Source organism: Lycorma delicatula, chromosome 8, assembly GCF_047948215.1.
Source record: "Lycorma delicatula isolate Av1 chromosome 8, ASM4794821v1, whole genome shotgun sequence".
NCBI lineage: Eukaryota > Metazoa > Arthropoda > Insecta > Hemiptera > Fulgoridae > Lycorma > Lycorma delicatula.
This window is the reverse complement of record NC_134462.1, coordinates 137,566,588-137,638,676: the sequence shown is the minus strand read 5'-3', so window position 1 is coordinate 137,638,676 and position 72,089 is coordinate 137,566,588. Positions and strand designations below refer to the sequence as shown.

The window sequence follows — 72,089 nt, the reverse complement described above, 5'->3', positions numbered from 1 at the left end:
TCCCAGAGTAATGGAATTTTTAACACGTCCACCGCAAAAAAAAAAAAAATAATAATAATAATAAATAAATAAAAATGGAGCAGCAGATTTCTAGGGAAGGAAAAGAGGATAGGGACTGTTTATCGGAATAATTTTGTCCTTTAGTAAGGTTTTATTACACCCTTACTTTATTCTTTTTAATAAATGTATGTTTTATTTAGCGTTATGACAACAAATATAAAATTCACAGGAATTTTTTATGTTTACTTAAAAATTTAATACGTACTATTCCAATTATATTTTGCTTTTTATTTATTAATATCCTAATATAAAATAAAAGTTACTATACTCCAGTTCATCTCCTTTATTCATTTTACAGAAATTTATCTATCCAAAATAACCGGCTATTAAATTCGGTTTCACACAGTTGCAGCATACATAATAACAAATAGTCAGCGTTGCCGCCTTGCCTTGAACACGTTACATAAAAATTACATGAAAAATTACGCATTTTAAAAGCGGACACATTTCCTAAATCTATAATATAATGGTAAAAAATAAGTCTTACTGATATATACCGTTGTAAAAGTCAAAAGAAGGCGATATCCGGCAAACTTTGATCCAACCGTCCCGTGGGTGAGGGTATCGGAGCTCATACTGCTACGTTCAAGCCCTGGGATGTCCGTAGAGTGGGTTGGTATCTGACTTCCCGATCAGGATTAAATCTGTGGGAGGTGGCTGACTGAGGAACCCAAGCAGGATCGACGATCCGGGGCAGACAACCGTCTCTCCGCCCGCACGATGTGACACGTTGACTGATGAAGCTATAGAGTAAGGAAAATTCCACGTCTACAACTTTTGTGGCAGAACGACCACGTAAAAACCCTCGTTCGGGAGTGGTTTGTCTTCGTAAGAAAAGAGGTAGAAGAGTTTTGGAACACTGAAAAAACGAATCGAACTATGTTTTGAACGAAAGGCGACACAGCAGTACCGAAATATTTGGTCATCAAAAGGAATAAAGGAGATTTTAGCGAGATAAATTCTTTCGTTATAGCCCGAGGTATCGCGGAAGCTGCTGGAAGAGAAGTAAAGGATATTAGCAAGACTGCTTTAAGATTGTTCGTTGAAACCGTTAACGATATAAAGACGAAGAAGATTGATATTTCACCACATAGTGCTCTAAATAAGTCGAAGGGTGTAGCTATGTGCAGGGACTTCCTGAAATGCACCGAAGACAAAATCGTCCAGGAACTGAATGAACCAATGACTACAGCGTGTCGACGACTGAACATCCAACGCGACATTGTTTGGAAAAGATAAAGGGTGGCTAGACGATAGCAGAGGTTTGGACATACACACCAAACCCTGTGAGCGTCGCACAAGGAAACAAATCTGTGTTTGTGGCGAACCTCTGCATCCTGATGACCCGTGCAGGGATTCAGCACCTCTCACTCTCTCTTTTTTCTTTATCCTGCGCAACCACCGTACGGTATTACTTCAGAGGATGATTAGTATGAATGTAAATGTAATGTAGTCTTGAACAGTAACAGGTCGACCGTTCTTGAAATATATGATCGATTGAAACCCGACCACCAAACACACCGGTATCCACGATCTAGTATTCAAATCCGTATAAAAGTAACTGCCTTTACTAGGATTTGAACCTTATAATTCTCGACTACGAAATCGGCTGATTTGCAATGATGAGTTCACCGCATCTGTGTCAACCATCACGGGAATCATCCGACAAGATCGAGAAAATATCCGATATATAAAGAGGAGGTGGCAATCCAGGTGGTTAAGAGAATTCAAAAAGTGAGCTACTTCGAAGCGAAGAAAATCGTTAAAAATAGATCGCCGAAGGTAATGTGGTATGCACAGGCTGCTTCGACTCCTGCAACTTCTTTCAAAGCAAAGATGAAATTGTTGAGCTAGCATTAGCGTTAGCGAGTACTGTTGAACGTACTGTTAATAGCTTGAAAATCGTCCAATCAGAGAAGAGAGCCCAAAACGGGCAAGGAAAACGACAGCGGTTAAATAACAGAGTTCATCTATTTCGAGAAATGAACTTCCGACCGGTTCCACGGCGAAGGACAGTGAATGCAGAAGAGAAGAAGCCTGCAGCCAAAGTAGAAATTGGTAAAATCCCCGTACAAGATAAAGAGAAATTAAAATATTAGAAAAAGAGACGGAGGTTTATAACTGAGAGCCCGAGGATTTCAACCGCCCCTCCGTGGTTTACTGCGGAAGATCGGACGACCCCATCTTCCAGGCCTCAGATACCCCATCTTCAGGCCTCATTGGAATTCGACGTTGAGGTCTTTAGAAAGATGGAAAAAAGAAGCAGAAAAGGACGGCCTAAGAGAAAACCTAGGACATCAGGAAAGCTCGTTTTTTTTATGAATTTTAATGAAAGGATCTGCATTTTAATTTTTACGGCGACATTGTAGATGTTTTGGTAACTTTTGATAGAGGTGTTTTTTTTTGTGTGTGTGTGATTTTTTTAAAGTGTCTAGGGCTTTTTACACCCTTGTTATTTTGAGTTTCTTTTTGGGATTTTAATAACCTTTTGAAAAGTCTATTTTTATATGATTGTTTTGACAAAATTAGCCTGCTGACTGTGTTGTAAATGGATTAACGGGGAACGGAAAGAAATATTTTCTCTTTCTTTTTTTTTGGTGTGGAAAGGGGCTAATGACCGTAGTAGTCGTGCCCCAAAAAATCTCGAACAAAAAGAAATAATGCATATCCTAACATCTAAGAATAAATAAATGTAATTTGCTATATGAAATGTGTAACGATAAAATTGTACGAGAAAGATTTACCGTTTGAATCGTGGAACCCAATTTAGCGTATTTTTTATTCAGTAGCTTTAGACAAACGCGCTCGTAAACGTACACACGCGCAAAGAGATGAAGGTAAGTATTAAGCGATTTCATTTTACATTAGCTTTCCACAAAAATGCACAACCTGAAACGTAATAATATTTGTATGCCGTAGGCCTAATTTTTAAAAAAGGGAAAACAAAAAAATGCTTTACACATTTCTCTTTGGAAGGAATATTAAAAAAAATTGAACGCTGAAAATAAATTTAAAAGGCCGTATATTAAACTGTATGAAAAGTGCCCTTTATTCAAGTTTCGCTCTTTTTTTATCCCGAGTGTCGCTAATGGAGACGAGAAACGAGTGCGAAAAGTCTGAAGGGGGTAACCGAGTGAGTACACGATGATGAATTCCACGCACCGGAAATGGCCATAGTCAGAGCCGCTGTCGAGTCGCTAGGGAGACAACTCAATCAACGTATACGGTACACAATCACGTGACGAAGCAAATATGTTTCCGGTTATTACATTACAATCTAATCAACGTGTAAAATTAAATTTTTATCTCTACAGTTAGCTGCAAATACGTATACACGTTGTGATTTACCGATCAAATATATTTTTTCTTTTTGTAGACCGATCAATTATATCCCTAAAAGTCACTCGTAAAATCTGTATAACCCCAAAGATCGGTAGAATAAAAAAAAAGTATTACTAAAAATAAACCTTGAACCGATTACCTGTTTTATAAAATTACACGAGCATTAAAAGAATTATAAGATTTACTTCTATAAAATAATTTCACTTCTTTCACGCATTGGTTTTACGAAACCCGAACGTATTTCTGTCTTACCGTTCTTTCCGAATTTCGTTTAATGTAATATAATTATTTACTATATTAATAATTTATTTTACAAGTGCAGAAGGAATAGGAACTTTTTCTCACGTTCGTAAACATTTACCAGATTTTCATACTAAGAAACATATCCAGCGGTATAATTTTCTTTACCGCACAAGAGATCGCTTCTCGGCCTCTGGCCCCGTGCTGTAAAACTTGTGTTCTGCAACCGGTTGCAATTTGATTCTGCAAGTACAGCGTTCTACGTTCTCGTCGTCGGGGTTGACAACGATCAGCAGCGGTTAGTCAACCTGCGTTGCTGTGAGGCGTTTAACCGAGTGGCGGCGTAGTGTGTTGCAGGAAATAAGGACGTTTCCTTTGTTTACAACGTGTCCCCATTTCGTAGTTGGTGAGGCCAGATAATTTTTCAGATCCTCTGGCAGGTTCGAGAAGCGGTTTTCCGCTCCAACCTAGCCGGTGGTAGGAGTGTTTCATTCTTCGACTCCTCGATTGGGCTGCCGAACAGACGGTCCGTCGGGGTATAAGAGGTTTGACGCTCACCCAGGACTTGTGACAGGTGATAGGTTTTTAGCAAACTGTGTTTGTAGTGTCTGGCAACGCAGTTGGTGTAGTGTCAGATATAGCAATGGAGCAATCCGGGGGAGGTTGCATGGATGACTTGGTCGGTTTGGCCAAGGACCTGGTCTCCGGTGACCCCTTCTTGCCGAGGAGGTCACTCGGCAGGTCGCCGCCGAGGCCCCGGTCCTCCGATAAGGAGGTCACGGAAGCCCCTCGGACAGTGGAGCCTCCGAGTGCTGCGGCGTTGCAGCAAATCCTGCCCCAAACCGCGGTTCCGAGCTGTCCGGTGAAGGCGAAAGCCGGGCCCGTCCAGCGAGGACCAGGCAGAGAGGGGGGCGCCAAGTCAGAAGTGCGGCGCCCAACGAAGTCTGGGAAGGAGGTAAGCGGAGACGCTACATCCGTTCCCGCGCCCAAGGCACCGGAGGTTAAGCCTGTCGAAAGGCGGAGGCCTCGGGGGCTGGAAGTGTGGGACGGATCGAGGAGATGAGGGCTGAGTGGGCCAAGATCTCCTCTAAGAAGGAATCCAGAGTCGCGGTGGAATTACGCCACCTAGTCGACTCGTATTTAAGTGAATGCATGTTGATGGTAACCGGGCTGGCTTTGAAGTGTGAAGGCCTCCAGGGTGCAAACCTTGCGCTGGATTCAGTCGTCGGTCGACTATCCGGCAAGGTGGACCAGGTAGTGGAAGGAGTCCGAAGTTTCAAGCCGGTAACGGGTGAGGCTTTGGGCGAGCTCCACAAGTCAATTAAGAGAGCGGAGGAGAAGGTAAATAAGCCTGTCTCCTTCGCCTCGATAACAGCCGCGCCTGCGCCTAAGCGGGTAGGTCCGCCGCCGCCAGCACAGGCGCCGGCCAAAATTAAGCGGGCCACTGTAAAGGTGGTCCCTATCAAGCCTGGTCAGGGGGCTTCGTCGGCAATGACAGAGCTAACCCTAAAGAAGAGCCTGGACCCGAGGAAGGAAAAGTTCCAGATTTCCCGGGTCACGAAAACAAGGGATCACGGCGTAGTTCTGGAGGTCGTAAATGAGCGACAGGCAAAACAACTGCTGGAGGCAGAAGTTCTGGTAAAGAACGGGCTGAAGGCTCAGCTGCTAGCCGAGCGGAAGCCTCAGATATTGGTTTATGATATGCCAAGGGCAACGCGGGTAGAGGAGCCTGAAATCCTCACAGCGATCCACGGTCAAAATCCAATGTTGGATATGACCGTCGAGGACTTCCTTAGGGGAACTAAGGTGATCCGGCAGCTGGGGAGAAAGGAATCCCTGAAGAGTCACTGGGTACTCGAGACCTCGCCAAAGATCCGGCAGGTCTTAGTGGCCAGTGGAAGGTTGTTTTTTGGGTGGACGGCCTGTAGAGTGGTCGACCATATTCAAATAGCCCGATGCTTTAAATGTCAGGGATTTGGGCACACCGCTCTCCGTTGCCGTGCGCAAAAGGAGATGTGTGGCCACTGTGCCGCTCCGGGGCACAGGGCAACCAACTGCCCTGCCAAGTCGACGCCACCCAAGTGCGCCGCCTGCTGCCAGGTGAAAGGCAGTAATGCTGGACACAGGGTAGGGGGTCGGCTGTGTAAGGCGTACGACATAGCACGGGCTCGAGCTGTTAACAACACAGCTTATGGCGACGCTTGAACGGTCAGAAGCCCTTGGGGACATCTTCCACTTTGAACGCATACGCCTGGGGCAGATTAATCCGCATCATTCCCGGGCAGCCACGTCCGAGGCCATGAGGCTCCTTGAGGAGTACAACCTTGAGGTCCTCTTGGTCCAGGAGCCGTACGCAGTCGCGGATAGGGTGGTCGGCTTCCACGGGGTGAAAGTTATTCATTCTCGTGGGGGACGGCCGCTCTCTGCGATTGTGGTTGGCTCTGACGATTTGGGTGTATTCTGGATGCCCCAGTGGTCAGATGAGCAATTCACCGTCGTGCGGATCACGAGGGGTACGCTCGATGTTGTACTCGTGTCGGGATACTTCCAGCTTGGATGGAGTATCGATGACTTGTTGGCGAAGTTGGGCGGGATTCTGGACAGTCTCCCGGGCACCAGAGTGCTGGTTGCCCTGGATGCTAACGCCAAGTCTACCGCCTGGGGTTCACCACTCACAGACCCCACAGGCGCTGGTCTCGAACAGTTCGCAGAAGCCAGGAACCTCTACCTGATTAATGATACGGAGCAGCCACCAACTTTCTCCAGCGAACTGGGGGAGAGTTATATAGACGTCACCTTGGTGACGGGTGGCCTGCTTCGAAGGATAGGTAGTTGGACTGTCTGGCCCGAGGCCAGTGTGAGCGTTCATAGGCTTATAACCTATGTTACCTAATCGCTTACGGAGGCGGTCCAAGGGCACCAAATCCAGGTCGCTACAACCTAAGGGGCCTGGATCGACACAGGCTGAGGCGGGTGTGCGATGTTGCATTGCAGGGGTTGCGGTGGAGCATGGAGTCTAGGGAGGAGGTGGAATTGATGGCGGAGCTAATCGTCCGGGCCATCAAGACTGGTTGCGACGAGGTCCTACGGCGGCCTAGGCCAATGGACGGACCCGTCATAAGCAGCCAGTCCGCTGATCTGAGCGTGCCTGGAGCCGTCATGACCCCATTTTCCGGGGGGTCGTCTGTGGAAGGCAGATGGAGGCCCGGCAAGAAATGGTGGTCCTCTGACCTTAGCGTGCTGCGCGCAAGAGTGAGGTCCGCTCGGGCAAGATACCAGCGCTGCCCCCTAACGGGGATTATCGTTAACGACGTCCGCGCTGAGCGTCTGCGGATCTACCGGCGTGCCCGAAACAAATATGTTCACGCCATCAAGGAAGCCAAACTCAAGTTTTGGAAAGACTCCATGCGGGAATTGCAGCGCGATCCCTGGCAGCTCGCGAAGACTTGTTACCGACCGAAGCCATTGCACGTGTTGTCCAGTGTTCGGTGCGGGTTAGGTGGTCGTGACCACACGTTAACATCTGTGGCGACTTACCGGGCGTTCCTGGATACTCTGGAAACAGAGTATCAGAGTATGCTCCGGAGGGGGAAGCGGAAATCGGCGTTAGGGCGGGTGAAACACCATTCCCTGGCGTTCGGACCGTGGAACCCGAAGATATAGACCGAGTGGTTTCTCGAATGGCACTAAGGAAGGCACCGGGGATTGACCAACTTGACCCGGATATTTTCCATCATTTATTGCCTGTCATAAGAGAGCCACTGGGCAGACTGTTCACGGGATGCCTAAACTGGGGCTGCTTTCCGGCTTGCTGGAAGGTGGCTTTGGTAAGGGTAATCCTGAAACCTGGAAAGAATCCTGGTGAGGTCGGCAGTTATCGACCCATCAGCCTCTTGCCGGTCCTCGGCAAGTTGCTGGAAAGGCTGGTTGTGGAACGGCTCGAAGAAGGCATCGATATGAGCTGTATTCTAAATCGAGGCCAATATGGCTTCATGAAAGCGGTTGGCACCGAGGATTGCATCTTAAATGCTCTTACCGAGGTGGAAAGCGCTGACTGCAAATATTTTTTAGCTATTTTTATTGATATAGAGGCAGCATTTCCTTCCTTGTGTTGGAGTTCTGTCCTCTATGCTTTGGAACGCCGCGATGTTCCCGAAGCCATACAGGCCGTGGTACGAGACTATCTGTCTAACCGTACGGCCCTGTTTAAAGATGCGCACTTAGTTGTTGAAAAATCCGTCACCAGGGGAAGCCCGCAGGGTTCCGTTCTCGGTCCCCTGCTGTGGAACCTGGTGTTCGATGGATTTCTGGGGTTGACATTCCCAGAAGGAGTCACGGCCCAGGCTTTCGCCGATGACTGTCTCCTTTTAGTTCGTGGAAATTCACGACCACAGCTGGAAAGTAGAGCGCAGGCGGCCTTGTCAACCGCCGAAGGCTGGATGGACATACAAAATTTAAAGATTTCTGTGCCCAAGACGAAGTTTATGCTTCTAAAGGGCGCAGACAAATTATCATGCAGTTGAAACCCCCACATTAAGTATAAAGGCTGTGTAATCAGCCGAGTAAGGGTTCATAAGTACCTAGGTGTTTTGTTTGATGATAAGTTGCTTTTTAGCAACCACATTAAACAAGTTGCGGCGGACGCTGTCTCTGTGATGCACAAACTTAGAAGGATTGCTCGGAAAGACTACGGGCTTTCTGGTCGCCAAATGTACTTAGTGTACCGAGGTGTCTTCGAGTCTATGATTGCATACGCGGCGCCAGTTTGGGCGCATAGGTTGGATAGAAATAGAGCACTGCTTCTAAATTTAAGGAGTGCCCAGCGCAGAGCTTTAATTGTATGCACTGGTGTTTTTAAAACAACCTCCTATGAGGCTACTACCGTATTGGGAAGGGCTCTCCCAATCGATTTAGAGGTGAAAGTTCGAGCAGCCATGTGGAAGTTGCGAAGAGGTCGGGAAACCGAGGTATTTGGGATGCGGTTTCGGGCCGGGCTAGAACCGGAACGGAACGGTGATCACAATGCACCGGGTCTAAATTTCGAACAGTTGCCCATTTCCCGCCTGCGGAAGAGGCTTTGGGGCCTCGCGATGGAGGCATGGCAGCATGAATGGCACACCACGTCTAAGGGAAGATCTCTGTATAGATTTATACAGGATCTGGGGGGATGGTATGCCTCAAGTTCATTTTTAAGGGTGGCGGGTGCCCAAGTGCTCACCAACCACGTGAATTTGATGCAATATCTGTTCAGGTTTCGCCTAGCGGCTGATGAGTTGTGCGTCTGTGGGGAGGTCCAGTCGAACGAACACCTAATGTTCGACTGCCCTGCTCTTGGGGGGGTCAGAGACCGGGCCACCCTGGAACTTAGAGGTCAGGGGGAAAACTGGCCGCTCATAAACGGCGAGTCAATGTGGCGTGAGCCTCATTGTCGGACCGTGTGGGAGTTCCTCGATGAGGTTGCGATGTTCAACCGTCATCGGTAGTTTAAGTTTAAATTTATGGGGACTTATTGATTCCTGTGGCGTGTCGGTGGAAAACCTTCCTGGAAATAATGGCTGCCATCAGCCAATAAAGCTCCAAGCGCTTAAATGGTGGACAGACACTAGCTGGCAAACAGCGACCGAGGCGTGGCGGTTTAAATTGCCGTCTTTTATTTTGTAACTTTTATTGTTTTAATTGTAACAAGGGGTGCGCCTCCCCGATTTAGTTTTAATGTGACAAGTGAGCGGTAGGGACACATAGGCGGGTGCTGTACGGCACCCAGCTTAACCGCTCACGCAAGATAGGAGCTCATTAGGAGCAATTAGGATAACGAGGTCGCAAATCTGTTTCGAGGCTCAGTAGCCGTTTATTGGCACAGTACATTTGGTCTATGCTCTAGGGCGACCGAATGGGGTGGTGGCGGGAGAAATGCCAGCTAACCAAATTACCGCACAAGAGAACGCGTTATAAAATTCCTTTCTACCAGGATAGTTAAATAATTAAAATGACAGAAAAATTATTATTCATTCGATGACAAAGAAACTAACGCTACTTTTCAAGAAAATCCCTGCCTTCATTTAGGTCTTTGACTATCTTTCTGTGAGCTGATTTTTTGCAACAGGAAAGAATTGTTCACCGAAATCTCTGGGCAATTCTTTTACTGCATTTTTGACCTGCTCATCGTCGCCGAACTTTGTGCAAGATCGGGACTGTCAGGCGGTTGCGGCAGCACCTCCCAACCCAAATTTTTAATAGCTTCTCGTGTCTTTTAGACGGTATAGTGGCGGGGAATATCGTGCGTTTGGATTATGTCTTTTCAGACGGAATCAGGATCTTTCCTCTTTATTGCGGGTTTCAATTTAGTTCCAAGTATGTCGGAATAATCTTCACTGTTGTTCTTCCAAATGACTGCAACAAAACGGATCTTTATAATCTCAAAACATCGTTAGCATTACTTTAACCGCTAACGAGTAGGTTTTGTATTTTTCCATCGTGAATGAATCTTTTTTTTAGTGGGTAAAGAGTCCTTCCTCTGATTTTCGGATCCCGGCTCAAAATAATGATTCAAGTTTCATCTTTATGCGAGCTAAATGAGCATTTCCTCCTATATGAATCATGAGACCTTGCCGTTGGTGAGGGGGCTTCAGTGCTCAGGGATACAGAGTAGCTGGACCGAAGGTGCAACCATATCGGAGAGGTATCTGTTGAGAGCCAGACTAAGGAATGATTCCTGAAAGAGGGCAGCAGCTCTTTCAGTAGTTGTTAGGGGCGTGAGTCACAATGACTTAAACGGCCATATCAACATCACTCAGTCCTCTGAGTACTGCGCAGCTGAAAGCAATGTTAAACTACAGCTGTTTTTTTTTCCAAGAAAATGTGGCTCTCTACATTTTCAAAAGCAATAATGGAGGCGCCTTCCTTGGTAAAATATTCCGGAGGTAAAATAGTCCCCCGTTCGGATCTCCGGGTGGGGACTACTAAGGAAGGGGTCACCAGAAAAATAAAAAATAACATTCTACGAGTCGGAGCGTGGAATGTTAGAAGCTTAAAAAAAAGTTGGTAGGGTAGAAAATTTAAAAAGGGAAATGGATCGGGTAAACGTGGATATAGTAGGAATTAGTGAGACCTCTTGCGATGTCCTCCTCAAAAATCTTCTTTACCTCCTCTTCCTCAAGCTTCTCTAAATTCCACCGATTCATCTGACACCTTTTCTTCAGGTTTTTAAACCCCTCTACATTTCATTATCACCAAATTATGGTCGCTATCAATGTCTGCTCCAGGGTAAGTTTTGCAGTCAACGAGTTGATTTCTAAATCTTTGCTTAACCATGATATAATCTATCTGATACCTTGCAATATCGCCTGGCTTTTTCCAAGTGTATATTCTTCTATTATGATTTTTAAATTGGGTGTTGGCAATTACTAAATTATACTTCGTGCAAAACTCTATAAGTCGGTCCCCTCTTTCATTCCTTTTGCCCAGCCCGTATTCACCCACTATATTTCCTTCCTTGCCTTTTCCAATGCTTGCATTCCAATCTCCAACTATTATTAAATTTTCATCTCCTTTTACGTGTTTAATTGCTTCATCAATCTCTTCGTATACACACTCTACTTCATCATCATCATGGGCGCTTGTAGGCATATAGACGTTAACAATCGTTGTCGGTTTAGGTTTTGATATCCAATCATCTAACAACAGGAAACACTGGGCTCTCAACATAATATTTCTATAACATTTAACTTTATTGGATGATCCCAGGCAGGTGCAGCACATATCCTTAAATAGAACACTATTTAAGTTCTGAAATTAAGCCCCCAATCGGGATGAACTACTCTCCGAACATTGAAGAAAGCAGAGCAAGCCTTTTAAGCAGCATATTTAAAGTGCTGCTTGAATTGAAGATTCTCATCAGATATAACACCTAGATACTTCTGCGCCAGTACATATGGATAGTTTGATGGCCTGTTACTGATACATATTGTTGTCGAGTAGCAGCTAGTTTGCCCTTCAGCAACATCATTAAAACTAACTATTAGCAACTTAATTAAAAACTAGATTAAATAGTCTATTTCAAATGTAATTCTAAAATTTTTAAGTAAGAACAGAGTTGTAAAAATATTTTTCATACTAATGACAAAGAGAAATCTTAAAAAACCATTTTCTGGGTTATTTACAAGCATATAAATAAATAAAAAATAAATTAAATTGTGCTCATCACATCTGAGAATATAAATAAACAGTTTCAGTAGTACAAAAATAACAATTAATGTAAATCCTTTTGAGAAAACATGCTCATTAAAAATAGCAACAAAAATTCAGAAGTAATGAACTAAAATTTGAACGATATGATTGGATTAGGGAACAGTACATTTAATCTAAATTATACAACCTGTATTTAAATAAATATATATTCAAATTATGGTACCAGAAATAATAGTTTCATATGTGTCTACAGATTGTAATAGTAAAAGAATAGTTAATTTTATAACGACTCAGATCGTAAATGTACACCTCTTTACAATTTAAATTATATTTTTAAAGTAATTTCCACAATAAAAAATTCCAATGATGGAATGATTTCTGCAAAAGAATTAAATCTGGAAGAAAAAAGCAACAAAGTTTATTTTAGAAATAAAAAACAAAAAGGTAAATGTTTTTCTTGAATAAATTTCTATTTCTTATCAAATTAAAATTTTATTTTTTATACGACTTTGCTGATATTTATAAAAATGTAGAAGAATGTTAACTAAGCTCAAAATTTTATAAAATGTGGAGAGAATAAGATTATAGTTTAAACTTATATTTTTATAACACAACTACAGAAACAATAATTTTTAAAAGTGCAGTTCTTATTTCATGCAGAGTTTTTAAAAAAGTACTAAAATCCAATTTAATAAAAAAAAACTGAACTGTGTTGACTAAAAGGAGAAAAAAAATTGAGATTGGACTTTAAATTTACAAGACAAAATTGTTTTGTGAGGAATATAATCAGTAACTTATTTTAGATCTAAAAATAAAAAAATTATTCATTATTATCTGGCATTTGTCAATTGGTCTGAATTTAAAATACAAATGTGAAATTTATGACGAATTTGATCACAAATTTTATGATAAAATTAAAGTTTATAATAAAATGTAATTATTCTGATAAAACTATAACTTCCCAAGTCCTTTTAATTCCCAAAAACTATCATATAATATGATAAAAAACTAAAAAGTTGTTTATATTAAATGGATGTTTTTTATTTTATTTTTATTTTTTAAGGATGAATGTAAACTTGTTTCAACCTAACAATAGTTTGTTTCTAATTTATTTTAAAATAGCAATGAAAAATATATAACAAAAAGATTGAAGATAATTAAATAACAAAGGAAAGGAAATTAAATTGGTACGTAGTCATAATGAATGAAAAAATAAAATAACAATGTAAATAATCCAATTTACCAATAACAATTTCTTTGTATTTTACTTTTGAAATTTGTAATTCAATTCTAATTTTTATTTATAATTAACACAAAATATTGAGATTTATTATCAAAATTTTATTGCACAGAGTATTAATAAAGAAAGAGATAATGGTTGATGGAAAAAGGTTTTTTCTCAAAATTATATTCATAATTAATTCAATACAAAAATAAAACAAAAGTGGGTATTCATTCCTTGCTTGGTTTTGCTGTTATTACTATTTTTAAAGAAAAAAGTATCAAAGCAACATCGGAACAGTTGATTTTGCAAGAATACTGAATGATGTATAGGTGGAACTTCTCAACCGATCTATGTTTCGTTAAAAGATTTTTATATGCTATATAAGTCTTTTTAGAATGTTACTTCAGTTTAAAACGGGTAGTAACTATATATCGCACAGCACAAGGTTCCTTTGAGTTTTTGTGTAATTAATAGGTAGAAAAGATGTAATGCAGCGAATCAAGAGAAGGAAAAAGAGAGAGAAGAAAGTATTTTATGCTCAGCTTGTATCCGGTATTAAGTTAGCATGAAATCGTATAGGAACGCAAAAAGAAGGGGGAGTTAAATAAAGAAAGAGGGAAAACAGAGAGCAAGACAGAAGTAAAGAGAAAAACCATTAATTATCCTTGAATTAAAACTAAAGAGAACGTTGGCTGTTCAATGAAAGCAGCAGCAGCTTTTGTCAAAGGTCTATTACAGACCTAGCTGCTACTGAAAAAGTGATTCTAACTATAAAATATCCCATCAGATTGTTACTCTTGTAAGTTAAGAGTGTTAATTAAAAAGGAGATCGTTAAATATCACATCAGCACAAAGTACAAACACATAAAAACTGAAAAAAAGAAACACGTCATGAACAGCATCATATTTCTTTTTTAACTTTGACTATGTTTTAATTTTAATACGCTGCACAAAGTACATTTATTATCGTCATGTAAAAATTTATGATATAAGGAAATGACCAAACAGCCAGAATATCATCATGCCAAAAACAACTGCACTGTTGTTCTACATTTAAATTCTAATTTATATTTTAAGTTAGAACTTTTTTTGGTTTTTTTAATGAACTCCTTTTAATCTTTCATTGTTAAAAGTTTGCAAAATGTTGATTGTTAAAAGTTTACAAAAAGATTGTTTATACATCCAATGGGGTGTGTGATTATTCAACGCTTTATTTTACTTACTACTTATAAAATTTAATTATTAACATAAAAAATAAACAATTATCAGAATATTAGGAAATGCTCATTACAAAAAGAAACACATAAAACCATTACCAGAATTATATTAAAGAAAAAAGTTGCTTTAAAAATATTTGAATTAATCCAATACTAAATCAGCTATTCAGAAACTACTGGTCTAGTATTCATGAAGAATTAGAATACAGAAACAACAGTTAAGCCCTTATAAATTTCAAATATTAGTTGTTTTTTCTTCACACAAACATGTTCAAAAAAATCTTTTAAATTTTGCTAAAATTTTAAAACAAGTTACATTAATATTTTGACAAATTCGATTAATACATTTGGAATACAAAAGCGCTTTTCACAGATATAAATAATAAGCGGATTAAAAAAATAATATTCTGTCAGGGGGTAAACTGATTCAAGAGAATTCCCACTTTGCCCTCAGATTAGGTAAGACTAGGCCTTTTTGTAACAATGAAATGTGATTTCTAAAATCTATTGATGCATCTCAAAAAATATAGTCCAACAATAATCCAAAATAAAAACCATAGAATTACAATTTAATAAGTCTAAAAAGAAATCCTTATTGTGAGTCCTATCACGAAGGAATTAATCCTTTTGATTAATTCACCCTTATTTCATTAAATGTTTTCAATGCGATGTATTTTATTATATTATTTTATTTCAACGCGATTTATTTTATTAGACCAAAATTTATGCTGTACCGTTTCACTTTTTTTTTTATTTTCATAACATAATGCATAAAGTATGAAGTTTGAGATATAAAATATCCAGTTTGAAAATTGTTATTTAATACACATATTACTTATCTTACAGAGAAAGAATAACCAAATAAAAAAAAATTGACCAAAATCATGACAAAACTAGCAGTCTTCAAAATTTTGATTTATTAAAAATATGTAGATACTATAAATACACAAGACTTGAACTTAAAAAAATAATAATAAATACATATATAAACAGCAATATTAATAGTTTCTATTATTAATACGACTAGAACTTCTTTTTTTTTTATGAAGAAATGGAAAGAAGTTGCAAGAAAACATTACATTGCCTCAAATTGCCAACAACTTGAGTTTGGCTTCTTTGAAATGAAATTTTTATCAATCTTAGCATCACTGAACCAATTTAATTATTAAAATCTAAAAAGAAAAACAGTAAAACCAAATTGATTAATTTTTCTTTTTCTTTGTGAACAATTTATTGTTTAAATCCCACTGATTAATAAAGTAAACATTTAGGGTTGGATAACTATGAAGTGCATTATTGAAGTGATTTTGAGGGCGAAATTATTGATTCATTTTTTTTTTAGGGCGAAAAACACTTTTGTGTTATCATCACCCGGAATAAAACTTTCACAAAGAATTAAAAATAAGCATAATATAATAAAACAAAATAAAAATACATAAAATTCAACAAAAAATAAAACTTTACAAACTTCGAAAGAGGTTGTGTAAAAAGTCCCTTCTTGGCTAACAGAAATACTAAGAACTAAAATAAAAACTATAACTAACAAAAAGAAAATATACATAATATAAAAACTAAAATATTAAATATGAAATAAAACTTGAAACTAATATCACTAAAAACTTATACCTAATATTACTAAGGACTTATAACTAATATCACAGTTGGAATTTTAAAATACAACAATAACTAAGTAAATGAAAAATAAAAACAAAAAACAGTACAAAACTTACATAAATATAGAATTTTACAATAACCAAGAGGGATGTAAAGGGCCCCTTTACAGATAACAGAATAAAAAACAAACACAGAAACATAAAAATTAAAAATAGAACAGACACTAAAAACTTTACCAAAAACAAAAACTATACACCACAATATCAAAAGTTTAGATATAAGACCAGTACGATGCAAAAACAGAAACATCTGATCTAAAACTTTGTTATCATTGGCCAAAAATTGATGGATATTTCTGGCCAATTTAAATTTACAACACAAAGCCACATAACATATGCAATCCACAAGAATGTGGTGCACAGTCATGCAGCGATTGCATCGTGTGCATGTCCTGCTGACATCAGGTACTCGTGTGTGACTCTGGTATGTGCTAATCGCAATCGACAGAAGACCACTTCCTCATGACAAATTTTTCTGCATTAGGAGTCCCAAGGCAACACAGAATCTTTAATGTGCTGGAGTTTGTTAACGATGGCCGTTCAATCACCTTACCACTTTGCTTGAAGAGACTGTTTTAAATAATTATAAAGTCAAAAGCAGCAACATGAGTGGTGAAGGGAGGTTGATTAAAAGTCTCTTTAGCAGCGAAATCTGAACTTTCATTACCTGGAATTCCCACGTGGCTAGGAATCCAACAGAAAGTCACTTGCGTGTTGTGATGATTCAATTCAGCGATTGCATTATAGAGTTCAGTGACCAACAGATGTCTAAGTAAAACTCTTGTAAAGCTTGGAGTTCACTACAAGAGTTGCTGTAAATAAGGATATAACAGTACTTTGGGTTAAAGATATTCAATACCTTATTTATAGCATACAGTTCAGTAGTAAATTATACCTGTAATATTAGACAGACCAAACATGTAGATTCTGCTATTCAGAATAAATGCGCTTCCAACAGTATCATTCTGTTTTGAACCATCTGTGTATACCACTGCGGCTGGGTTTATTTTGAAGAGAATATGGTGAAAAATTTGCTGAAAAACGGTAAGTGGTATTGATTGTTTCTTGTATGTGGTAAGATCAAAAATAAAATTTATTAGGTTGATTCTCCATGGAGAATATGAACAGTGATATGTTGGAAGAATAGAGGGCATGTCCATGTTTAAAAGCTGTAATAACTGCCGGGTATGTACACCCATAAGGGCAGTATCACATGGATGGTCTTCATATCTTTGTAAACTAGGATTTGCAAGAACTGTGTTAAAAGCCAGGTGATTCGGTTGCCCTTTAAGACGGGCAGAATGAGATGCTAGAAGTTGGTCACGTCTATCCCAAAGAGATGGTTCACTGCACTCCACAAGTATGCTAGTGACAGGGCTTGATCTAGAAGCACCTGTAGCAAGATGGAGAAAAGCATGGTGTACAGCATCAAACATCTTTAGTACAGTAGGTGAATCATCTGAACAGTAGGTGATACAACCATAATCTAAGCGTGAATGAACTAAGGAATAATAAAATCACAACAAACAAGACCTGTCAGCTCCCCAGTTGGTGTTGCTAAGAACTCGCAGCATATCTAGCAGTTTAGAACATTTTGTTTTTAATTGTTTGTTGTGATTGACCCATGTAAGACGGTTGTCAAAAAACAAACCTAAAAACTTAATACCATGAGAGATAGCAATTTCCTCTTCATTCAGAAAGATTTGTGGTATAAAAGGGTTCCGCAAGTGAGAAAACACTACACATTTTGTTTTCTGAGGTGAAAAGGTGAAGCCTTATACCTTAGAGCAAGCTTCAAGATAAGATATTGTGTTCTGTAATAGTCTCTCTGCAGTGGCTTTTGAACGGGATGTGATATACAAGGCAAAATCATCAACAAATAACAAACATGAAACAGGTGGTTGCACACATTCAGTAATACTGTTTATAGCTATAGCGAACAAGGTGGTACTTAATACACTTCCTTGAAGGACTCCATTCTCCAAAGTGATGCTACCCGATAAGGAATCTCCAATACGAACATGGAGAGATCGGTCATTTAAGAAGTCCTTAATAAATGCAAGCTTACAGCCCTTGACTCCCCATTCTTTTAGGGTGTTAAGAATACCACATCGCCAGGCCGTGTCGTAAGCCTTCTTGATATCAAAGAAAACAGCGACGAGGCGCTGGCAGATTAGGAAAGCATTTTGGACGGCTGCTTCCAGTGACACTAAATGATCAATGGAAGAACGTCCTTGGCTTTCTAGGTACCATATAAGCCTGCGGTTTACCATTCTTTACATAAAACACTTGATAAAGGGATAGGGCAGTAGCTTGAGGGGTTTGTTTTGTCTTTACCAGGTTTAAGTATTGGTACGACAATAGATTCTGACCCGACCAAAGGGAACACTTGTGAATAGAATAGTCTATTATAAATACATAATAGGTGTTGTAGTGCCGGATTAGGAAGGTGTGATAGCATATGAGACGTATGTTGTCAGGTCCACGGGAGGTGTCATGTGAGTTCTTAAGTGCGTGTGACAACTTGTTGAATGAAAATGGGGTGTTTAATTCCCCGACAAAATCACCAAAATTTAACTATAGTGCTTCAATCTGCAATTTGTACCTCTAAAATTCATTATTGTATGATGAGGTAAGGGAAACCGAACGGAAATAATCTGCAAAAATATTTGCCATTGTAGTAGGTGATGTAAGGAGTTCTCCTTCATCAATGAGTCTGAGAATGTATTGTTTTGGTAATCCGCAGATTGTACAGATCTTTTTCCACACAGTAGACATAGGAGTAGTGCATGACATACTGTTCACGTATTTCATCCAAGACTTCCTCTTAGCATCCAAGAATACTCAATGACATACCGCACTAGCCCTATGGTATAAATTTAGATGTTCGGTTGTGGGTCTGCGGTTAAATTTGCATAGTGCCTACCGTCGATTCCTAATAGCGTTTTTCAATCATCATTCCACCAAGGAATGGAAGGACGCCTAGGTTTACACAATATTTGTGGAATATATCTATTACCATTCTGAATATATCAGAATGGATATCCATCATGAGATTTATATCCATCATGGATATAAACGAGGAAAGTTGATCAAGGATGTCTGCGCCATCGTCATACTGTGATGGGAAGGATTTATGATAACCGTTCCAATCCGCCTTTTCAACAATCCATCTCTGTGGCCTTTTTTCCAACTCGCGGTCGACACCAGGGGTTATAATAATTGGCTTGTGATCACTGCCGTAAGTCATCACAAACAGACCAATTAAAACTCTATGAGCATATGAAGAAGTCGATGTTCAACAGTGTACAGGAAGATGAAGACATAAATGTGTGACCCATCATTCAGTAGACAAAGGTCCAAATCTTGTCTCACTCTGTTTATCATATTTCCTTGAGAGGAGAAGAAAGATGATCCCCAGGAAATATGGTGGGCATTGAAGTATCCTACTATTAACAAACGCGACGGGATTTGTGTGAGATTTGATATTTCTTGAGCATTGAACTCAGAGTTCGGCGAGAGATACAAATTGCAGATATGCAATTTAAAGGGAACTGAGACTTTTACAGCAACAACGGGAATGAGGGTAATCAGTTGTAGCTTTGTAACAGACACCTCATTCCGCATGAAAATAGCAACACCACCACTTTCCCTACTATCAACAAGACAGTGAGTGTTATCACATCTTGCTGTAGTAGATGCGTTTCTTGGAAGCACATTATTAATGGTTCATGTGCGCACATCAACACTCTTAACATCTTCAATGCAGGACCAAAGACCGCTAACGTTCCACTGAATAATGTTCATAAATAAAAATGCTTAGATGCAGTATTACAGGTAAGTATATGACAAAATTAGTTATAAGTGATCTGGTTTTTCTTTTTCATGTTTGAGTTTAAAGAACACTGATGTTCTGGGGTCAGGAGATTCCTCAACCATATCCTCCAGTAAATGAGGTGATGGAGATGGAGATGGAGATTTTGAAGGATGGGGAGTCGTAGATGACATCCCAGAAAGGGTGCTGTGTGTGTTCCCTCAACAGGGAGGTTATTAGATGGCTTACCACTAATTGTGGTTACTCCTGACCATATAGGTAAAACTTTGGGGACATGAGCTTAAGGGTTCCCACTGTTCACTACCTGTAGCGGGTTTCAGCGGGTTTCACCTGCAGTGGGTGTTAGAGGGTTTCACTACCTGCAGCTAATGACTTTCTGTTTTTGTCAACTCTGAATAGTGGCTGTAAGTGAAGCAACTTGGTCAGAAAGCATCTGAACAAGATTTTTAAGTTCATTGCAGGATCCGCACTGCTGATTACTTACATTTGTAGGAACTTGTTTTGATGTAGCGGTGGAAGGAGATACATCTGGTTCAATCACGTTCCATGATTTAATTATCTTTTTATATTCTCTGCAAGCAGCCGAAAAAGATAGCTTCTGCTCAGTACAGATTTTGAGAATTGCCTTTTTTTCTTTAAATTTGGGCAATCTCGGGATTGGGCTGTGTGTGAACCACTGCAGTTCACACATCTTTCATTTTCTTGGCAGTTAGTGTCATTGTGGCCTTCTTTAGCACATCAAGCACAGATCTCCATTTTCTAGCAAGCTGTTATAGTGTGACCATATCCTTGGCATCTGAAACATCGCCGTGGGTTAGGTATGAAATTTTCCGATATGAGTTTGAACTGCATTGCATGAACGAACAGGAGTATTTGGAAACTTTTCAGGAAGCTTGTGCTTCACTAAATCAGTATACTTGTCATCTTCATGAAAGATGTGTACAACGAGAAAAATGTATTATGTGCACGTTCTATCAGAATTCAACAACTGATGTCTTGATTTACTACTGAGCAACATCCAATGAACCCATAAGCCAAGGCAACCAACCTAACGACAAAAGAACAGAATGCACCACATAATTTTAAAGCGTACTATACAACAACTTTCCAAATACACTTTATTAAATAATTAAACATAATGGTGTAAATGCACTAAAACAACTAGTATGGATATACCACGCTTTGTTTTTCATAAAAACGTGTAACAAATTTTGAGTAATTGTTAAAATCTCAATTATTCAGTAAACCAAAGATTGACCTTGACATCACATCGTATAAATTCACCTAGATTTAAATTTTGCAGATAATTTTTTTTTTTAATATATTTTCTTTATATTTCCAAAATGTCAGATAGTAGGATGCAGTCTTCTGCTTGCCCTGGACCTTATAATTACATCTTTATTAAATAACTAATTAATGCCAAACTGAAAATTGATATTCTACAAATAAAAGTATTATTTTTATTTCTGATGAACTGAAGTTTAACTTTTACAATTACTTCATAAAAAAAAAGGATGTTTTACACAAAAATGGCATTAAGTGCAAAATGGAAATAATGTAACAAATATTATTCATAAAAAAAAAAAAATCAACTACATAGGTTAAGTTATATTGATGGATTTAAAAAGAGTAAAACTTTCAATTATATTCCTTCCCCCCCCCAAAAAAAATGTGACAAAGTTAACAGAATTGTTTAACGTTGTATGAAAAAATTATTTGATTTTTTTTCACCTGATAAAGTTTATTAAAATAAATCTTTATTAAAACTTAAATAGTATAACTTTGATTCTGGTAAAATACTTTATGGTGTTTTAATGTCTGTACAAAGAGGGTACTTTACGTTGTATTCTATATAATTGATTTTAAGGACTAATAACATAACCTGTGAGAAAAGGAAATTTCCTATTAACGCTTGACTTGTAATGCATGTAAGCAATATCTTTAACATTATTATTTTCCCTCTCTCACCGTGTTATGATGTTATCGGTCATTGCAACTACATACGTAACAATAAAAACAAATTATTTTAGCACATATAGCTGATATTCAGGGTCATGGAAACAATAAGAGAGAGAAAAAGAGATACAATATTGAAGAAGGCGTATGATATGGTTAAAATGATTAAGCAGAGAGTTTAACTTTTAAATGGAAGACGTAAATTTTTAACTTTTCATAGAAAAATTATACATATGTATCAGTGGTATCTGTAGAAATGGGACAGTGTGCTTATTTTGTAAGTGGTCAATAACCACCACATAGTAGGAAAGCGTAGCAAGTATGGATTTAATTAACAAATCAATATTCATCAAACGGTTAAATTATAGTAGAGTAATAATAAAAATGTAAACATTCTAAATATGTAAAACATAATACTAACTTGAATTAATAAACAAGCTTATTGATACGTATTTTCAAATCAATAAAAATGAATAAAAAAACTAACAAATCAACAAAACTAACAAACTTTCAGGAAATGTTCTACTGGTCAAAATATTTTAAACATTTTTTAGAGAAAATAGTTTTTTCTTTAAGATTATTAATTCACATATAAAATTAGAAGTTTTTATACAGGAAATAGATGTACAACTTCAGTAGGGTTTGAAAAACAGCAGCCTAATCTGGCATTTAAATGTAGAACCTTCTCTATGACAAACTGACACTACTACCTCACCGCAAAGATCAGACCAGTGGGACAACAGAAATTTACAAATTAGAAAAGACTTTTTTGATATTGGTAACAAATATTATTATTATCCTGATCAAAAGAGAGATTAAAAAGATATACACAAAAATTTTCCAACTACAATCAATACTTTGTTAACTTTACAACTAACTCGTTTTCTAATGTAACAAGTAGCATGCTATTTCTAATGTATTTATTAATGTTCATCAATAAACAAAAAGATACTACAGAGATCTCCGCTTCATCAGAATGTTATTTACAAAATCTAATTAAAACATTCAAATTATGCAGATGTATGTTCCCCCACAGTATGTAAACTATTCACTGTTTATCTGTGAAAATATAGAGTACAAATAATACATGAAAACCGATAAAGTTACATGTAAACTGATGTATTACATTAGTAAATGTGAAATTTTGAGTAACCGTATAGAATACACAATAATATATTTGAATACATAAATTTAAATGGTAATTAGGAAGAGCTGGTGGAGGCGTCAGTGAATAAAGAGGAGTTCAAAGGTTTAACTAACTTTTTTCTTTTATTTTCATGAGACTTCTTGAATACTTACAAAATACTTTCCTAACTTCTTGTTTCTTTATGTAATATATTACAAATAATAAAGCAATGGTCATCAACAAACTATACATTAATCATAAAAACTAATAATAATTTAGTGTTAAGTTTTTAATTACAACAGTATTTTAACAACTATATTTACAAACTGCTAAGTTTCTAATTAAGATCGATTACAAAATATCTTAAGAAACATATAACCATCAGTGAAACATTAAATAAAAAACACTTAGAAATAATATTAGGTACTAAATACAATAATAATATTTTGACGATACAAAGCTAAAAAAAATATATTACTGTTAATCAGTCTGTCAAGTTATTTAAAGAATTTGTGTATTAAATTATTAGTAAAAGATAATAAACCCACTGCAACAATAAAATAACTATAAATGAGCCAAAATTGATAGTTTAATATTATTGAACAGCTCTATCAAGTAACTGTTGTAACGATATTGGACTCCATACACCATTATTATCACAAACAAACAATACATTTCTATCGATGTAAGCTTGAACAGAACCACATCTATAAACCTGTTTGGCTTCTTTGAATCGATTAGGAATAGGTACCCATACAATACCTCGTTCTTCACATTTTTTCTCGACGAGTTCTTTAAAACCATATGGTATTTGGCTGATAGTCCTCCACTCTGCTGCAGACTGTAAAAGAAATAAAAAAAAATAATTATTTGTTAATAACATAGAAAAAAAACTGCAACACAGTTTTACGACTTTTTGATGTACGGCTTACACACACATAACACACAACTTAATTTAAAATATTTATCATTTTTTAAATATAATTTTTTTTTGTTTATTTAATTCAATGATTCTACCTAACGTGCACATGCACACCATATTTAATTCGCGTGTGTGTGGCGGTACTACTGGTGACAACCTGCACTAACTAAACTAATGGAATTTCACAAGTTAGAACAAATTTCGCTTGTACAGTCAGAGATTGCTGTAGCCACAAAGCTTAACGTATCAGATACTGAGTCAACCGGGTGATCAAGTTCAAGACCCGACCAGACCGAGTTACTTTTTTATACTTGAAATATTATTCATTTACTTAATTCTATTGCTCAACTGTGACGTTACAATGTAGCAGACAACGAAATATTATTCATTTATTTAATTCTATTATTCACCTGCGACGTCACAATATACCAAACAACTACAATAGCATTTTTTGAAGTTAGGTACACTTTTCCAGAAAGTTTTTTAGCAATTTGTTATTTTTTAATCATCAACAAATGTGGCTAAGAAAATGACCTTAATTAGGTGAAATCTCAAGATACTGATTATAACCTTGTTCTACAGCTTCATCTCCTTGACCTTTTAAATTGAAAATTTAATGACATCAATGCCTCATATATAGAAGTAATCTGATCAAGTTTGCTCAAAATCGGCCCAATAGTTCTGGAGATAAAAGGTGATTTAGAGGTCAACACTGAACACATGTACATATGAACATTAACATCCATAAAATTTCCATCCGGTATTTAGATTCTTTAGGTATCAAAACTCAAGATCCAGTGAAAACCACGTATGCCCAAATACAAATACTTTCCCTTCTAGAGCTATAGCACTATTTAGATGGGAAAGTAAAATAAATTAATGATGTTGGAAAGAGTAATGAATAAACGGATCATACGTGTATTAAGTACATAACAAATTAAAAACAACATAACGAATATAAAACAGAAACAAGTTAATATCATGACATACTAAACAAAGTTAAGCAGCCATGAATTACACTACTTCAGAAATAAATGAAGTAGAGATTGAACGATTGTATATTTAACAAGTATTAACCTTTGATTTTTCCTTACAAGGTTATTTTCATACAAGAAAACATAATTATAAAATGTTCATTACCAAAGCACATTATAAATTATATCATTAATTTCAACCCTACTGATTAATAATAATCAATCAGTTAGATCGATAGTAAATAGCATCTCTTTGTAATCTAACTGCTAGATGTCACTTTCATTTTACAAAATATCAAAATAATGTAAAAATATTAAACGTTTTGACATTTAAACAAGCCTCTGCACGCCTTAGTATCAGAATTTGATGAATTGTAAGGAACATAGCAAAATATAAAAAAAATATAAGACTGCATATCAGGGCCAAAAGTAACTGGGAAGAAACGTTCTATGGAGCAATGATTTAAGGTACAGCAGTAAGAAGAAAAAATGGTTAAGACTGAGATTACAACACTCCATATGATTACAAACTTGGAAAGAGTAAATGGAGACTTACTATCAGTCATAAAAGAATCAGGTAAGGAATGAGAAAATGTGAACGATGAAAAATTAAAAAAGTAATGCAAAAAAAAAAAATAATGGCTCCAATCATACAGACATAAAAGAACAACGATTAAATGAAGATGTTACAGAGTTTAAAAAACTTGATGCCATCCAGAAGAGAAAAGGACAGTATAGATACACGGATAAAAAAATTGTTGAAGTAATACCGGGAAAATATTCATGAGAGGAGAATATTAATAAAAAAAAAAGATGGTATTTAGGAAATTAACAGCATTAAGACTAGACAAATTGTATAAAATAAAGCATAAACAATATATAATAAATTATTGTACTTCACCTGATATCTCTGTTTGTTTGACGATTTCGCAGCGGAGGATGCAGAAGAAACTGAAGGAGGTGCAGGTGGCACTGGTGCTCCACCTATTGATCTACTCATTATACTTAAAGCAGTGTTAAAATGTTCTAAAAAAAAGAGTTACATAAAAAAAAATTGTAGTTTAATTTAAAAACATTATCTTAACACTATAACACACAAATCAATCTAAGATTTACAACAGCATCAATAAAATTCATTTAGAAATGAACAATGAAAATAACTATTTTAGCATGTATTCTATACATTTTATTCTCATGTGATAAATTCTAACCTATTAAAGGTTATGTGTGTGTGTGTGTGTGTGTATGTGTGTGTATGTCCCTCTTAGCTTAGCACCAGAATGTACCAATCACTAGCAGAAAATCATGATTCGTTAGTACATGTCTCATGGTGGTCAGGTGTATACTTGTTAAATAATAAATAGGACTCGTCAAGTATGGTCAAAGTGCTTTGTGTTTTCGGTTGAAAATAAATTTCTTAATGAATTGGATTGCTTGGTCGATTCTTTTTTTCCTATAGGGATCCCAATTTAATAAAAGATTGTTTTTATCCTACAACAAATTCTAAAGGATGAATTCAGTAAGATACGAAACACTATTAAGATACTCTATATAAAAATAAATTGTGAAATATTTTGTTCATCACATCTCTTTCATTGATATCTAATATATAAATAGTTTGCAGAAAACATTAGCTCAACATAAATACGTTTAGACATAAGAGTTGTATGTAGAAAATAATATCTTATACTGAAATATAAAAGAAACTTCACGTAGCAGGAAAAGGATTGAATGAAAATTTCAGCTTGACAGAGTGTGTTTTGATTTCATTTTTTGCATAGAGTTGAAGATAGAATTGTTCATATAGTTCCACATAGATAAAGTCATACTTGCTCCTAAATAATTTTTTGTAAAAAACGAACGATCACTATTCTACATATATTAAAAAGGAGTTGATTTCTTTGAAATGTAAGATTAAAGACCCCATAGGTATACAAAAAAATTTAATTCAGCAAAAAGTTTCTATTTATTGCAAGGGTGGTTTTTATGTTTTTTTTTTACTCTCGATTATCCTGTTGTCTGGACATTATCTTATTCTGAAATTCAGTTATATCTATGAGACAGTATGGCCAATTTTAAAAATTCAAACAGTTTTGCGTACTAATGTTTGCATAAAAAATATGTACGATGGATCACATCGATTATCCGTTATTTTTCTGAAATTTACTTATATCTCAGGACCAATTTAAAAAATTCAAAGTGTATTTGATAGCAGTACAAAGGCTAACGTTAAAATTATGAAATAGAAATAAGAAATCGAAATGAATAAAGTACCGGAAAACAAATAATAAAAATTATTTAATTACAGTAATTTTTCATAATACACAGTTAATGTGAGGCACGCAAAAATGAAAAAATTTTCAAGACTAAAAAAATGCACATTTGGCTGTACCTCATGGGTTGTGTGGAAATCAGTTGCAATTATTTTGTAAAATTTTAGTAAATTTTATAACTAAAGTTAATGCTATTTATTTTTACATGATTACTATAAATAAATCAGTTTTCAAAAACTGAATCTCCTTTTATGGCCCAAAGAGCAGAGTGAAGTGATGCCTGGCTGTGAAGCCTGGTAAAGCCGGGTGAGCAGCTAGTTAACAATAATGTCTCTTTACCAATTTATTTCACATCGTAAACACATAATCAAATGAATAAAGAAAACTCAAACAAAAATAAACAGACACTGCAGAAATTTGATATTTCTGCATCTATAAGTACGCAAATAAACTTTCATTGTTTCTACTTTTTATTACACTACTTTAAGAAAATATTGTAATATGAAAAGTCACTAGGTAATGAATCTCTTACAAACAATAACACAGTTATTAATTATGTGTAAACTGATCATAAACGGTATGAAAGAAGAAAAAACATTTTTCTTAAAATAGCCACTTGTACTTAGATATTTAATCTAAGTACAATAATAAATTAAAATAAATATTAGATATTGTAATTTATTATTTATTTAATACAATTTATTCTTTGATGCTTTAAGCATATAACAAAAAACTAAATGGTTTTCTTGACACAACTTATACATTATACATAATAATGATGAATTAAAACTGAAAGACAAAAAATATTCAACAAAAATAATGATAAAAAAATTACACTATGAGAACAAACAAATCTCCTTTATTTTATTGTAAAAATGTTTTAGTTTTCTTTTTAAGTCTGATATACAATCAGCAGACATCAATATCAGGAATTATTTGGTGTGTTATACAGACAGGAAATTCTGTTAAAAGAAGTATTGCAATGGTTTATCACTTCAAGTATATAAATAACGCACAATAATTTTATAATCACAGCACATATTGTTGCAGTCTTATAACAAGTTATAAGTTATAACAAGTGAATCAGCTACACCACGCAAAATAAAATCTTAAATAAACTCATTACAGCATTCCACTTGGTGTCTAGAACACAGGGAAACAATTTTGAGCAGAAAGTATGGATCAGCTTTCAGAAAATCTCTTGGTAAAAGAAACTAAATCTTTAAAAGTAGTCACACTGAAGAACTTCTTTTGAATCCTATGAAGTTAACACTAATGACATCATAAAAAATTCTAAAACGTGAGAAATTGATCAATATTATAAAAATATCAATCAATACCTTCTTATTACAAGTCCTTAAAACAAACCGCAAATGTGTTCGGTCCAACTTCTACATGTTCAGAGAAAGTGACATGAATTTCATGTATAATTAAACATAGGTATAATTTTAATGATAATTAACCTAGAAATGTAAATTTGACTGAATATCTAAATCATCCGATGCTTTTTATAACATTCATGCGCTTTACATTAGAATAAATATTTCATGGAAAGACTGGTGGCATCATTTTAATTGTTTGGTCTATGTGAATTTGAGTTGGTATTTTAAAATAAATTAAAATTCTAGAAGCTTTTAATGGTCTGAGCAGCAAATAAAATACACTGATTTAGGGCAAAAATGTGTAAAATTACTAAAAAAATAATATTCCAGCTGGTCCATTTAAATTGAGACACATCTATATCTGAAAAAGTACACATTTTAGGAAAAAAATGTTTCCTAAAAAGTTTTTCCATTTTAAGGGGGAAATATGTACACAACCTATGTTATCCTTGATAAGGTCATTTCAAGGTCAACTTAATTTTTTTTAAGTAGGAACCTATATTTTTTATTGCAGAATCTAATTATTTGCAAAAAAATTAAAATGTCAAGTCAGACTTTTTTTTCTCAAATTGATAGTTTTTTAGTTATTCATCTTCAAAAATGCTGTAGGCCTATAAACTGGTGCTTTTAGTTCCATTAGGTCTGGCCCAGTTGAATGTAACTCAAGCTGATTAACCTCAACTCGACATCAGCTGATTAACATCAACTCGAGTTATATCCAGCTGATGTTAAATTTTAAATGAAAGTAAATTAAATTTTAAATAAAAAAAATAGAATAAATTAAAGGATTAACCTAAATAAAATCCACGTATGTTTAAATGCATTTTTTTAATCAAATAGTTCATATCGGTATAGTACATAGCCTACATGTATTGCATGCTTTGGTCAGTTATGTCAACTTTATAAAAATATATGGTTAAATGAATTACTGATACTTCAAGATTTTTTTTAATGCTCTTTATAAAAAATAATTAAAAAATGCTTTACATAAATTACAGCAACAAATGATTGAAGTGGTGTCCTTCTACTTCTATGCATTTTTCGAAATGTTTTAAAAATGACCCTTAAAACATTTAAAGGAATTTTTCACCATGTTTTCAGGGATAGTTTGTACTTCTAAGTAAACCTTTTCTTTACGGTAACCCCATAAAAGTCTACTGGAATAATGTCAGAGAACGAGCAGGTCATTGAACATGACCAGCTCAACAAATCCAACGATCATTGTACCAAAATTACTCTGGTGATAATTGAATAATGGACAGCCATCATGATGAAACCACTTCAATCTTCTATTCTCCAAGGGTAGTTCATCAAGCAATAAAGACAAGTGATTTTCTAGAAAATCTGCGTATTTCTCTCCATTCAAATTTCCATTGAAAAAATGCAGTCCAATTAATGTACAGCCTATGATTCTGCACCAAAAATTGACAGTCCATGGACATTAGTGTTTTACTTCCCTTAGCCACTGTGGATTTTGCACTGCCCAATAATGCATATTGTCTGTTTACCACTCCATGATAAGTAAAACCTGATTCCTTGGAAAATAGAACATTAAGAAAAAAATTTTGATCTATCTGTACTTTTTCCACTGCCCATCGACAAAATACTACATTGACTAAGTGAAATTTTGTACGGATGGAATTTCAGGTTTTTAATATTCTCAGAACACTGGTTTTTGATATCCTGGAGTCACTAAAAATTCTTCTTGAACTAACATGATGATCTAATGACTGATCTCATTGCTTTCTGCTGTTACAGTATTTTGACGGTTCCTATTTTTGCCCCTGCACTTCCAGCATCACTTAATTGTTTTACAATTCTCTACACAGAAGAACAACTTGGAGTATTTCTACTGAGGAATCGCAGAGCATACAAAGCTACTGTCTGATGAATATTTCAGTGACATTCACCGAAAAACAAATTTCCTAGTTTTTTCTCTTATTATAAATCGTTCCATAATTTCCAATAAATGAAAACTAAATAATTTAATATTTATTAATAGTTGGCAAGTAACTAACTAATAAAAAGACTAACTGATGACACTGATAATACATTCACTTAGCCAAATGTCATTTGCAACTTTAACTTCACTGTTAGGCTATTTTAAAAAGTTTGCTGGTGTTTACATACTTAACTCCTTTTTCTTTATTATTGTTCCAATCATTATTGTTAGCATTGATTGTTTTTAAAATTTAATTTTTTTTTAATTTAAAATTTGACAGCTGGATGTAACTCGTCAGCTTGGCTAGACTTAATGAAACTAAAAACACCAATTTATAGGTCTGAACCATTTTTGAAGGTGAATAACTAAACTATCAACTTTAGAAACAAAAGTCAGAAATAATTTTTTTTTTTTTGCAAAGAATTTGATTCTGCAATAAAAAATATATATTCCTATTTAAAAAAAAATAATTTGAAATGACCTTTATTTGACCTTATCAAAGACAGCATAGGTTGTAAAAGTATTTCCCCCTTGAAATGTAAAAACTAATAGGAAACATATTTTTCCTAAAATGTTAGTCTTTGAGATACAAATGTGTTTCAATTTAAACAAACCATCTGGTATATAATCATACTTCTGACAAAATATCTTTATACAAAATTTTAATGTATGATATCACTTAATCAGAAATTACCTTGAACAGTGGGTTCTGCCAGTACTTTTTCACTTATCATATTCTTCCATCCTTGATACCAATTTGAAACGTGTTCATAATTTGGATTCAAATTTAACCAAAGAGTTAAGACTTGTATCCATTTAGGAAAGAAACTTTTATCCAAAAGAGATGCCATCATATGTGCGGGAAACAATTCATCCCAATCCATAACCCAATTCCAATTATCTGAAAAATTAAATAATTAATTAATAATGAATTAAGGAACGATATCACAAAGAAATTTTAATTCAACAATTAATTAGCAGTTTAAAATTAAATTTATTGAAAGATAACTTTAACAGTTCAGAAACATACAAAAATATACTTTTTCATGCAAATAAACTACACGATCAAAAAATCAAGATTGCAACCTGAATCAAAATATGGATATCATAAATATTTTAAACCATTAGAAAAATATAACACATATTCTCATAAGAAATAGAATAAATAATTACCAAGAAGCTGTTGATGAGGATTAATAACAAACTCTTGTAAAAGTACATGTAATTTTGGAACAATATTGTTGACAAGAAATGCTTCAAATTCTCCTTTATCAAATACTGTTGCCCAAGGTTCTAACATCAGCCGTGCAGACATATCCATTGGATGCCAATTAACTAACGCTACACTAAGTTTATGTCGTATAACAGGAAAAATTACTGTTTCCATTTGTTTTTGCCCTGATAAAATAAAAAAAAATATAGATTATTATTACACCAAAGTAAATACAAGAGAAGTAAATGACAATTACCAAAACATTAGTATTTATAACACAAAAAAAGAATGATAAAAATGAAACTGATAATTAGTAGTATAAACTAAATGTTAAAAAATCATTAAAAACCTAAATAGTTATTAAAGGATGCACTAGCAGGAATGAACAGTAAAGTGTGAGAGACATAAAACTATACCAACTGTTTGATATAAGCAAGCTCCTACAGAAAAATAAAGGATGCTGAGGGCAAAATTCCTTTGATATTGAAAGATGGCTTCAGGTACAGATTAAAATATTATTTAAAAAAATAAAGACCTCCAGACTAAAATATCTTGCTTTTTTTACTTAATTTAGCACCGTAAATATTGTTAACTAAATATTGTTATTATTATTACTATTACATAATACAAACAAGCTGTAAAAGCCTCACAAATCAGAAGAATTTAGAAGTTTGACATTTTGAAGCAAAGTCAAGTTATGATGAAAATATAAGAAAAATTAAACATAAGTTGATATGCTTTGTTTTAACATAGTTAAATGATTCTACACCTCAATACTTTGTTTTCCTTCACCGAGAAAAATATAATTCCATCATACTAAAAAAGATTATTATAATAGAAAGTCTGAATGATCTGAAATAAGATTTCATTTAAATATAAAATTCATCTGAATATATGAGGGCAAGTCAAAAAGGAAAGTGAAATTAAAAAAAAAATCAGTATATTTATTTGTACTTACATAATGATACATGCATTATTTTTCAACATAATCCCCTCCTACTACAATGCACTTACTCCATCTTTTAATGAGCTTTTGAATTCAGTCCTGGAAGTTTTCGGTCTGGTGTGCAGAAAATTTTTTCACTGTGTCTATGGCCTCTTCATCATATCAATAACGATTCCCTCACAACTATTCTTTTAATGGGTCAAAAATATGAATATCGCTAGGAGCCAGATCTGGATTGTATGGAGGGTGGTCCAGCAGCTCTAACAAAGATCTTGTAGGTAAAGCATTATCCTGAAGCAAAATCATGCCTTTAGAAAGTTTACCGTGCCTTTTGGATTTTATTTTTTGCTTCAGTAAATGCAGTAGCTCACAGTAGTTGTCACTGTTAACTGAGTGAGCTTTAGGTTTGAAGTAGACCAAAAGTGAACCTTCCATATCCCAGAATATTGTCATCATTAACTTTCCTGAAGACATCTGAGTTTTTAATTTTTTTCTACAGGAGATGAAGGATGTTTCTACACTAAACTTTGTTACTTACTTTCAGATTTAAAGTGATGAATCCATGTCTCATCAACGGTTATTATACGCTTAAGATATGAGTCTCCTTCATCTTTGTAAGTTTCAGCTGTTTCAAAAGCTTTTAGGAAATTTTCAAATTCTCTTTGTGGCTGCTGGTCAATCGACATGGAACCCAGTGAGCACGAAAGTTTATAGAATCATGGATAATAGAAAATGCTGAGCCAAGGCTTACATTCAACACTTGCAATGTTATCAACTGTTATTTGTCGATTACCGAGAATTATTTGTTTAACCGCTTCAAGTTTTTGAAGTGGAAAGCCTACCTTGTCACTGTTTATCACAGACAGAAATCCTACCATTTTTAAAGTGATCAATCCATTTGTAGATCTTGCTTCCACTCAAATAACTCTCTCCATACTGCTGTTGCATTTGACGAATAATCTCTGCTAGTTTCATTCCTTCTGAACTGAGGAAATGTATCATTGCTCACATTTCTTCCTTGGTGCAATCAGACAAAGGAGCACTCATTTTAAACAGACTTTTAAACACAATCACAAATAGCTAACAATGAACAGCTGATAGAGGTTATGAGTTATAGCAGAACAATCATTGTTGCCATACATGTGATTGCGAGGAAAATCAAAATTTACCTTTACTTTTCACTTACCCTCGTCTATATATATATAAATATAAGAACAATCTTCAAGAGAGTTTACTACTTATTAGATGATCATTAAGGAAGATATAGACATAACATTGATATGACAAAAACTAAGCTATTATTTTTTTTTAATTTTACCTAAAAATGATAACCAAGGAAGAATCCAAATATGAATAGGTACAGTATCAGTTAACGGGTTCCATTCTTCAACTTCATGCTGTACTCTGGGTAATATTAATTGTTGCAATATATTATCTAACATCCAAGCTGGTATCATAGGTACCCATGATTCCAAAAGTTCAATCATCGGTCCCCATTTACGACAATTCCATGCACTAAAAAGGAAAAAAATTAAAATATTGCTTTAATTAACAATTAAGCCAAGTAAAAAAAATTAAAATTATCAAGGTTAGATCACAGTTAACTAAAATTTAATGAAAAAATGCTTTAGTTATTTTGGGCTAACCATAGTGATATGAAATATGACTGTATTTTTAACAGCCTCTAACCATAATAAAATTAAGGGTGATAATCTTTCCCGTAGGTTAAAAATAATATAAAGAAATATTTATCAAAGTTATGCTCTTTTTACTATTCTGCACTGCTGTTATCAGAAAAACTGATCAAATGATCACAGTATTATGTATCTAGTCAATTAGTGCTATTAAAATTCACAGAATTTATAGTAAAGCACTTAGCCTGTAATCAATAAATATACAAAATTAATATATATTATCCTGTAAGAAATTAATATTTAACCTGCATTAGTCCAATTAGGTGCAGATTAACTGGCATAATATGAACATTAACCAGGTTAGGAAAATTTTGCAATTAACTAAATAAAAAAAGTGAAATCCCATATTTACAATTATACAAGTTCATATTTTTTATTCTTTTTTTATCTAAGTTACTATCATCCTAAAATAATGAAATCTCCTTAAAAGGTCATAGCTTACTTTTATTATAGAAATAAACATAAAGGAACATGTTAATCAGAATGTCATGTCAATTTCAATAAGCTACTATTTATACATAAATATGAAAACATATGTTCAAAATAATTGAAAATATTTTATGACTTAATATTCCTTCACAAAACGTTTGGTAATCTTTATTTTTATATACATTCTATGGATAAAAAGTTAATTATGCCGTTTAATGCCAGTACCATTTTTTTAGTAATTATTTGACCGAGAACTGGATAAGAAGAGATATACATTAATAACCTGCATCATAACTGGATACTTATTATTTTTACCAATATATTAACAACTAAACTTATAATTGCATGAATATATAGCAGCAAAACATCTGTTTACAGAAGCTACTTCTAAAATTGGAAATTTTTCTAAAAACTAGTATGAAGTAACATATCAGTCGATTGTTTAATATTATTAAAGTTGTTACACTTTTAACTAAACTGACCATCAGGTTATGATAATTTCTGTAATATCTTCAAGTCATATAAATAACGCCACAATTTCATACTTTTTTTATATTATAGAGTTCAGGTTATCATTCTGAAATAAAAAAGAAATTTAATTTAATCTTTATCTCAGAATCATTTAAAGCTTGTGCTGAAGGAGTAGCCTAACAGGAATTTTACAGAGGGATTACCTTTTCAGGTATTTTAACTTAAGCTTTACCCCCATTACTGTGATCAATGAAGCTTAAAAACAAATAAAAAATAAATAAATTTATAAACTCATTTTTGTCAATGAATTTTGTTGGCATGGTAAACTTGATAACTTTCACGAATATGTAGAAGGTTGTACACAATAATGTTATCAGTTCTATACATCACATCGATATCAATATTCCAGATTAGAATGTATAAAATGAAAATTCTACTTATCAATTATGTTGATAAACTGAATAAATTAGATTATTATTTGAGAATATAATGATAAAAACTTATTACACACTTTCATGAAAATTCCATGTATACATTAAAGTCTTGTTACTAACCTTAAATAGTGGAATAGCAGACATGAGGAATATATATCTATGATAAATGTAAATCTTTGTGGGCAATAACAAAATCAAACATCAATGAAAAATTAAAAAAATAGATTTTTGTGTCATAACATGTTTTATAGTACAATAAATAAATAAAAAATTAAAAAGTTATTAATTTCACCAAGTGACTGATTCAAGGCAGGTGTGCTATGCAATCTACAAAAACTGGAGGATGAAGCATGAGGAGAGAATAGTACACTACCACTAGGGTTAAGTAACCCTTATAGTAGGGTCATTGTTCATGAATTTGAGCAATCTTACAAACAGAGTTAAGATACGTAGAATGATTGTTTCCTTGGAGTAATTGATGAATGAAGTAGCCACTGGCTCTAGGATATCATTTATGGTTTTTATATTTTATCAGTAATCTTCACTCAAATTTTACTCGCAGTAAACTGAATTTTTTTTTATAAACAAGAGCATAATGTACTTTATTCTTAATAAAATTAACTAATTAAAGATTATAAATTTAGTTTTTAAGAAATTTTTAATTTACAAAGAAAATTGTGTTTAATATTACGCTACTTTTTAAAATTAAAGTGCAATCTATCACAACTAAGAGAAAAAACATTATAATAACATACTGCAAAAGTAAGATAGAATTACTTCATTAATTAAAGTCACAATTAATCCAACTACATAAAAAAATAATGACATACTTTACAGCAATTCTGATACATGGCATCCAAGCATCCCAAACTAATCTCTGATATGGATCCTGGGGTGAGGCGGAATACGGAAATGTTGATTCTAATTCTAATAAAGATTTCCATTTTTGAAATACTGGTATAGGTGATTTAGGATTCTGAAGTGGTTGCCAAGAAGAAAGATAATCCTTTAATAAAGGTCTGACTACAGCAACAGCTATATTATGCACTTCATACACACAATATTCATTGTAAAACTTTCCCTGTAAAAAAAGAAAGAAAATATATTAATACCAAATGAACTTATTTCTTTTTTATTCCTGCATAATGTAAATAATACCAACTTCTTTTATAACACTATATACAAATTATAATTTGAAATAAGCCAGTAATATCATTGGAGAGAGATGTCGTCTAGGGTTCTTTACCTACCTTGATCACTCTCTTTCCATATCTTTAAATCACTTCTTCCTACACATATTGCATAGAAATGAAGATCAATCATTAATACTGGCTGTTGGCATGGCTGTAAAGGAAGTATTTAAGGAAGCAGCAGCTTCCTTTGCAAAATAGATGGAAGGTAGCCCTGCATAGTTCTGCCTTAGTGCTAGTACAGAGAATCTGTTTTAGCTAGGCAATCCCAAAAGAATCCAGTCTTGAACAACTAATCCTTGTGTCACAAAATGATGCAGCAGATATAAATATGAATTCAGCATGTATGAGTTATATCTCAGTAGTTCAGGCTGAATCATTCTGTCACTACCATGTGCAAGTATCATTTGTCTGACGATGTGGCATGCTGATGATAAGCGATTAAAAATTTTGTTGAGTCTTTATTATTAATGTTTAATAATAATAACATAATTTATAACGCTTCATGTCATTATTCAGTTCAGTGAAAGAAAGTATTTCAGTCTGTGTTACCATGTTACTTCATATGGTACGATACAGTTTTATAATCCATTTTTATAACAGTTTTATTCAGTGTTATTTTCATTAATTTTAATTTACCCTGTGCTTTTATGCCAATCGGGTTCTTTAAAATAAGTGATTCTGTTGTGAAACATAAACTGGGAAAATCCTTTAGTAGCTCTGAAAAAAATAATCAGCAACATATATGTAACCTTAAAACAAGATAACCCTGAAACTGTAGTCACAGACATCGCTTAGAAAGCAAGTAGTGCAACATACATTAGTGAAAGAACAGTTTTTAATATAATAAAGAAACAAAAAATTGATGGTAAACATGTTAGCCTTAAAAAGGCTTGAAAGTATGTAAAAAGTTGGATGATTTTACTAAAACCACTATCAGAAATAAAAGTTCATTCGTTTTATTTCAATACCGAGCTTGCTAACTTGAACAAAATATTAAATGCCATGAATACAGATTCTGAACTGCTGAACTTTTCTATAAGTGCATTACATCACGTTTTAAAAATCAATAAATCTTCATTTCATATGCAGAAAAAATAATTCTTTATTGATTGAATGTGAATATATTTCATGGAATAGGGAATAATATTTAAGAAAAATTATGTGATTTTGTGAAGAGGGTAAGAAAAGTTTAATATTTAGATGAAACTTGGGTTAATTTGGGATATGTATGGGAAAAGGTATGGGCAGATAAAGAAATAAAGAGTGCAAAAGTCACTTTTATGAAAGGCTGTAACTGGAGTGAAAAAACCCTCGTTGTTCCATCTGCAATATATCTTGATGGACCTTTATCCTTGTTTGTCCAAGTTTAAAAGAAAAAAGTCAAAATGACAACGTAAAAATGAATTTTCAATCACATTCTGCAACCTAAATTTTTGTAGTTCACTAAGAGTTCATTTATAAGCTGATCATGGTTTTCAGTTTTTTGGTTCCAAGAAGACCAGGAACGACATCTTTGAATGACTTCCATGCTGCTAGTTCTTTAGGATTCAGTTTGCTGTCAAATATATTTTCACAAATTAATTTTCTAATTTGTGGCCTGATGAATATTCCCTCTTTTAATTTGGCTTCACTTAATCGTGAAAAAACCTCAACTAAATATTTAAACCCATCTCCATCTTTATCAAATGGTTTTACAAAATTCTTCATCAGGTCTACTTTTATGTGTACAGGTGGTAAAATAATACAATTTGCTTCAACAAGGGGAATATTGACAACATTTTCCTTTTCTGGGGTGAAGTGATTTCTTTTTGACCAGTCTTTAGGGTTTATCTGTAGCCCGACTATTCTGCAAACACATATATTTTGTTTTTTTCAGTCTGGAGACCAAGAAAAATCCCACCGGGTTGGTCTAGCGGTGAACTCGTCATCGCAAATCAGCTGATTTAGAAGTCAAGAGTTCTAAGGTTCAAATCCTAATAAAGTCGATTACTTTTATATGGATTTGAATACTAGATCGAGGATACTGATGTTCTTTGGTGGTTGGGTTTCAATAGACCACACAACTCAGGAATAGTTGACCTGAGACCGTATAAGACTACACTTCATTTACATTCATACATATCATCCTCTGAAGTAAAAAAATGTTTATTTTTTTTTTTTAAATATGCATATCAGAATTGTTACTACAACTTTATTTGTACCCTTATCATATTTTTTATAACTTTTAGTTGGTAAAATAGATTTAAATAATATTAGTACCATTTTAAAATATAAAATTATAGTAAAAACTTTGGTGTAACTTTTGAAAATTTTGATAGCTTTTTCTTGAATTTTAACTGATTTTAAATAAACAGAAAAACAAGACTGCATTCCAACAATTCTTAATTTTTTTGGCTAGAAGAGCACTCTTTAGAATTAACATCTGTGGCAGAGCCTCTCAGGTCTACAGTGATTTACAAGTTAATGATGTTAAGGAGTAGTGGAACAGGGGGAGTAGTAATAAGAGAATGTAAAGAGATATTTAAAGAGTTGCGCAATATCCATCCCATGAAATTATATTTTTAAATAATGAAATTTACCATAATTCTTCAATTTATTCTCAATTACCACCAACCAATACACATGACACTGTCAAGATGTGGCTATATATAAAACTTGTTCCAAAGCTCAATACATCAAACTATTTTTATTACAACAAATTTTATATTATTCAAGAGAGAAACAATAAGAATCATGTATAATAAATTCATTTCCTCTAATTCAATCATTACATCAAATTGTTTATATAAACTCATATAAGACAATTCCTTTTAAGAATTAATTTCTAGGTTTTTTATTTTGATTCTTTTTTTGTTTCTTATTCATTAATTTCATTTAATTTTTATTTATTTTATTTTTCTAGAGCAGCTGCAGAGCCACTGGGGAGTATTTTGGGGCTCTATGAGGCACAGGTTGGAAACCACGCCTCTACATAAATAATCCCTGTCAAATAACTTTTTTTTATCAAAACTGATTAGAAAAAATATTGGAAATAATTACTGCATATTTAAAAAATATTGACAATTTATATTAAAAAAAATAAATATAGATTGATTTTGATAGGAAATGTATTATTACCCCGTTATTCATTATGTAATATCGTTACCATACTTATCATAAAAAAAGGTAACTCAGAATATATAACTGCTAAGAAAGAAACCATTTGTTATTAAACAATAATCATCATATTAAAGTGTATCGTCATATAGTTTCTTAGTTGACAAACTTTAACAAGGAAAGCTAATATTATCATACATAAACAATGCAAGCTATCTGAACAAAAATTTGTATTTTAGTAAATAATATTTAAAAACATTTTTTATACTTGTTTAGCAGCAAAGACGAACTATGTGCAGTTTAAAACTGTCACATACAAGGAACCAAATTTGTCTTTTTTATGCAAGCAGGTTGCAGTTGCGATTGCTTTGTATGATTCTCATATGAAAGGTAACTAACCTGCTATTCCTCCAGAAAGTAAAGAGCCTAGGAAGAGTGAAGAGCTCACCCTTCCTAGGAGAATTTATCAATCCATACTACGTACTAATAGTATGATTAATATAAATAACTCTTTTATTCAAATAAATTTATGCTTATGCTTTAGATCTTCTTTACATGTTACATTTTGCTCCAAAATATGTAATAAATGCAGAATGGTGTGGGCCAGAACCAAACATGTTTTTGGATTAATGTAAATTGCATTGAAATATCTTTATATTAGCATCACTTCAGTACGCATCATAATAAACCAGAATAACTTACTTAACATAATAACTTATGATACTTACTTCAGTATCATAATAAATAATCCATCCAGAGCCTAGGTTTGACCTTATTACGAATATTAATAATTTCAGTATAAGAAACAGTGGACCTATGTATTTTTAATTTTACCAGGATTAATGTGTGAAGAAAAATATTAATATAAATTGCATAAAAAATTTACATGAAGATCCGACTAATTACCTGCAACTCACTAAAGGCTTCAGCTGCCATATCTAGTGTTAAAGAATTACTTTCACCTTTTGTAGTCAATCCTTCAATGATATTAAGTACTTGATCTAGAGAATCTATAGTTTTTGCTTCTTGATCCTTAACCTTTTTCAAATTATCTAACTCACTTTCTAACGCTACAATTCGATCACCTGCATAAGTCAAATTTTTATTGTTCTGAACAATATGCTGGAAAAGAAAAACAGTTTAAGTGAAATATGATTATACAGACTAAAACTTTTTATCGTAAGACTAATTACAAAAAAAATCAGTAATTAAGAAAAACCGAGCTAGAATGTTAAGGATTAAGTCTTTTACAATTATTAGAATTAGAAATCGATAAAGAAAACATCAAGAAAGGTAGCTGCTATACAAAAGCTGTGATGAGTCTACTTCTATAGCATTTTAATCTGTATAAAGTAATATATAAACTTAAAAATTAAGGTGTCAGTAGAGAGAAGTGAAGAAAAAATATAATAACAAGTAAAGATTAAAGTAAATAACATAGAAAATTATGAACTTTTTTTTTGGCAACATCAGTCTATAGATTAATTTGATATAGAAGTCAAACTTGTTTCTACTGCCTTCTTGGCTTCTTCAAGAATTTACTGCATTCTTCAACTATATTCTCAATGCCTCACACAATCCATTTCATACGAGATAATTTTTAAACACTTTACTGAAGATGTAGAAGATGAACCAAATGAAATTTGATGAGATTAAAAAATGTTCAAAAAATATTAACCGAGTGCATTAATATCAAATCAAAAAAAAAGACGTTATTAGTTCAAAATGAACAAAAGTATTCCTTCTATGATAGTAGAAGCATTTCACACATATAAATAAGGCCAGTTGGTGTTGTGATTAGTTTGCTGATTTTTCTATAAGCGATCTTGAATTCAATTTCTACCAAGTCTGGCATTTTTTTCACTGATTGTTATTAATCTCACCTCCCTAACAAAATATATGTGAAGAATAACCAAAGGCATCATATTAAAATAAAATAGAAACGCATAAACAAAGATAACCAAACACAATCGACTAAGAATATGGACATGACAAGCCAATTTAATTACAATGTATTATTCTGTGCCATGATCAACACACGTACTACTCATCAGTTTAAATAGCTCAGTTCACAAAAAAGGGTGGTGGTGATTGATCGCTTTACCATTAGGGAAGCAGGAGGAATTTTAATCCAAACATACACCATACACATGCACTTGTGCAAATGAACTGTACAGTGAAGCATTGAGAAATATGATTTACAAAATGTGGAAATGAAGAATACAAAATTAAAAACAGAGTAAGAAAGCAACTGGTTACTTGCTTCCTACAATATTCCTTATTGCAGGAAATTGATCGGTTTAATAACATTCTCAATATCTTTCACATTAACATTTTCTACATTTACACTAATCTTTAAACTTCAAAAAAATTTTCTACTTTTTAGTTATCTGTTTTATTTATTCCCAACTTTTTCCTCATCAACATTCTTCCTGTCTACACATTATTACAGTTTACATAATAAAATTAACTAATCCTAAATGTCTCAATCACTCACCGACCTGACTCTTCCATAAGATTCTGCACAAATTTCTCTGGTTTCCTAATTATTTTGAAAAACTATTTTCAATATCTTGTATTATTACATTTCATGAGCCTCTATTCTTCTTTTTCTATTTTCAACGTTTCACTACCAAAGTGGTATGGTATATTGTACATAAATATTTTTAATAATTTCCCGTTTTTAGATCTGTGTATCATTAAACATCAGTAAACTTTGTATCTACATAAAAGCTTTTGTACATATTTTACCTTCGTATGTTCTTCTAAGAAAAAAATCATATAATTCAAGTTCATATCATTCATAAACAATCAAATAAGTAATACCTCTTCGCATAAATCCACCAGAAGATTTAAATTATGCTGTAATTCAGGTAACTCAAAATTAGCAAATTTCTTTTCTTTTCTTATTTCCCATTGGTCAGACGGTCTTTGTACACCTGAAATTGCATGATAACCAGATAAAACTCGTTGTTCTGGACCAGTCATATCAATCACTTTAACTCTGCTTAGTTCGCTAAAAAAAAAGATTATCTAATAGAATGACATAATTAATAATTATACTTAACTAACATACTAACCGTAGATTTTATTTTATTTTTTTAATTTTTTGAGTACAGTACATGTACATCACATGAGAATTTTTTTTAATTCAAATAATCAGAAATGAAAAAAAAAAATTTAAAACATACAAAAATGAAACTAGTACGGAGCAAGACATGGATATGATAATTTCAATTAATAAAATTAGTCAACTAATGAAAATTCACTGATCTAAATTACAAAATGAGTCTGATCTCAATTACAAAATATGTTCTATATTGTACAAACAAGATTATTTCTTGTTAAAATATTAAGGTTAGTAATCAGCAGTTCAAATTAACTGATTAGCAGTTAATTAAATCTACTTCAGATTAAAAAAAAGTTGAAAATTAAGATTTAAAAATATGTACTTAAAATATTTTATTAACATAAAGAGACTACTAAATCATTTCTATAACTACTTCTATGGTTAAAATTATGTCTAAGTCTATGAAAAATATTTTTGGATCAAGAAGCCATGAACTGTTGTTACCATATAACAGAAGTAAGTACAGCAGCTGATGCAACCTACCACTTTAAGGTTTTTTTTTTAAACAAATATGTTATAAAGAAAAGCCTTGCATTAAATTTAGGATTTAAAATTTATAATCAGTAAATTGAATATAAAGAGAAAACTTACACATTCCCTATAACGGATGCAATAAAAACTGTTTCCAATATGCCACAGACACATTTACATGTCATTCAAACTTCAGCATAATCTAACATAATAGTTGGATCAATCGCTTTCATATAACGAATCAAATGCTAGTCGTTTCATTTCGGTATTCCCCCTACATCCAACATCCCTAACAATTTGTTTTACATATTCCAAACGTGGCCTGCCTACATAATTTTTTCCTTCTACCTGTCCCTCCAATATTAAAGTGACTATTCCAAGATGCCTTAACATGTGGCCTATAAGTCTGTCTCTTCTTTTAGCTATATTTTTCCAAATGCTTCTTTCTTCATCTATTTGTCGCAATACCTTTTCATTTGTCACTTTATCCACCCATCTGATTTTTAACATTCTCCTATAGCACTGCATTTCAAAAGCTTCTAATCTTTTCTTCTCAAATACTCCGATCGTCCACGTTTCACTTCCATATAAAGCGACACTCCAAACATACACTTTCAAAAATCTTTTCCTGACATTTAAATTAATTTTTGATGTAAACAAATTATATTTCTTACTGAAGGCTCGTTTAGCTTGTGCTATTCGGCATTTTATATCGCTCCTGCTTTGTCCATCTTTAGTAATTCTACTTCCCAAATAACAAAATTCTTCTACCTCCATAATCTTTTCTCCTCCTATTTTCACATTCAGCGGTCCATCTTTGTTATTTCTACTACATTTCATTACTTTTGTTTTGTTCTTGTTTATTTTCATGCGATAGTTCTTGCGTAGGACTTCATCTATGCCGTTCATTGTTTCTTCTAAATCCTTTTTACTCTCGGCTAGAATTACTATATCATCAGCAAATCGTAGCATCTTTATCTTTTCACCTTGTACTGTTACTCCGAATCTAAATTGTACTTTAACATCATTAACTGCTAGTTCCATGTAAAGATTAAAAAGTAATGGAGATAGGAAACATCCTTGTCAGACTCCCTTTCTTATTACGGCTTCTTTCTTATGTTCTTCAATTGTTACTGTTGCTGTTTGGTTCCTGTACATGTTAGCAATTGTTCTTCTATCTGTGTATTTGAACCCTAATTTTTTTTAAATGCTCAACATTTTATTCCAGTCTACGTTATCGAATGCCTTTTCTAGGTCTATAAACGCCGTATGTTGGTTTGTTTTTCTTTAATCTTCCTTCTGCTATTAATCTGAGGGCTAAAATTGCTTCCCTTGTCTCTATACTTTTCTTGAAACCAAATTGGTCTTCTTCTAACACTTCTTCCACTCTCCTATCAATTCTTCTGTATAGAATTTTGGTTAAGATTTTTGATGCATGATTGGTTAAACTAATTGATGCACATTCTTTAAATTGTAGTAATTCTTTTGTTTCTCAATCAAATGAAACATAAAAGATTGCAAAGACTAAAGTAAAATTTAAGAGAAAAGTAATAATTTAATATGAAAATATTCTATCAAAAATATGGCATACAGCATTTTATAAACTTTTGCAACACTTCTACAAGTAAAATTTTTAAATTCTTAAAAAAAAATTAATAAAACTAATCACAGAATAGTAATTTTAAGAAGAGCAATATTTTATAGCCAATAAACTGGAAATACCACTAAAAAGAAATTTTAAAAAGAAAGTATACTTTCACAGATTTTTGGAAGACATGGAATATTTATATATAATTTTTCACCGGTAATGGTGGGTTTAAACATTTTTTATCCTTATCAGATCTTACAAAAAAAATTGATTAAAATATTGAATTATTGTAAATAAATTAAAAGTTCAACTATACATAAATTAAAACATTTTAATATTCTTCACTTACCTGAATTCTCTTCTTTTTCCTGGTTTCTTACTTTGTTCTAGAACGTCTTCAATACTTTTATAAACATACTGAACTTTCTTTTTCTTGCTTGCACCATCATCTTTTCTCCACTGAGATATTTTGTTTCCACTTTTATCACTATCCTTGTCATCTTTAGACTGCTCTTGATCAGCAATCTTTTGACTTTTTTCTGGACCATAAGCACCTAAACGTTTATAAATAAATAAATTATGAATTAATAAAATAAGAGAAGAAAAATTAAAAGTAAAAATACCTGTTAGTTAATAAACAGGAAAGCCGTACATTAAAAATAAAACTATATTCATTTATAGTCATCCAAAAAAGGTTAATTGACAAAATCAATATAAACTAAAATATATAAAACCTGGGTAAAACAACCAACTGTTACTAGCTTTAAACATTTCATCTTTAGCCAGTTTCCCAGCTTCTTCTTTTAATCTCTTAAAAATCAGCTTAGTTTGACAGCACACTGTGAAAAACAGGACAATTTTTCACACTTACTACATTATCACACCATAATTTCAACATTGTTTCAATCTCAGTGATTGTATTATCACTTGACGTTTACAAATGATGCTTGAATTCAAAGATTGAACATTTTTTGCAACTTCAAGAATTTTTTCTTTACCTTTTATAATTGTTCTAATTATCAATTCTAGTAGATCAAACTTCTTTGTCAATTCACAAATTTTTACTTTTGCATCGAAGTCTTTAATAATGAAACTTGATAACTTTGATAATGATAACCATACAAGTATAAATTATTATTGGATTCCTGTAAAAATATTATGGCTTATCTTCTCATGTTGTTAATACATAATAATTAAAAATAGCAATAAATCTATAATCTCCCAGTGTTATTTGAAACAAGGACTTACCAATTGCTCCTCTTCCCTTCCTCAGATGTGCTTCAATTGGAGCCTGAATTCCCTGAAGATCTTTACCTAAACCTCTACCTGGTTGGTAACCCATCTATAAATAACAACCACAAAAAATATAAAAATTAATTAAACTGATAAATTTCATAGTTTATTATTCCTAACTTGTGCATTAATTTTAAATAGTATTTGTCTTTGGGCAGTTTAGTAGTACCCATTGTTCCAACTATGCAGAGTGATATTAAAATATAGAATATTTAATATTACATATTAAAATATGGAATATTTAATATCACTGATATTGGAATATGGAATATTAAACCATATGAAATATGGTTTCAGACTTCAAAACCGAGGGATATTAGGAGGTACAAACAAGCATATGCCTACACAGTTACAAAATTACTACTTCATGCTGCATTTGAAATTCTTGTCTATCAGTTTGGATCTGAAACAGTTGACTCAACTTTAAAAAAAAAAAAAAAATACATAAAATATGAGACCTTGAAATATGTACAATTTATCAATCGTTCTTGCGCAAACATTTAATTTCTCAGAGTATTGTATATGATCCTCTAACATTCATAGGGATTATCACTGTTCTAATATCAACAATTATGCCTTTCATATGGCCACTTAACATGAACATAGCTTCATCTGTAAATATTACTAAATTAGAAACATTTTTATCCAAGTCTAGCTTTTGCATTATAATATCATAAAACTCAACACTACAATGAAAATCTTCTGAAAGTTCTTGCAAAAGGTGAAGCTTATATAGGTGAAAATGATTGTTTTTATGAATGTTGTTAACTGAAAAATTAGTGTCATGTTTGATAATAGTTTTCTGAATCGTTCAATGAGGATCCTCATAAAACATCTAATGATTTTCCATTATTAGTGGCAGTTTTTACCTCCCAGTGCGAGGATGATTTCTTACAGTACTAGTTTCTTCAAATCCCTGTACTGTCTTGGTCACAGCTGATTTACTTATTTGTTTTCTGTTTTGAAATCTATTATTAAATAAATTGCATACCTGTTGTAAAGGCCATCCTCTATCACCATTCCTGTACATCAACTGTGTTATTCTTTCAATTTCAACTAAAGGATAATTTGATAAAACTAAATGATTAAATAAAGATAATAGTAATGTTTGCATTAGCGAACAAAGATTTAACCACTACATTTTAATTCTCGATACGTAATTTACAGACAATCAATCAAATACAATACTTGTATGTTGAAGTAAGAAGCCAAAACGAATAGTTAATAACTTGCATTGTCATAACGTAATACAAAGGCATTGTTGTAAAGATTTGCTTCTCTAATTTGCAATACATTTTTAAATTTCAAATTTTTTAAATTATTTTATAAAATTTATTATAATAAATAATTTAGGCCCAAAAACAATTAACTAAATTTAAAAATTAAATATTGTGATAATTAAAATAAATAATATCAATTGACCTAGCCTTTCAACATGCAGTAGTGCTGCAAATTATTAGTTATATGCATTTCTTTTTGTATTCAACTACTAAGGTCATTCATTAGTCCTCATCACTTTGTTTAAAAAAGAATTAAATCAACAGCAGGATCATCAGATGTAAGAGTATATAGAACCCTTACATTTTAATAAAATAGAAAAATAAAACGTTACATAAAACATTTAAACAAAATATAAACATGCAGAGAAAGTCAAAAGTATGGAAACCCATCAACAACTATAAAACTGTTCCAGATAGAATATTGTAACTTTCAGGATAAGGTATCAGTCAACTTCTTTACCTTTTGATGAGAAACAGAATTTCAACACCTTCTTGAGGGACGGCCCAGGAATTGTAACTCAAATATTTTAAATGGTAATTAATACTCTTTGTGTGATACATCATTTTAAAACATCTATAAAGGACAAGAAAAATGGTATAAATAAAAATTTGGTGCGATGTCTGAACCCAAAAAGGTGGCAGGATAGTATGCGATAAAGACATTCTCAATGTTCTTGTTCCAAATAGCAGTTAGTGCGCTTAAAGGATTGAAACATATAAGCACTCTGCTTCACAGAAAATTTCTGTGTAGTAAAGAGCTTGCTGTATAGCAATGACCTACTATGTAAACACTTGCTATATCTGGCAGTTTTCACGAATTAGCTTCTCCATTTATGTATACAGAATCCTGCACCATGTTCAGATTTAGAACTATCGATAATAATCTTCATGTTACTGATGTTTGTTGAAAATTCCTACTAGATGATGACTAATGGTATCTCACTTATTTTTTCATGAGACAGATCTAGTCTTGTGCTTATAGACAGCACTTCACAGATTGCTTATAGATAACACACTTTTGCCACGGTGATATTTCTCTTGTAGAAATTGCTGATGTATCAGGCAAAGGAATTTTGTGTTCCATTGCAAACTCAAGATATTGTATTCCGGCTGGACTGAAATAGATAGCAACCAAAGCAATATTATTAAAAATGTTATAGTTTGTATGCGCAGGAAAGGCCCACATATTTGCTGCATATCTTAATAGTACGATCTCTCTTCTATAATACAATGGAATTATGCTGGCTTCAGACATTAAATACTCACCGGGCTTGTACAGAAAGCGCCATTGGCATATCTGACTCTGCTGTTATAAATGATATCTAACTTTCTTAATGTTAAGAAAGTTAAATTAGAAAAAGAAGTGACATCAAATGTGAAAGAAGACTTGTATCCCTCTTGTTACATTGCTTCCACATATGAAAATCTCTGGTACTTTGGAATAATAACTGAAATGAGTAAAGAAGAAGGTGATGTTACAGTTAATTTTTTACATCCTGCAGGACCATCACCATCATTTTACTGGCCAACACGAGATGATATCTGTGCAGTGCCAATTCCTCACATCCTTGCAGTTGTTGAGTCTCCACACACCTCGACTGGAAGAACATACCACCAATTCTCAATGGAGTACATGTATTCAATTCAAAAAGTAACGTAAAAAAATTAAGTAATTCAAAAAATCTTTTAAGTGCTTTAGACTGAAAATGGACCAACGTAAAGTGAAATACTAACTAAAATAAATCTGTTAAGTTTTCAGACTTAAGTTCATAACTGCAGGACTACTCATTTTTCTATATAAATATGTCAATAGGATTTTCAATTTTAAATTTGTCCATGTCTATTCAATTGTAATTTTTCTCTGTAGTTACTGATGATGGGTTTTTATTTCGTATAATAGTTTCTTTTTTAAATATAGAAATTAATTTTTAGATTATTAAGAAAGTGTAATGTTATATTATTTTCAACTTTGATGGTAAATTTTATTTTATTATTAAAATTGTTCAAATAATGTAATAATTGATTAATAGTTAATGTTATAAATTGTGTTAAATATAATTCCTAGTTAACAAAAAAGTTTTTTTAAAGCAAAAAAAAAATTTTTTAAAGGAAAAATTATTTCCTGTGGGACACAAATCAACAACCAAGGATATCAAGGGGAGCCCTACAATGCTTCGTTCAAAGGTTAAAAACATTTACCTTTATTTAACAAAAACTACACAAAGGAATGAAAACCCCAAAAATGTTATTTATATTATAGCCCATTTCATAAGGATTATTTCGGGGGAAAAAATTGTGATTATTCCTTTTCATTCTTGAGATAATGAATTTAACGCTAAATCATTTTTTCAGTATTTTAAAATCTTATAGATGCAAAAATAAAATATTTTTCTGCCAAAATCATAACACTTAGAAAAATGTTATATATTTTCCTCTAGAATCCCCCATAATTTAGACAGCAAAACTTGAAAATTTCACAGACTGGATGAAAAATAAACAAATGACAAATTATTTTATATTTACAGACGCATTTTGTCTTGTGACATCTGACTAGCAAAACATGAAAAACCTGAAAACTTTGAACGGTCATAATATGATAATGAAAAATTGAAATAACAATAAAATTGAAATTTGGTGTGATAACTTACCGCTATAGGTAGAACAAACAAAGTTTAATTAAAATCTGAGATGGTGGGCAAGCTGGTATGACTGAATTGACATGGAATGACTCGAGAGTCATCAATGGTCAACACAACACTACAATGAGGAGGTCTTTTCCTACAGAAGCGTACACATCCTGACCCCATACAGAAAGAAACCATGTGATGGTTTCGGTCACCAGCCACTCCCTCTGAACCTAGCCATTATGGACTTTAACAGAGGTCATCTTCAGTACCTCAGTAATGACATGTTTCAGTCTAGCCTAAGCCAGGATGCCACCGATGCGAATGTCAGAAGCAACATTCTCATTGGTGTACTACTAACAAACTCCAAACGAAGTCTCAAACAAGACCGAATGACTTTCTAAGAACAAAGGAACTGAACTCTATGTACCCAAAAGGTAAAGATGCGTTTGAAACACAACAAGATAACAACAAAAGCATAATAAGCACAAAAAAGGAAAGTCAAAGCAGAACATCACATTCCTTCAGCGATCCTTTCTTTTGGCAAATGTGTGATAAAATTTTCTACAATCATCCATTCGGCCCTACTTTTCCAATTAACACATAGATCAAGTGTCGACCCGCTAATATCAAGCCCCGAGCAATGGTCTCCGCGCGCATTAAGTCTTACCTTGCACATTCATATATCACATTATAAGTATCGTCCAATGATTCGCATTGTGGACACATACCAGAGTCCACCAGGCTGAATTTCTGTAGTTTGATCTAAAAAGTGCCATGCTCTGAAAGAAACTGCATTACATACTTGTTCGGTTGTACCCAAGAGGCATCCTGCAAATCAACAACATTAGGGAAAAAAATCATGCATATAATAACCACACTATGTCTCATCCCATCTGGCCTGCCACAGGGCAACATCATGCTGTTCTATCTCCTTTATTTTCACTGAAGTCAATTCACCTACCTAACTTCTTCACAACATAATGCTGTTACCTCTTAGATGCAATCAAGTAAAAGGTTTCACACCTGCGATCACCAAGATTGCCTCCTGTGAAATTGTAGAGTAACAACCTGTTACCATTAGCAATATGAAGTATTGAGCCATTAACAAAATATTTCTATAGCTTTTAAATTTTAGCCTATTCGCTCAAATAGGCACAGCATATAGCATAATTACCTTGTAGATGCCCTTATACGAGATACTTGTAGTCTTAAAATTAAGATCCCAATCAGGATTTACCACACATTGAATTCTGTAGAAGGCATTACAGGCCTTCCAAGCAATGTTTTGAAGGTGCCTCTTAAATTGTAATTTCTCGTCAAGAAACATCCCAAGATACTTTTAATCAGAAGTATCTTCAGCTCGTTTATAATAAATTTCAGAATACTTACAATGAACAGTTTAGTTACAATTTATACTTTCTGTCAAAACACATTTATATGATGAAACAAAGGAATTAGAATAATACTGTTCTTAGTTTTCGCAAAGCAAACTATTGTTTTAGCACTATCATAATCCTATTAAGTTATTACGTTAATCATATCACTAGATGGAAGCCTTCTAATATTGGCATGAAATGTTTTGTAAATATAACATCTTGACAGGATTTAATAAAAAAGTACTACAAAATATAACGAGTATGAAAGTAATCATGGAATTATTAATGGCAGAATAATAAAGTGAGATAAAACAGGACTTAAGTAGGTGTAGTGGCATAACTAACAGAAAGAAACTGCACCATTTATAAACAGATACATATTAAAATCTCTTATCATATTTTTTATAAAGTATAAAATATGTAATAAACATAAGTGTCACAAGAATAATTCAAAAGAAATAAAAAAATATTAGACATGCTGATCATACCTAAAAATGTATAATCTAATGACAGTATATCTTAAGTCTTCAAACTAGATTTCGGTATCTAATTAATTCAACAAAATACATTAATCAGAAATTGTACTTTATCATAATAAAAATGACCATTAAAAAATCAACATACATTTTCTGTTTCAAATAACAAATCTAACTCGATGAGTTGCATATACAACTCTATAACAATTAAAGCATTAAAATGATATAACAATATTTAATTTATCTTTAACAAACAAAAGAAAAATAAATAACAATAATAATAATAATATTAAAGAGGTTCTTTGTTACAATTTTAATGATTTAATAAAGTTAATTGGTTATATTTTATTCTCACCTGAAGTAATAATTTTGCTCCTATCCCTTTGGTATGTTTCTCCCAATTACCAACTCCTTTCCTAGCTAAAGTATCATCAAACATAAATCTTTTTTTACGTAACCCAGCAATATCTCCACCCATCTTATCCAACGTCAAACTGTGAAATGATTTTCCAGTCGATTCATCTTCACTAAAAAGTGTAAATTCAAGAAAAAAAAGTCAGAAATACATTTTACATTAAAAAATACATGGAGTAGATGATTTACTATCCTAGAAGTAAATAACTTGCTTTTATATATATATATATATAAAAAAAAAAAAAAAAAAAAAAAACAGAGAAAAGCCCAATTTTCTTTTTTACTTACATTACTAGAGCTAATAAATCTATATGTGAATTGTTATAATGGACTTTTGGTTTTTATCTTCAAAAGACTTCTAAAGTTCAGAAGAATATCTTAATTTAATATCTTTCAAAATTAAGGGTCTTACTTGTTATATGATCACCACTTCTACAGTGACTTAAATTTTTACTTACTTAAGCTAATTCATTGTGAATATTTTTAACGATGAACAAAAGTTTACTAGTTAAAAATTTATTAGAAAATATTAAGATTAATATAATAATATGTTTCTATGAAAAATACAAATACATAACCATTTATTTAAAAATGAACAAAAATTAAAATTGATAACCTATAAAAAAAAACCAAGATAAAATGAAGTGAAAGTAATTGATTGAAAACAATGTGTGAACTAGAAGTGGTAGTCGTATAACCAGTACAACTTTATGAATAAACCAATAACCTCTATAAATAAAAGTTAATATTTTTGAACATCTTTTACTTCATTCTCTTTGGCCTAATAGCACAGCTTGTACACATTATATTTTCTGTTTTTGGCAGGTTGAAGAGCACATCTGGCACTCAGTAACTATGTGATTAAAAGTTCACAGCTTTTTTATTTTTCATCCTACTTTCATATAAAAGCCTTTTTCTGGATCATAGACTTTCCAGATAAGTATGATCAATGAAACAAAAAAATTGTTCATAAGTTATGGAGAATGAAATTTTTACATAAACCTTATAATGAGATGAATGTTTATTATCAAATAAAGATTTTTTTTATATTACCCTTGCGAATGTAAAATTAATGAACTGTTTAATAGGATAAAAATATGTATCTCCATAAACTACAGTTAATCAGATTAATCAGAACATGTGTAAAATCATGAATGATATATTATGGGATGACTAAAATAATATTATACATTCCAAAGTAGAAAAAAAAACTTTATGCAAGTTAAACGAAAAAAAAACCTTATAAAATTCATCTTAATTTAATAAACTTAATTTACTTAAATAAAAAAAAATCTAAATTTAACATCTTGCACCAACTGATAGTGAAAATTCTATGACTAAAAGGGTTAGTGCATGTATCAGATGCATATATATTTATTTTTGAAGAGCTTTCCCATCAATTTATTTTAAATAAAATGATTTTATTTTATAGGAAAATATATTACTCTGTTGATTTTTAACCTGAAATTATTTTTTTTATTATATGTAAATAAATAAATGCTTAAATAACTTTCATTAATACCTTCTGCATTGTGATTTATTTTGTATAATTAGTATCTTCATATATTTACTAGCCAGTCAGGGCTTGCTTCACTTGCTTGACCAACTGGCCAGAGGGCTGTTGGTCAGGCGAGTGATATAAGTGCGTCAAGGGTCCAGAGGACCCTTGACACATTCATATCCTCATGTTTGTGAGAATATTAAGTATTTTACAGATATTCATTCAAGAAAAAAGATTAGTAATTTTACTTAATAATATTTCTGTTGTCATGCTGACAGAAATACAATGAAGTAAAGGACTAATATGTTTACATATTATATCAAGAGAAGGGGTTTTTTATTTGGGATAAACAAAAAAAATTACCTGTTCTATTAAATTTTTTTTTTTTTTATTAAATTACCTGCTACTAAACTTTTACCCATGTTACTTGCCATAACTAACAAAGTTTTTAGATATATTTCATCTCAAAAAAATATATATATATGTAGTAGTAGGGGTGTAAATCTTCTGGAATGGAAAAAGGTAAATTGAAAATCCTTGGATTTTATTAGGGAATTAACCGGATGTTCAAGACTCCATGTGGTGCACCTGGATAGGAGAGGGATGTAGGATCTCTCTGAACTAAAGTGGAAGAACCCTGAGTGTTACTACTCGGTTTACTGTGAGGATACAAGGTAACCTGCCCTCCCAAACCAACTTCAACTTGTAGGGATGATGAAAAGTCAATCAATGATTGACTTTTCAAGTGTGATTAGGTCTTGGATTCTGGGGAACCTAAACCCTCATGCTCAGAAGTATCAGAGCTTCCTGGCAAACCTTTAATTACAATTATGCAATTACTAAACTAAAAACTAAGACAAAACAGTTCTTGGCAATGTTTAACGTCAACACACTTACACAGATTGGCAAGCTAAAATAACTTACTGTCAAGCTTGATGCGAAAAATACACAAACAACAGCACAACAAGAAATTTGATTTGGGGACAAACTTCATATGGACTCGGAAAATTACAGGATTTACAAAGGAAAACCAGTCATCACAAACAGCGGTGGAGTAACGATTTTAGGAACACCTTTTGCAGTAAGAAAAAACATTACAGGAAGTATAATTAATTTTTCATCAATATCAGAAAGAATTTCAACACTATCCTTCAGATAAGGAAATAAAGGATATGCATTAATGCACATGCCCAATGAGTAAGGATAATAGAGCTAATCCAGATAAAATAGAAGCACTTTGGGAACAATTAGAAGACACATTACATCTAAAATTCAACATCACATCAAGATTTTAGTTGGTAATTTTAATGTCCTAGTAGGAAAAGGAAAGAAATTTAGGTGCATAGTGGGAGACTATCCGGCCCACAGAACAAATGAAAACAAGAAAGACTCATCTGATAAGATTCACCTTCTGTGAAATCTTTAATCTTATCCTGATGACAATGTACTTTAAAAATATACTCAAGAACAAAAAGACATGGGTCGCACCTATTACAAAAACAGGAGAATTTAAAATAGATCATGTCGCTATAACTAGGAAAAATCAAAAAGAAATAATGAACACCAAGGATAAAAAGGGATTAAGTTAGATTTAGATCACTACCTAACAATAATTAAAGTAAAATTTCAACCCAATAAATCCAAATCCAAACTACTTAAAAAACCCAGAATAAATACAGAAGCTCTCAGTTATACAACAAAAGAGTATTTAAAAAGAATAAACCAAGCATAACTAAGAACGGATTGGAACGAGATCAAAGACAATTTATAATAGTAACTTCTTCACATAAAATTTTTATATCTGTAATGCCCAAGTAAGCCTTGGATATCAGACAACAATAATGGTTAACCATCAAATTTTTATTTCATAGTTATGTCTCTGAACTTTATTTAATGAAACTTAAATAATTAAAAAATAGAAAACAAATAACACCTCAAAAAATATCCTTTTACACGCTATTAAGTGTCACACCAGACTAGATCTATAAAGAAATAGTGACATTCTATGAATGCTGATTTTTTTAATTAGAAACAAGACTGTTAGAATGCTGATGTGTGAATATTAATGGATAATGAACAACGTTCATTTACTTCTGTAAGGTTTATGGGGAAAAACTGAAAAAAGAGTAGAGGAAATGGCAAGTAAATTTACAGGGACCAGAGTAAGCCTATATACTTGGAAGATAAGGCTAGTCAAATGCAAGGTGATAAATTACCTCACATACCATTGTTGTTGGTGATAGTGTCACTGTTGTATTAGTGGTGGGAGGAGTTCAGACGAGCAACTAGTCAGTCGCATATTAACTGCGATCCTAGTTGCCGGCTCTGCTCGATGCAGTTAAACAGATATTTGTCATTAATCATTGTCAATACATCATACTTTTTTGTTACAGTGTGTTTATTTTTTTATCACCTCATAATTACAAACCCGGTGGAATTGAAACAGTACCAATTACACATAATTAACAACATAGTCCACTTTTTATTGCAATCTTGTCTTGTTATTCAACATGTTTTGGTCCTCTAGGTCAGGTTTGGTAAAACTTTTAGGATTTTGTGAGTTTGATACATCAAAAAGTTGCAAATACCATGCATCAAATAACTTGTTATGCAAATCGTGCAAGCAATATATTACAAATCATAAAAAACTATATTCAGTATTTTATACCATTCTTATTAAATTATGTCATATCGAATCGATATCAATTTTATTCTGCGAATTGCTATAGCATGTAACTAGCCATCGAGTCGCCACCTTATCAATGCTTGCCTGCAGTTATTAAGCATCATTAATTAATTGTGTTCAGCTAAGTCACTCTTAATTACATTTTTATTTCAATGTTATTCCACGTTTACTCTTCAAACTCTCATTATTCCTAACAACAAATTATTATTTTCCTTGCGCTGTATTCCTGTCAAACAGTCATGATCTACTTTAATTACTCTTAGAATTTAAGCAAATTAATCTCTTTAAAATTTTTAATCTGTAATTTGTAGAATTTTGTTTTAATCATGGACAAAGATGGAAATAAGAACCTTATTAATCAAAGAGGCATAATAAAAGCTACCCTAACAAGAATAAGTACTTTTGTAAACAATCCGAGACATCGTTTGAATACCCTACCATTGTATATAAAATATTATAGATTACCTAAAATTCAAAAGGAATTTGACACCGTTCAGAATAATTTAGAATTGAATGACAAAGAGGATGAACACTCAAACTGTAGGGTACAGTTTGAAGATTGTTAGAAATGGTCTTAGGAATAGAACAAATCAAATAACAGCCTAATCAATCATTTACTGTATCAGATTTGGTAACCATTATAGACATTTACCTATTCACTTACCAACAATAAAAATACAGTGTTTTAATGGCGATTAAACACTGTTGTATCATTTTAAAGATACATTCAAAAGCCTAATAGTGAATGTACATTCTTTAACTAACATCCAGAAAAATCATTTATCTTCTCACTTCACTTGAAGGAAAAGCAAAACAACTTATTCGAAATATTCTGTTGACGAACGCTAACTTTAATAATGCATACAAACTATTATGCAGTCATTATAACAACAAAAAACTAATTGTTTCTAGGCATGTCAAAGCTCTTTTCACACTGCCATCAACTAATAAGGCTTCATCAGCGAATTAAAGCATTTAATCAATGAATTAAAATAATTGTGAGGCTATAACAGTGTTAGATATAGAAGTTTCATTAGAAAAGCTATTGTTGGCTCAAATTGTTCTTATAGGGTCGATTTATCTACTTGAACTCAATATGAAATGTCTTGTGATGATTAAGAAATTTCTAATTTAGATAAATTAATTAAATTTTTAGAAAAGAATTGTGAGACAGACCAAATTATTATAAACAGCAGTGATGATAATTACGATTCACACATACTACCATGTAAAGTTAACAAAACCAAGTCAGCATCTAAACCAAATTATTGTACATGTCAACTAGTCATAATTGTATAGTGTGCAAAAAAACCTCATGTTATTTATAAATGTCCGAAATTCTTGCTTTTAAAATCAAATGAACAGTATGAGGTAGCTAAACATAAAAACTTATTCCATTAACTGTTTAAAATCTAAACATAAATTCAAAGAATGTAAATCTACTACCCACCTCATTTTAAATGTAATGCATGACATCAAACAATTCTTCATTTTAACGAAGCTCATGTCGAATGTAATTTAAATTCACAACCAAGTGCTAATAACAAGCAATCAAACCAATACCAAGGCAAAACAATTTGTTCTGCTAACAAACAGAAACAACCCTAAATATTGCCAACAATTGCACTTGTAAAAGTACAGGACAGTTGCAGTTGCAAACAACCTAACCACGTAATTTCGACCCTTTGATAACTACCCTATACATGTTACTTGCAGGTAAATTATCCTACTGAAGACTTACTACAATGTTTGAAACTGAGATGCTAAAAAAAAAAACCCAGTTCCTATTGAATCTTTTAACAGCTTGACATCAAAACACAGAGCTTGGAAGGATAATAAGTGGTAAATATAATACAAATATATACAACAAATCTTACAATCACAGTCTATTATTCATCATTACATTTGATTGGATGAACAAGTCCAAAGATTCTGGCAGATTGAAGAAATTACCTCACCTTCGTGGTCAAAGGAAGAAAACCTTTGCAAATCACATTTTAGCAAAAATATAGTGAAGGATAATAACAAACATTTTATTGTAAGATCCATCTTCTTTAGGCGAGTCTAAATCAATGGCGATGTCCAGGTTACAATTTCTCAAAGGGAGACAGAATCACAACACTAAGTTAAACAAGATTACCATCAGTTCCTGAAGCAATACAAAATGTTATGTCATATGCAACTTGCCAAACCAGCTAAGGAAAATGAAACCACATGTTACTTATCTCATCTGCAGTGTTTAAGAGAGAACATGTGTGTTTGTTGAACACACATGTTGTCTTTGATGCTTTTTGTTAATCAAGCAAAAACACATCATTAAATGTCATTCTTCATGTGGGCCTCACAGTACAAGATCTGTGCTCAATTATGCTTTGCTTTCATACACATAAAATTGCCTTTATTGCAGACATCAATAAAATGTACAGGCAAATACGAGTTGATCCTCAGGATTATAATTTTCAGCGCATAATATTGACAGAAAATAGTGATAAGACAGTTCGTGAATACCAACTAACCACAATCACATATGGTACATTATCGGCCCCATTTCTGGCAACAAGATGCCTACTGCAACTTGCAATTGAAGAATCCCATTGATATCCAGATGCAGCTGAAATCCTTGAACATGACTTTGATGTCGATGACTGCATTTCTGGTGTGGAAACTATAGATGAAGCCATAAAGCTGCAATGTCATCTCCAGGAACTCTTAAATGCTGGTAGATTCCCTATTTGCAAATGATCAACAAACAATAAGGAATTCTTAGATGTAATTCAATTGGAACCGAGGGAAGTGCTGCATTCACTGAGCATTGATGGCAGTGATACAGTTAAAACACTTGGATTACTGTAGATACCACTGATGACCAACTTCAAATGGTCTGTATAGTTAGTACTGAAAGCAAATATTTTCAAGCAAAACCCGCTAAAAGAAACATTTTACCTACTATTGCATCAATTTTTGATCCTCTAGGACTAATAGCTCCAGTAATTATAATTTGTAAAACATTTGTACAATGGATTTGGCAAGAAAACCTGGGATGGAATAATACCTTGCCTGAACACTTACAGTAATCATGGAAAAATAATCATCAATATCTATCTTCCGTGAATAAAAGCAAAATTGACAAGCTAGTCTTGGCAAATGATAAATGTTATAACTTAAAATTGCTGGATTTTCAGATGCCTCTGAAAAGACATATGGAGGTATATTACTTTCGCCATTGAATCAAAGATTCTTAACATCATCAACCTCAGCTTTGCTCAAATCTACCTATGGACAGGTTCAAATCGTATTAGCCTGGTTAAATAAGTGTCCTTTGTCATGGAAAACTTTCGTAGAAAATAGGGTAAGTTAAATTCAAGAAAATATGCACGTACAGGATTGGAATCATGTACATTTGAAATGTAATCCAGCTGATTTGTTAACAAGAGATCTTGATGCTTAAGATCTTATCAACAGTTCGCTTTGGTGGAATGGCCGAGAATGCTTAACTCACAACCAATTAACGTGGTCAACTTCAACAAAACTATCAGAAGAGGAGAATATTCATGAGCAAAAATATACGGTTAATTTAATTCTGTACAAACTGATAACAATTTTATTTCAAAAAATTTGTGATTACAAAGAACTATTGCATACTATATGTGATTTATAATACATTATAGAATAGCCTGTGACTACAGATCTAATGATGAATTATCTGTTTCTGAGATAGATACAGCTTTAATTTATTTATATAATAGTTTCCACTTACCAACAATCTCTAATAGTATGATCGAGTGTTTTCAGATTAGTAATCCATCTTCAGGAACATTGATCTGTTATAATTATAATAATTTACTTCACATACCATTAATTATATTAACTTGAATTTTAAAAACAAAAATTATACATACAACAATTGATCATCAATAGGTACAACAATGTCAACGATATCCGTCATGTCAGTAAGAAGGTCTCAATCATTATAAAAGATAACAGGATAACATTGAGTTTATTTTACCTTTTGACAATCAATTGTTATATTTAAAATTTTTGTTTTTAAATTCAAGTTGGTATAATTAATGATATGCGGAGTAAATTATTATACTTATAATACATCAATGTTCCTGAGGATGGATTACTAATCTGAAAACACTCGAACATACTATTAAAGATTGTTGGTAAGTGGAAACTATTATATAAATAAATTATATATCAATACCTATCAGCCATGATTAATAAAATTAACAGCTTTAATTATATGCATTAAAATAAGTCAGCAAAATTGTTATTTTCTGGTGATATCTGCACTTACTAGTGGAGACCTATTGCCCACCAAAAATTAGATTCGTAAGCTGCATCCATTCATTGATGGTTGTGGAATACTCAGAGTTGGAGGTCGCTTACAAAAATCAGATACCTTTTGCATCCGAACATCAAATTATCTTATCACCATCATCTTACACGTCTCATAGAGAAAACAAACACTGTAGATTACTACTACAAGCTCGTCCATAGTTATTGATCGCATCAATTTCAATGAAATATTAGTTACCGACTATATTCATTGTACTGCTAAACAAATTCTTCATAACTGTATAATGTGCTTTAAATTAAATTCATCAAGTAATTCTCAATTAATGGGAACTTTACCTTCTCATTGACTCCATCCGTCTCGAGCATTTCTTAATGCCAGTGTTGACTACGCTGATCCCTTTTTTTTAAATTAAAACACGAACTCAGCGATCAAAAACAAAGGTGAAAACTTATATTGGAAGTTTTGTTTGCCTTGCAACAAGAGCTATTCATCTTGGACTAATAAGTGACTAACTACTGAAGCATTTGTGGCATGTAGAGGAAAATGCCTCAATATTTAGTGACAACAGTATCGATTTCATCCATGCACATCATGAGCTTCATGAGTTATATAAATATTTTAAAGATAATCAACATGAGGTATCAACAGCAGCCTCTCGGAATCATGTCAGTGGGACTTCATACCACAGTATTCTCCCCATTGTGGCAGAATGTGGGAGGCAGGTGTGAAGTCAATGAAATACCATCTCAAATGAGTAGCGGGGAATAACATTTTAACATTTGAAAAAATGCCGCCTACTTTGCTCACTCAAATAAGAGTCATGCTTAAATTCTAGACCTTTATCTAAACTCTCAGATTAATCAATTAGAAATATCCTACCTTGCTCCTGGACATTTCTTAATTGGTGAGCCTTTAACCAGTATCCCTGATCCTGATCTAACTGACTTAGCTGTTTACAGGTTAAATCGTTGGCACAGTTTTCAACAAATGGCTCAACACATCTGGTGAAAATGGTCAGCTATCGCAACTCTCTTCAGCAGCGCCAAAAATGAATAACTGAAGAAGCTAACCTTTAACATTGGAGATGAGGTTCTAATAAAGGAAGACAACATCCATTCCTATGTTAGAAGCTGAGTATTGTGGAAGAAATGCATGCTGGATCTGATAATCTTGTGCGAGTGGTGACGTTACAGAATAATCAAGACACTCTTAAAAGACAATTGCCAAATTGGTTTATCTGAAAATTTAAACATCTCGAACAACTCAGTTATGAACCAAAATTAACAAAGTGTTTTTAATTATTATGATTTGTAACATGTTTGTTGTTATCAGTGATACATACTATCATGTAGTTTACCTTTTATAATCATTTTATTGTATTATCTTAACCTTACTGATTTTTATTTATAACTTTGTTATCTTTTCGAAGTGAATATTATCACCTTAGCACAACAAAAAAATATTTTTTGATGGTCGGCATGTTGGAGATAGCGCCACTGTCATATTAGTGGAGGGAGGCATTCAGATGAGCAAGTAAGTCGTATATTAACACGATCCTGGATGCCTGCTTCGCTCAATGCAATTATATGGATATTTGTCATTAATCGTTGTCAATACTTCATACTTTTTTACAACAGTATGTTTGTCATCTCGTCATTACAAGCCTGCCAGGATTGAAGCATTACTTCTAACACATAATTAACGATACAGTCCATATTTTATTGCAATCTTATATCTTGTTATTCAACAATTAAGAGTATCTTACCTGACCTTAATATACCATCCAAATCTCTATCTTGATTACAACTTATATTTAAAATCATTAAACATTACACTAGAAATTGTCTTCAACCTTTATTCAATAGAGGCCATCTGTTTATTTACCTTGATAAATAAAATTAAAATATTAAGACAAAAATGCATTCTTCAAAATGGAATTTAGTTATAACAAACCTGGACGAACTGCTACCTCTGCCAAATGCAGCACGTTGATCTTCTTCCTTTTCTTCTTCTTCATCGTTATCATTATCTTTTAATTCCTCTTTTGGCTTACCAGCCTGTTGGACTCCTCCAGCAACAAAACTAACCGGTGCTGTGTATGATTTCTTATGACCACCGAGAGATTTTTTAAATGATGGCCTACTACTAGGACCTTCATCTCCACTCTCCTCATCAGGTGCCCATATACCTAAAAAAACATAAAAACTTAATTAAATAATGGCATTCAAATCAATAATATAAAAGCACTAACATAAAAGAAATTAGTTGCAGTTTTTATTACTTAAAATACGCATTATATAATTATAAATAATATACAATGTATATTAAATGATATTATAATGTACGAAGTACAATTTAAATAATCTACAATGTATATTATAAATCTACATTATATAATTATAACAGGGCCGTATTATTATTACTCTAATCCATTTTATTTGTCTTGTTTAAATGCTTAAACAAATAAAAACTGTTGCAAATCCTTTATTTTTCATTTTTCACAAATATTCAAAGTTACACTTACGTGTGTCAAAAGTAACTGTTAAGCTTTACTTTTAAATTACAATAAATATAAATATTAAAAAAATTAAATAATAAATTACATGAGAAATAAATTTCACTTGCCCACAATAAATATAAAGGTTCTAATTTGTATTACAGATTAGAACCATGTATATTACTTGTATGTACTGTTAGTAATGAAGAAATATAATTTTATTCAAACAATTTATGTTGTCCATTATAATTTCAAAACGAGCTGCCGTTTTGATAATTACTCTAATCAGGTATAATTTTATATTTCTTCAAATTAGTGCTTATTTTTGAGGTGAATAAAAACAACATCAAAAGATTATCCAAACTTTTGATTAGCACCAAAAGATTTTCATGGAGACTTCTATATCAGTTAGTAGCAGGTTTAATACTTGGCAAGGATCTGGCTTTTTTTACATATCATTTTATCCATCTTGTCTCCTTGATAATATAAAAAGTGGCCAAAAAACCCCTTTCCAAATAAAGAAATAAACAATAACTGTTCAGATTTAATATTTTTACACATAAAACTTACATCTGTATGTACTTCATTGTCTGCACAGTTTTATCAATCACAAAGTGTGTTGTACATTTTCTTCTACGTTGAATAATCAAAGTCATAAAGATAATCTCAGACAGTAGTTTTCAGTTCACCAACATTCCTCAGTCTCAAAAGGGAGATTTTTCTAAGATTATGTGACAAATGAAGTTGTCGTAGCTTAAGTCAGGAGTTCTGGTGGTCACTAAATTTTTGAGCCTCTACCAAACTATTACCCTTCAAAGTGTTCATTTAAAAAGCCTCTTACTGACTTCAAATAATGAGCTGGAGCTCTTTCTTGCTATAAAATGACAGTTAATTCATACCAACCAATTGAAGCTGAGAAATAAAACAATTTCAAGCACATTAAGGTATGAATAACTGTTACTCTAGTATTGACGTTAAAAAAGTATGGTCCTATCAGTAACGGTGAGTAGTCTTATGTTATCAACATAAAAGTGGAATTTTCTTTACATGATATATGCCTATTGAGATCTATTATTCATGTATATGGTGCGGTTTAAATAAAAGATCTTTTTTCATTACTTGCTTTAGTGTTGAGCAAGGAATAGATAGTTCTGAAGACTTTTGCCTGGTTGAGATTGTATATGGTATTCCTCAATAATATCAGAGCTATTCAATTGATTCAAAGGATGTACAGATCGTTTCAAATCAAGGACTGCCAAGGTGAAAAGGTTTTTTCTCCCCCACTTCTGAGGTGTTACTACTGATGTTGTTTACTTACCAAAACACTGAATGAATCTGTCTTCAAAGTTTTCATTCATATTTGTATGTTCTTTCACCTAAACAAGCATACTGCAATATTTGCTTTTTTTAAACTGAATACTTGCTTGTGTTGACCATTTTAACTTAGCAACGCACAAATCGAAATTCTCACTAAACACCTGGAAATAACATCAATTTCTAGCAAACCAGCCACTATTAAGCAGTTGATAACCGTTACAATCACCTGATGACATGCAATGTTGCCAACCTGTATGTGATGTGATTGTAAAGTTTTAAGACAGATGTTGCCTCTCCTCAATTCGAGACTAAGTTGCTTGTGGGTGTAGAAGGTGAAGTCCACCTTTTGTTCTTGAAACATCCTGCAAAGATCAATGTGAAATCTTTGTTCAGAAGAGTGGCATCCTGGCAAATGAAGGTATGTTTTCGGTTCTCGGCAGGATTATTGATTTCTTAAAATGGATGAAAAAACGTCATATGAATTTGTGTCAAATTTTGTTTGAAAACCAGGAAATCAGCTTTGGAGACTAATGACCTCTCAAAAATGCTTTTGGGGATAAATATATGAGCAGATAACATGTTTTTATCTCAATCAACAGATTCAATGATAGCCATGAACTAGTCAAAGATAATCCCCTGTCCTTTAACTTCAAAAATCAACGAAAACATTGTGAAAATTTGTGATTTAGTGCGCTTTGACTATAGACTAACAATTAGGAAGGTAAGTAGATACTGAATTTAAGTTTTCCAGTCAATTTTAACTGAAGAGTTGAACATGCATAGAGTGTTTGTAAAATTTATTCCAAAATTGTTAAAACAATATAGACTGTTGACGCAGATTTGTTAAAAAGGGTAATTACAGGTGATGTATCGTGGATTTATGGGTATGATCCAGAAACAAAAGGCATAATCATAAAAGTGGAAGGGGCCAAGTTCGCATGAAATGACATGTTTTGAGTCCTCCACCACGACAACAAACCGGCTCATCACAAGTTCTCAAATGCAAAATTTTTGGCTAAATTCCAAATTCCTGTGCTTCAGCAACCCCCCTATTCCCCATCCCTTGATGACATCTACCTTTTCCTAAATTGAAATTTTCACCAATTTGAACAATTTATGATATACAGGCAGATATGGAAATGTTCTTACCCCAAAACGAAAATTTCCAAGAGTAAAAACACTGTGCAAATCTGTGTTCAGTCAGACGGGGGATACTTTGGTGGAGATCTATCACAATATCCTGTATGTAATTCCACTTTGAATAACAAGCCCAGTCTTAAAACTTTCCAATATACCTCATATGCTATACCATGGAAAGGGACTTTGTGGACAATCTGTAAACATGAATAATATATAACAATCAGAGATTGTCACAATAATAAAAATAATTCTTATAACCAATTTTAGGCATAAATAAATATATCAAATTGCTAACTCAATATGTAATAAAAGAATGGTTGTATAAATACAAAATAACTCGCACTAGGAGTAGTTTCATTCATAACTGGAAAAGAACATAATTAAAAAAAAACAATTTGTATATATTTTAACACAGAAATCTATTTTAATACTGACTAGACAAATGTGCTAATAAAACCTGGCAGATTAACCAAAAAATTTCATTTTTGGTTGTAAAGATGTTGCAAATGAAAAAAGTTCTGAGAAATGTAGAAAAATCTACATGAAACCAACTAATCTGTGTTGTTCAATCAGTTAATTTGGTAAAAAAATGAGACAAAATCATTATGGGTGATACTTGAAAACATAAAGTAAAGACTTAGATATTAATATACACGAATATCAACTCCGGGTAGAAATGAAAGATAAATTGAACAAATTCAAATAAAGCAGTTTATAAAATAATTATTAAATGAAAAATGTCTGGATTAGAAAATTAAAAAAAATGTCGTAACATATGCACGGGACCTGTAAAGAAACCTTTTTCAAACAATATTTTTTATAATATAATTGCTTACCATATATAAGTTGGTTTTTTGTTAGTCTTCTATGTCCTCTATTAATATTAAATTCATTGGCTAAATCATAGTCCGTAATTTCAAACCTCTCTACTTCATCATCAGACATTCTTCCAATCTAACCTTAAATTATACAATAAAATAATAAATTACAATAAAATTACTTAAAGCCAAGATAACAACACGAAAACACAACCATAGCCTAACTCGGCAACTAACGTAACCAAACGTATTAACGTTTCTTCAATCCGTACCAACGGAGCAACTATAATCTATCTTGGTCATAAATACTTTTTTATTGGTTGTAATATATAATTTTTAATTAGTTTTAAATACAAGACATCTAGATAAATATAGTGTAATAAATGCATTAAACATATTTATTTTTATATTATAATTATTTATTGGTTTATTCTTGCTTTATATAATTTTTTTGTTATTTTTCTAAATTTACATTCAGAAATTGTAAATTTTATATTCTAAGTAATATATTTTGTGTAAATATTATATTTGTTTGTTATTTTATTAAGCGAACAAAAAACTATATTCTACCAATGAGTTTAAATATTCATAATTGGCGAACATGTTACATCCTGCAATTTTTGGTGTAAGAACTTCCAAGTATAATTAATCGTTTGAAAGTTGTAAGTTTTAAATTTTAAGGTGTACTTTTTAAGGAAAATAATTTAAACATGTTTGAAATTACAGGTAATATGAGAAACAATTTAATTTACGATTCTTTATTCTTTATTTTTTGTATCTTCAGGCAGAGTAAGATTACTAATGCGAAATTTAAATTTGTCATCAAACTGTTTTCTTGTACTAACATAATCTACTGTTTAAACATATTTCTAAACTTTATTAACCAATTTTCAAAAATATATGGAGATTTTTATTACAAAGTAATTCTTCATTGCTATTTTATACAACTCTTTTCTTCAATAGAGTTATCAGGGGTACTGTTAATGATGAAACTTAAGCCTAAAGTTTCCATATTTATAATTACTAACAAAAAATAGTAATTTTAAATAACTAATAATAATAAAATCGATAAACAGAAATAAACTGTTACTGTTTGTATCGACAATCATACAAATTTTGTTTTTGGAAAGTAGGTTATTATATTACTTTTAAAACTACAAACAAAATACTTAATATTATGGATGGATGTTAACTAACAGAATGCTAATAAACAATAATAAAGGAGTATTATTAATAAAATTAAACCTGAGGTAAAAGCTTAAATAGTAACTAAACTGTACAGACTAAATACACATTAACACAGATATAAAAAACATAATAGAATTAATCTTTGCAAACTACTTCATAGAAACTGAATGCACTGACTGAAATTACCAGTGTGCAGATTTTATTCAAAGTTCATAAAAACTGAGATTTCAACAAACTTGAACAACAGGTTAATTTATAAACACAATACATGTGACATAAATAACCTTTTAAAACAGTCAAAGAGTTGTAAGTTAATATCAAAGAACTATTAACAGTGCAAAACTATAAATAGCATATAAAAAGAACAAAACTATATTGACCAAGTATGTTATTTAACTATGCATGAAATATGATTTTTGTTCGCTTAATTAGTACTGATAGATGAGGAAATACAATTTCTATGTAAATCTTAAAACATTTATGTTTTACTATGGTAATCAGCATACTTTAATGATTGCTTATATCATCTCATTTTCAATAATCTTTTATCATATAGAAAGTTACTACACCAATTTTTTGAGTTATTATTATTATTGTTATCATTATTTTTTGAGGTATCATTGTATTGTATTTTTGTAAATTCATGATAAATCATGGTTTTAGATTATAACTTTATTTTGAATTTTTATTATTTACTACTATAACTTTGAAAGGGAAATTTAAAAAAGTGTCAAAGAGAACCATTTTAAGAATATTTATAACAACACATAATATGGTTATAAAGTTCTGCCACACTTGGCTGAGATCATTCCAGTTATCTCTAATTTGCTGTTTCAAGTGGTAGGTTTCATTGATGGGTACTATGATCACATTTTTTATTTTAAAATACCATAGTAAAAGCTTGCAGGAGTAAGATCAAACTACCTTAGAGACTAGTGCTTCTATTCACTGCATCAGATTTATTTATTAATGGCATAAGCCAATTCACAAAAATGATCAGAACAATTCACAAAATCATGTCCATTGTTAGGGAAATATCTCTCAATGAGATAATGAGAATGTAGTTTGGGGTATTCCATTTTAATTCAACAAATGATTAGTGCATTACTATTTTTGATTTTGATGATATTTGGTATATGATAACTACCCACCTTGCGGTGGCCAAAAAATATTTTTTAATATTTTTAGAAAATTTTTTCTTGAGTAATAGATATTTTCTAACTCTCCAACAGGTAAAAGCAGCCATTTTTGTCACTTTTTCCATGAGCTATAGCATTCTTATTTTACATCGTACAGAGGGTCAAAAAGGACTTTTTGGAAAGAGTAAATATGAAACTTCATCCTAGTGTATTCAAAATTAATTTTGTTACATAACCAAATCTTGTAATGTTTACTGAAGTTGCGTTTACAAATTGTTGTTTTTTTTCAAATTTTGTGCCCAAAATAAATAATGAAGGGCTTAGGTTAACAGGCCTGATTTTACCTTTTAACTCGTAGGTGCTAGTAATACTTATAAAAAAAAATTGGATTTACCGAGTGTCCTTTAAAAAAGGTCTGCCAAATTATAAGATTTTAAAAATGTCTCATTTTTGGGGCCCAAATCTACATGAGGGACAGGTGGAAGAAATCTGGAATGATTACAGCAGTAAGTACGTTTTATGTACTTTAAAACCATATAAAATTTATTTTATTATGAGTAATGAAGGCAACGAAGGCTAAAAACACTGCTCCTTCTATCCATAAACAACACATCCGAAAATACTGATTTTATTTTTTTCAGGTTATAAAAATTACAACTAAACTCATAATGAATAAATTGATAATTAATAAATAATCACTTACATAATGATAATAGTAATTACAAAATGATAAACAATTCAAATACATAAACAAGTTGTTCAGTTCACTTTTACTTTATTTTACTTTTGCTAATGAAAGTTATGAATAAATCACTTCTTGCAGAAGTGATCTTGTCAATGCACTTTCTGATAACAAACTTAATTAGCATAACTTAGTGATCCTGCCATTTTTTCTTGAGTAGAACTGATGAGTCCTCATTCATCTTTGGTGTAATGTTATATCCTTTTCTAGTAGTTGACAGAAAAAGACCTGAAAGTGTGAGAATCTTTAAAATATTTTCCAGTTGAACCCGTGTTTGATTATCCCTCAATGATTTCTTTAATGAATTGCCAGGACCCTGCAGATGGAAAAAGTGTATTCGATATTCCCCTTCATTTTCATGCATTTTGAATCAATGACTTTGCCTAACTAACACTTGCCATCGTATACGCAGCAGACAATTTTTGCATTTTGGCTTTGGTAAACCTATAAAGCAATCAGAAACACTTAATGTCCTTGTGTACTGATCCTAACGTAAATGTTGCTGATTCAGAGGTTCTTGGACTTTCAGAATACATTTGTGACTTGTTGGAACATAACTGTGAAAGGTTCTTGTTTCTGGGACATTTTGATTATCTGTTTACCTGTTTTGTAACTAATTTAATTTGTTTGTTATTCTTTTCATTTCATTGTTTTTTATGTGGTGTCCTAGAAGGGACCTTTTACACCCCACTCAGACCTTATTGATGTATTATTTAAAATTTTTATGTACATTTTATTTATTTATTTTTATTAATTATTAAATTTTATATTGTTAAGTTTCCCACTGCGATATTAGTTACACATTTTTTAGTGGTATTAGTTTTAAATTTTATTTCACTTTTAATATTTTAATTTTTAACCTAGTTTTAGATTTTATGTTAATTGTAGTTTGTGTTTTTATTCATTCTATTATCGAAGAAGGGGCCTTTTACACCCTTCTAATTTTTTAAACTGGTTTTTAGTTTATTTTATTTTTTATAAAAACACATTGTATACCGGGCGATGATAACGCAAAAGCATTTTTCATCCTCAAAAAAAAATAACCTTCACATGGTCCTTTTCCAAGGTATAATTACATCGGCAAAAAAATGTCATTCAATTGTGATTTCAAAATTTTCTTGATGGTAGCACAATTTTTGTTTTTATACTGGGCTGAGGAGCCATCAGAAAAATAAAAAGATTGCTTAACTATTGGTAACAGTGCTTTTACTTTATTTATAACTTGCATTTGAAAGCAGAAGAACACTATATTATTGTGCTTCAAGTACTCACTAATCACAGTAAGATCACGAACGCTTTTTGTTTTGAAATTCGTAGCAATAAGTCGCTTATTTTTTTTTTTTACCGTCAGTCATGATGATGTTTCTATTACAAGAGCTGCTGTTAGAATGATTCTAGCACAGATACGAGTGGCTATTTCTACTCCTGGTTCATACGCTTGACAACGAACAAGTAGATATAAATCGTAATTATTTTCCTTATGATAATGCTAAATAACCACACAATCATGTTTTGGCCTGCTTATCTATTACACACACATCCGTTCAATTTTTAACAACTATTTTTTCCTTATAAACAGAAAACAGAAATAAATTGTTATTTTTTCCTTTAAAACAGGAAGGTTTATCACCAATCACATCCGCTCAAGTTTGAACAACTATTTTTTCCTTATAAACAGGAAACGCTGCTTATCAACCGCTTGAACATGTTTTGACATCCCTATCAACAATCACATCCGCTAGACTCCGATTAAAACAAAAAAATTAATATTTTCCTTATAAAACAGGAAAATACAATCAACCCACCACATCATACCAATTTATATAAATAATGACGTTTAACTAGTACTCTTCCACTATAAAAATGGATCTGTTAGCAGATGAAGAATTTGTAGTGTACGTAATTGAGCGCGATACACTTGAAAACCTTTCTCCTAATATTGATGAAGTATATGATTATCTTGAATCAGTAAGTAATACGTATATGTACCAAAGAAGATCTTTTAAGAAAAAAAAAAATTGAATACGATAAATATATATAACTTTACGAATATAACAATCCTTTTATCCAAAAAATCGGTCCTTTTCAGAACCACCTTAAGCTAAATTTATTTATGTTAAACACTTTCCTCACCATTTGTAATACAATTGATAGTAGATCAATCCAATATTAAATCGTGACACGGGCCTTGGAACCATTGCATACAATAAACGTAAATAAATATCGTTTTAAAACAATAGTTAGTTACGATTTATTGTATGGGAGTTTAAAGT

The 72,089-nt window shown here is 32.4% G+C and overlaps 1 protein-coding gene across 1 annotated transcript; it reads right to left on the bottom strand.

Annotated features, from left to right (window-relative positions):
- Positions 1-22,997: 22,997 nt before the first annotated feature.
- sip1 (septin interacting protein 1) lies at positions 22,998-66,997 on the bottom strand. The gene is made up of 13 exons (XM_075372891.1): positions 66,766-66,997; positions 62,929-63,163; positions 52,427-52,598; positions 46,268-46,361; positions 45,369-45,573; positions 42,657-42,846; positions 40,737-40,952; positions 36,372-36,622; positions 33,832-34,028; positions 31,528-31,752; positions 31,049-31,255; positions 25,659-25,783; positions 22,998-23,702 (listed from the first exon to the last, which is right to left on the bottom strand). Exons 1-13 carry the CDS (start codon positions 66,872-66,874, stop codon positions 23,457-23,459), a joined length of 2,472 nt encoding a protein of 823 aa, XP_075229006.1. The 5' UTR covers positions 66,875-66,997; the 3' UTR covers positions 22,998-23,456.
- Between the last annotated feature and the right edge of the window lie 5,092 nt (positions 66,998-72,089).

Bases quoted from the DNA above. Each gene is read 5' to 3' on its own strand.
- sip1 (XM_075372891.1), bottom strand. From the start codon at position 66,874: ATGTCTGATGATGAAGTAGAGAGGTTTGAAATTACGGACTATGATTTA. The intron at 46,362-52,426 runs GTGAGAATAAAA...TGTTATTTATAG, and splicing joins GAGCAAAATTATTACTTCAG to ATGGGTTACCAACCAGGTAG. The intron at 40,953-42,656 runs GTATTACTTATT...TTTCTTTTCCAG, and splicing joins TGGTGGATTTATGCGAAGAG to CATATTGTTCAGAACAATAA.